General features: G+C 39.4%; 4 protein-coding genes across 4 annotated transcripts; 2 read left to right on the top strand and 2 right to left on the bottom strand.

Moving 5' to 3' along the window:
- The first annotated feature begins 4,129 nt into the window (after nucleotides 1–4,129).
- On the top strand, nucleotides 4,130–4,519 carry LOC103200052 (histone H2A.J). Its single transcript, XM_007944469.1, has one exon. It carries the CDS (start codon nucleotides 4,130–4,132, stop codon nucleotides 4,517–4,519), a length of 390 nt encoding a protein of 129 aa, XP_007942660.1.
- A 17,555-nt stretch (nucleotides 4,520–22,074) lies between these two features.
- On the bottom strand, nucleotides 22,075–42,456 carry WBP11 (WW domain binding protein 11). Its single transcript, XM_007944467.1, has 11 exons — nucleotides 42,393–42,456; nucleotides 40,636–40,667; nucleotides 38,571–38,664; nucleotides 31,585–31,781; nucleotides 30,193–30,326; nucleotides 29,801–30,000; nucleotides 27,532–27,723; nucleotides 26,379–26,480; nucleotides 25,676–25,969; nucleotides 24,533–24,715; nucleotides 22,075–22,508 (listed from the first exon to the last, which is right to left on the bottom strand). The coding sequence occupies exons 1-11, from the start codon at nucleotides 42,454–42,456 to the stop codon at nucleotides 22,075–22,077; spliced, it is 1,926 nt and encodes a 641-aa protein (XP_007942658.1).
- Nucleotides 42,457–46,958: 4,502 nt separating this feature from the next.
- SMCO3 (single-pass membrane protein with coiled-coil domains 3) lies at nucleotides 46,959–47,636 on the bottom strand. The gene has a single exon (XM_007944466.1). It carries the CDS (start codon nucleotides 47,634–47,636, stop codon nucleotides 46,959–46,961), a length of 678 nt encoding a protein of 225 aa, XP_007942657.1.
- Nucleotides 47,637–64,412: 16,776 nt separating this feature from the next.
- Nucleotides 64,413–65,144, top strand: CUNH12orf60 (chromosome unknown C12orf60 homolog). The gene is given in 1 exon segment (XM_007944465.1): nucleotides 64,413–65,144. A coding segment is annotated over 1 exon segment (732 nt).
- The last annotated feature ends 6,458 nt before the right edge of the window (nucleotides 65,145–71,602 follow it).

Below are 71,602 nucleotides of genomic sequence, written 5' to 3'. Positions count from 1 at the left end.
TGTTTGTCTTTTTGTTATTGAGGTGTTGGAGTTTCCTATAAATTCTAGAGATAAGTCCCTTGTCAGATATGTTATTACCAAATATTTTTTTCCAATCTGTAGGTTTTCTTTTGACTCTTTTGGAGAAGTCTTTAGAAGCACATAAAAATTTAATTTTTAGAAGGTCCCAATCATCTGGTTTCTCTTCTGCTATTTGTGCATTTGAGTTATGCTTGATAATCTATTTATGCCATATATTAGGACCCCTAAATTTGCCCCTAGATTTTCCTTGAGGAACTGTATAGTTTTAGGTTTCATATTTAAGTCAAATCACAGATATTTTCAAGTTAGAAATACCTCTTGCTTACAAGAATAAAAGGAAAAACCACATTCAAAATAATAACAATAAACAACTCTCAGTTAAAAAATTTCCAAGATACAGATAAATATTTAACATTCACAGAACTCACTCCAGGAATATCTTCTTAAAAACTACATCTGAAGTTTGTAATGTTAATTTATCTGATATAACAGTTATTGGATGTTTACTAATGCGTTTAACCTTCAAAACAAGGCTTCTGTAGAAGTTAAACAAAAAATTGTGTGGTGGTGGTGTCTGAACTCCTTTTGCTGTGGGTTGAAAATCCATACTCTGCTCAGTGTGACTCCTTGTAGCCAATAAACAAGACACTGAGGTGGGAGAACAGAAAGGCACTCTTATTTCTTAGGCCAAGGTAGAGAACAGCTTGGGTTAGTGTCTGCCTCTAAGACTGCTCCAAGGAAGGCTCCTTCAGATTTCTGTTACATATGGTTTACAAAACAGGAAGTCAGACAAAATCATGGATATAGATACGGATATACATTCCACGCAAGTACAATTATGGCTACATACTTCTTGATACATCGCAGGTATAAAAAAAATTGCAGCTAAACTCCACCTAGAGGTGGAGATGTTAATATTCATGAGACAATTATTGACCTAAAGGTCACACCTGGCATACTAAAATCGACTCAGGCTGGTTTTGGCTAGCTTGAGGAGGTCAGAGAAAATAGGATAAGGGGACAGGGGTTGGCTCACTTAGCTGTCCTGCTTATTTTGTAGGGCCAGTATGCTCTGTCTTACTCTTACTTAACTGGGGAGTAGGGGGTGGGGAGAGGAGTATCAAGCCCGACAACCCAAGGCTGATTTCTGTGAGGTAGAGGTTAAACAAACCACCACCCACCAATCATTTTGCCAGTTCTAGCATGAACCCTCTCTTCCATGGCACTCTCATCTCTACTGGGTTCAATAATTCATCGCAATGGCCCCATAGAACTGACAAACAGTACTCATGATTGTGGGGTTTATTAGGGATGTAACAGATTATAATTCAGGATGAGAAACAAATCAGGATACAGTTCTTCAATCAAAATGACTTCTTCTCAGCCATGCCACACACTTCTGTCTGGCCATGGCTTCTGCCCTGCTCCGGCAAGTGTTACAAAGCACTTTTAGCATTGCTGGGAGATACCCAAAGAGGTACCTGACTTGGCCAGCAAGCTCCTGCCTAAGGGCACTCAGCTTTCTGCCTCAGTGGGCTGGGAATCCCACCACTGTGTCTTATGCCAGTCTCTAGGTTCTGTTGGTTCTGCTGTCCCTGCTGCCGCCATTTCTCTACCACTGCTTCTCGTCATCTCTCGCCATCTTCATTGTCTCTTGCCTGTCTCATCGGTGCCTCTGTCTCCCGGGTTGAGAGGTTCAGTGTAGTGATGTGTGGTCCAAAGGATGCACTCCACTCCTGACTCTTCTTTCTCGATGATCTCCCTTTCTGTCTCTGAGATGGCTTATTTTAAGCCTATTGCTATTGTTGTTATGTGCCGTCAAGTCAGGCCTGACTCACAGCGACCCCTCCTTTGGTTTCCCAGGCGATATCACTACAGAAGTAGATTACTCTTTCCTTCTGAGGAGTGGCTGGTGGGTTTGAACTGCCAGCCTTCTGGTTGGCAGTCAAGTGCCTTAGGCATTATGCTATGGCAAAATGGACCAATCCCCACATTAGAGTTCCATACATCTTATTTCCATGGTCCCACCCCCACAGGGTGCCATGTACCTTATTCACATTATCAACAAACTTTCCAATCCCTTGGTGGGCCACAAGCACTTCACATTTGTATAGTCCCATCCAGTCATCTGGTAGAAGTTACAAAGACCATGACTGGAAGGGCCATATTAAGTAACTCACTGCACTACACTGCCTTAACCATTACAGCATACTACTTTTCAGCTCCAAATACGTTTATTGAGTTCCTACTATGGGTGAAAGGAGTTCTGGTGGTGTAGTGGTTAAGCATTTGGCTACTACCCAAAAGATCAGTGGTTCAAACCCACCAGCCACTCCATGGAAGAAAAATGGGGTCGTCTGCTTCTGTAAAGCCTTGAAACCCAATGGTGGTCACTGTGAGTCAGAATCGACTGGATGGCAGTGAATTTCATTTTCATTTCATGCTATGGGTTAAAGAAGCTCTGGTGGTGCAGTGGTTAAAGCACTCAGCTGCTAACCAAAGGTCAGAACTCACTAGCTGCTTCTCGGGAGAAAGACATGGCAGTCAGCTTCTGTAAAGTTTTATAGCTTTGGAAACCCTATGGGGCAGTTCTACCCTAACATATAACTGGGACTATGGGTCACTGTGATTGTGACTCACAGAAGAAGGTTTGGTTTGGTTTGATAACAAGAGTTAATCACAGAGTTAGGCACTGAGGACATACACATAAAAACTGAAAATATTATTTCAATGAAATCAAACCTTTATCAGGACCATGAGAAGGTAAATTTGTTTTGCTTTTTATTTGAATGGATACTATAATTCAGATAAAATATTATTTAATTGAGTAAATGCTTAACATTACACCATGTCAGCAGTATAATAGTAAAACTGTGGAAAATGTTAAGGTAAAAGAAACATTTGTAGATAGTAATTTCTAAATTAAACAAATACATATTTTGCTGTCAATCTGAAATTTAAGTATAAAAGGACAGTTGCTACCACGTTTAGTCTTTTAACGACCTCTGAGCACTACAAGGGTGGCAGAGGACAGGGGAAAGGGAACACCAAGGACCACTGGAAAGTCTTAAGTGGCAGTATCTACCTTTGAGATCTTCTACATGGATGCTTGAGTGTCCTCAAAGTCGTCCTGGAGAACGTGCTCTGCAGAGCCATGACCTACAAAGGGCAAGCCTAGCCCAAGACTTTCAACCTTAACACCTGAGTTGCACCGTGAGGCCTCCTACTGGAATCCAAAGGCTCTTTTCAAGCCAGTAACCTTAAAGGAAAGAGATGTTAAATTTTGGCCAAGCGATCTTGTTCCTGCCGCTTGTGCAGAATGCATTCGTGTCTAGTCTAGCATTCTAGTTCAGGAAATTTTAGAAACTAATATTGGCAGCCCGAGAGCCACTGAACTCTGCAGGAAGACCAATGTCAGCCGGCCTAGTTAAGACAGTTCAAATGGTGAAACCTCTTTCGGAGCCTTCCCCCACACGGGTTAACAGGCAGAATTAAATAGGGAAGTTGTGATTTTGCTTGAGGAGAGTGTTGTCTCCAAAAAGCAGGCTCTGGAGTTAGATAGCTACCATGTTGAGTGTCGTATTGAACGAGAAAAATCCAACTGGAGAGCATAGCAAACTCTGGCACTGTGCGACCTCAATTGCTAGAGGTATCTCTTGCTTGACCACTTTGTACTTAAGGATAGTGTTCTTTTTCTGGGCTTTTCTATTTCCAACTATGCTTCTTTAGTTCTTTAGACTTTCATTTCCTGAGAGCGAAAGTGGATGCTGAAACCTCAGTATCCATTCAACGAAGTGCGACTGGGAAACACCTAGCATTCGAACCCTAAATGTTCATATGGGCTGCTATGTAAATGAGGACTAGAAGTGTCCTCTCTCTATTGAAAAGAGCTGGAGAAGGCGGTCCCTCTGCTAGCGTGCCAATTGGGAGAGGAAGCTGCCGGTCATTGGTCACTGGAGTCGAGTATGTGGTGGCGCCCAATAGGAAGACGCTGGCTGGTGGTAGCAAAGAAGTAAAGGCAGTTCCGGGGTGGGGAGCTACATTCCTATACGGGGACCTGGTGCGCTGTGTTTTCGTTCTTTCCTGGAGTTTTTGGTGAGAGAGGAGCATGTCTGGTCGCGGAAAGCAGGGTGGCAAAGTGCGGGCTAAGGCCAAGTCCCGGTCTTCTCGAGCAGGCTTGCAGTTCCCGGTGGGCCGAGTGCACAGGCTGCTGCGCAAAGGGAACTACGCAGAGCGAGTAGGCGCTGGGGCACCAGTGTACCTGGCGGCGGTGTTGGAGTACCTCACGGCGGAAATTCTGGAGTTGGCTGGCAACGCGGCGCGTGACAACAAGAAAACCAGGATAATCCCTCGCCACCTGCAGCTCGCCATCCGCAACGACGAGGAGCTAAACAAGCTGCTGGGGAAAGTGACCATTGCTCAGGGCGGCGTCTTGCCCAACATTCAGGCCGTGTTGCTGCCCAAGAAGACGGAGAGTCAGAAGACGAAGAGCAAGTGACCCCAGCGCTAGAAGGGGACAAAGGAGGGCTTGCTTCCCCAGCAAAGGCTCTTTTCGTAGCCGCCTTCAGTGTCTTTGGATGTGCTGGGTGTTATGAAGAGCTGGCGCGTTCTAGTGGGGAGAGGGGAGGCGAGGAGCTTGCCGGGGTCGGGACCAATAAAGTCGGTGAAAATCATGTTGTCCAGAGAGCTGTGTAGTCGCGGGCGGCCGGGAAACCTTTAGAACAGGTAATGGTGGGTCAGTGTGAGCCACCTGCTGGACTGCTTTGGTTCCCAGTCACCCTTGAGGCGTATGGCTTGATAAAGGAGCCTAGGAGAGACCCGCTGGCCTGGAGGTGGGCACGGTTGGCCTCCCCTTGTTCACTTTTAGGTAAAAGAAGCAGAAACATGCGCATCCGGGGCGGGGGGAGGTGGACTATTTTTATGCTCCCTGACCAGGGCTTTCACTCTTGTGTTTGTGGGTCTTTCAGCGTTCATCTCTAGGGAGGGAACTAAGGGGTCGATTCGGTCTCTGGCAAGAAGTTGTTTCTTCGGCCATGCTCGCTTCCCACTCTTTTCAGGAAGGGGGGAGTGATTTTTTCCGCTTTCCAAGGGTGGTTTTGATGACATGGTATCAATTTAAGAATTTTTTCTTAGCCTAATAGCTGTCGTGTTTTCAGGTTTTGGATTTTAGTTATTTACGTTTGGTTACGTTTCTATAATATGAAGAAACATTAAATAGTAATATGTGTAAAACAGAAGCATGAGTCATGAGGTTGGAAATTCGTTCCCCTGACGTTCATGTTGCATAACAGTGCAACACCTTTAATCAGGAATTACATAGTCTGTGAGATTTTAAAGTGATGTTCTCAAGTTTCTAACTTCAGTATGGTCTTGTTTTCTTCATATCACCCTCCTTTGGAAATGTAATCTGTTTAATTTTGCTTTTGCTCTATAACAAAAAGAATCCCTTGCTTTAAGGGATTATTACTCAACACATAGGTTCATTGAGATCCCATATATTCTACCGCTCGCCTGAAGTAATGACTTCATTCCAACTCTGCCTGTACAGGGGTTTCTTTGCTTACTGGCACGGCATTGGTTTAATATGTGAGGAAAGGTGGGCCAAATGTTTTAAGTACAGGGAGGAATGTATTTCAGATCAGGAATCTACATTTTAAAGTTAGAATGCTAGCAATCCTGTTCTGCCTTTGGCTGGCATCTCCGTTTCATCTGCTCAGCAAGCTTCATCCTTGCCCACAGGGCTGGTAAAAAAAGATTCCAGTTTAGATTTCATGTCTTTGGACTCATCTTGCCTGTGAGTCAGAGCTGAAGTCTTCCTGGAAAGAAAAATGTGGTATATCTGTAGCCCTCCATTGTTACCCTGCCTCAAAATTCAGTCAGCCCCTTAGCATTTGTAGTTTTGAGGATTTTTTTAATCTGAATAATTCATTGTTAGCTGAAAATGCGTACCTCCTACAAAATCAATTCATCCTGTGATCCTCGATGAACAAACATAATTCACGTTGACATTGTTCATTTAAAAGGCCAGCATTTCTTCAAGTGTGAGACCCTGTCGATGAAGATTTAGGACTAATAAATGATGAATAATGAATTCTGGATTTCAGATTTATGAATCCATAGTTTTATTTGCATACACAGGTGCCTTTTCCTGTGGAGAAAAGCTGTTCAGCAGGACAGGCTGTAACTTGGCCAGGAGTTGTTTGATACCTGTTTTTCTTGCAGGGCCAGTCTTGCTATTGTGTCTCTTGAGAACTGGTTTGTTTAGTTTTGTCTACTTGGCATTGTAAGGTTTGTGCCAGCCCTGTGATCGCTGATGACTGCTATACTATATGCAAACTCCTTACAAAGTAATATTAAAAATGTAAAGCATCTTACACCCCTCCCAATTGTTGAAAGGCTGTGTGCAATGGCACATAAGAGTGCCAGCTCTCAGGAATAAGACCTAGGTTCAAATTTCCTCTGGCGCTTATTAGTTGAATAATTTTAAACCTGTAGAATGCGTATAATGACAGCATTTACCTCAGAGGGTTCTGGGGAGGATTCAATGGGATAATATAAATGATGGCACTAAATTTCCCATGTAAAAAACTGTTCAATTAATAGTTCCTAGCTTCTGCAGAGTCAGCTTTGACAAACGTGCCTTATGTACAGCAGAACAAAGTTGCTCGGTCCTGTGGCATCTTCATGATTGAAATTGGATTTAGAGTGACTAACGGTAGTTACGGGAACTACTGAAATAGTAAACATGGCATTCTAGCAGTCCTGTGATTTTTGTGATAATAAACTATAAAAATAAGCCCAGTTTTACTAATTACAGGAAATTCATAATTGAATCTATAACCAAAGAGTCATAAATGGTTATGGCTTGTAAAAGTATATTTGGATTTTTCTCCTGAAGACCAGCTGGTTTGGAGTTAATGGCTTCTTAAGTGTAACTACTCAGATGAGAAATGGAACCTGTTTGTTCCACAGTTTGTTAATAATATGTGTTACTCCTGTGACTAATACCCAGCTGTCAAAAAAAAGTCTTCTGTGGAACTCATTCACTGCCATCGAGTCAGATCTGACTCATAGCGACCCCTCCTTGGGTTTCCGAGGCAGTATTACTACGGAAGTAAATTGCCCAACCTTCCTTCACAGGAGTGACTGGTGGATTTGAACTGCCAGCCTTCTGGTTAGCAGTCAAATGCCTTAGGCACTATGCCACCAGAGCTCCCAAAAGATGATTATAATATTATAAGCTACATGTAAAGCAAGAGAAGTACTAAGGATGTTACAAGAACAGGTATTGGGGGCACCTGTGTCACAGCCTGGTGGGGGGAGTGACACCTGAGATGGATCTAGGAGTAAGATGAGGTGTTCAAGGCAGAGAAGACAGCCTGTGCAGAGGGCTAGGGGTGTGAGGGGAATGGAGGTAGAGGGGAATGTCAAATACGATACCCACAGCTGGATGTGAGTGTGGATCTAGGGGGAAAGGTCAGGCTTAGAGATCAGAATTTGGGAGTCATGATTAAAAATAGCCAGAGTGGATAAAATCATCCGGGAAGAAGGTGTAGAATGACAATAGCCACATCCAAGGGGAGCCACGAGATCTGTAAGATTGAAGTGTGATGGCGGATGGAGAGGATTCCCTAAGGAGATGAGAGGACACGCTGAAGGACATCAAGAGAGTGTCAAGGGGTTTGTCAAAATTTGGATCCCTATACCCTGACAATAGGAGATCTGGTGGCACACTGCCTAAGGCATTTGACTACTGGCCAGAAGGCTGACGGTTCAAATCCACCAGCCACTCCACAGCAGGCGGATGAGACAATCTACTTCCATAAAGATGTACTGCCTTGGAAACCCCAAGGGGGTCTCTCTGAGTTGAAACAGACTCGATGGCAGTGGCAGTAGGTACTCTGACACCTTCTAGTTTCCTTGTACTTTGCCGTGTAACTAGAAAGTTCTTTATTTTCCCAAACGTGGGAAATGCTAATAAGCTGTCTCACTTTACTGATGACCTTGGAACAGCTATGCATTTTTACCCTTTACATTTTTACATTGCACATACAGAAATATGAAGTATATATGGTATAAACTTTTTTTTTTTAGGTCAAGTAGAATAGTGATAAAGAACTCTTTAAAAATGTATCTATTATTCTATTTAGTAAAAAACATTTTTTACATGTAAGTTTTAGTTTTAAACCAGTTGTAGAAACAGTGGTAACTTACGCATAAAACACGGAATTTAGAATCTTTAAATCATGAGAAATTTGATTTCATCTTGACAAACCTTTTTTTTTAATATATATAATCAATTAATACTTAGTTTTCCATGAGAGTAAGGGGAACAGAAATAAATACCTACATATATACATATATAAAGAAAGTAAAGAAAAAAGGAAGCAAGCTTCAGGCAGATACCATCACTGTAAACTTCCTGCAAGGAGAGAAAATTTAAGTGTAGAAAACCATTTTAAGATTACATACACAAGAGAGAAGGACAGGCTTGGACACAAACACACCAGTTCTCAGGGACACAAAGACTGAAGAAGAAGTTTTAGAAATGGAGACCCAAAGCAAAATTTGGCCTAGGTTACTAGCCTAGGGAGACTTGCATACCTCAGTCCCCCATGGGGCAGCTTTTGTCTGACCTATGCCCATCATCTTCCTATAGATTTTTGTCCTGTCAGAGACAACACTCAGACATTAGATAGGTTGACAGGCCATAGAACTGGGTATAGAGGCTAAAAGCAATATTAAAAAGAACACAAATCTGATCAGATAGCCAATAAAAAACCCAAGAAATACTATTCCTAGGGAAACAAAGGAGCTCTGGTAGCATAGTGCCTAAGGCACTTGACTGCTAGCCAGAAGGCTGGCGGTTCAAACCCACCAGCCACTCCTCAGAAGGAAGATGGGGCAATCTACTTCTGTAGTGATACTGCCTTGGAAACCCAAGGAGGGGTCGCTATGAGTCAGATCCGACTCCACGGCATATAACAACAACAACAAGAGAAACAAAAGCTCAACACCAAAGTGCTTCAGAACATAAGAATTCAATATGAACTTACCTCTCTGCCATACACAGGTGGCAAAAGGAACAGGTAGAGTCACAAGGAGGCTCAGATGTAGATACTATTACTGAGTTTAGGGTCCTACTTAAGTTAAGTCAATGTGCACTTCAGCTGAAACTCAATGAACCTGTATTTCTGTCTGTGCCCTACAGCTAAAAACCACCAGAACACCCCTATAGTTAAACACAGTGTGTTAATTGCTTTTTGTAGGAAGGGAGAACACACCATGGGGAAGTGTGTGGTGTTCAGTAAGATGTTGTTATAAAGGAATTACAGAATTTGATTATATATATATGAATTGATTTGGAGACTTTACTTTGGATTGCATGCTGTCAGGAAGTAGGGTAAATTTATGACTGAACATTTTAATAAATCTCACCTATACGGTACAAGGAATAAAGTGAGGCTAAACCTGTAATTGGTAGATATGCTAACGTATGTTTGCCAAGAGAGGAAGCTATTTGGTCATTTTTGTGTTTTGCACAACGTTCATGTTTTTGTTGGTGTTCAGGCATGATTACAGAGTGGTGCTGTTTTTTGTTTGTTTGTTTTTGACCCTTTACGCTCACAGAGTGGCCTGGTCTGGTGTTGGTGTTCTGTGAAATTTTTTATGTTCAACAGAACACCACAGCATACTTGAAACTGTCTGGCCAGTGTTTGAACCAAGGCCTAGCTGTTGGTACTAGACCAGTGGCTAGCTGCCACAGGCTTTTTTCTTTTTCGGTAGCTAATGAAATAATGTGACACTCAGAAGGGGGGCTCAGCAGAAGTAGACAAAGACAGCTCAAGGCAAGTGTTGACAGTGTCCAAACTCCATGCAAGAGAGGGAGTGACTGTCTTTGAATATTGCAATTCTACAGTTACTCACTTTGAACATCTGAACCCTCTAACAGCACCCCTTGTTTTCATGCTTATCAAGGAACTTTCTATCTTGAATTTATCTACTTTGTCTCTTTAGACTAAGAATGTTCTGGTTTATTTAGACTGGTATTCTGTGTTTCTAGTAATAAATTATATTTTAAATTATAATTAATTATTCTGATTTGAACTCATGTCATAAAATTCAGCCCAATAAAAATTCAGGCATTTACTCAAAAGCTTGCAGAGTCTTGGTGTTTTATGTATAAAAGCAGAACAATAATATCTACTCCCTAGTTACTAAGCACTTAGTGAGTGATGTGTAATAAAACCTCAATAGATGACTACTGTTGTTATGATTGTTATCTTGGATTTCCTGCCTCATTTTTCTCTTTTTGTGTTCTGCTGTCTTCTCATTCAATGTTTATAATATAGCAACAACTTGCTTCCTGAGCTTCTTACTTCACCAGCCTACTGAACATTTCCAAGAGGTTGTCTCACATGATCTCAACCCCAACCTATTTCCAACTGCATTGATTCCCTTCATTCTGTAGTATCTCCTCTCCCCTCTTCCTCTTTCCCTCCTCATGTCTACTGAGTTTGACTGCCTAGATTTCAGTTTTTGTTCCCTTATTAGTTATATAATCACAGGCAAGGTATCTGATAATTCAGTGCCTCATTTGACACATCTTCATATTTTTTTGGTAAAGATTAAATAAATTAATGCATATAGACCCCTTGGAAGAATACCTGGCACACTGAAAACATTCTGTTAACATCAGCTGCTATTATTATCTGCTCCTTCCTCTTTATCATCATTACCCTGAACTAAACCAGCTTTACACCCTTTATTTACAGAATAATGACATCATGATGCAAACAAGGCTCTAAACTAGCTAACCTAAATTGTTTCTGCTTTATCCTCTATATCCCGTTGATTATCCAGTCTTGGGCTTTGTATATCTGAGATAGATCTTTCCCCTTCCTTTCCTCCATCCTCCTGTATTAGTCACTGCTCTTCATCTCTTCCCTGAAGTGGTTTCCTAATGTGTCTCCTCACCTCTAGTCTTTCACCTTTTAGCCAACCTACCCCTTGTTTCACAGCCAGAGGTCTCGTTCTGAAATGTAAATGTTATGCTAACAAACATTCAACATGGTAATTACCATGTGCCAAACCCTGTTAAGAGAATTTTAATAATATTAACTAATTTCTATGTATATTCAGTGATGTCTCCCTTTTTCATATTTAATAAGTGCTGTATCTGCCAAGATTCTGCCCAGAAAAGATGGTATATTCAAGGGGATATTTGAGGAAAGTTTATAAAGGGACTATTTACAATGATGTGAGTAGTATGCTGGAAAACCACAAAGAAGGGCTGGGGAAATACCTCAGGAGTCTTAGCTAGTGACAGCTGGGCTCCATTAACCATAATGGAGAGAGGGGAAGGGGTGATTACTAGATCTGGAAGAACATGGTGTGGAGGGAGCCTACATGACAGGAGCAGTTAAGGAAAGCTAACCCAAGACAACCATGCAGGGAGGAGCCAGGGGAATAATATCATGACCTCATTTTCTTCCTTTCCTGCAATATCCTGCTTCTTTTGTTGTTGTTGTTAGGTGCCACTGAGTCATTTCCAACTCATAGCAACCCTATGCACAGCAGAACAAAACACTGCCTGGTCCCACACCAGCTCCGCGATCCTTGCTATACTTGAGCCCATCGCACAGCCACTGTGTCACTCCATCTCGTTGAGGGCCTTCCCCTCTTTCGTTGACCCTCCACCTTACCAAGCATGACATCCTTCTCCAGGGAATGGCCCCTTCAGATAACATAACCAAAGCAGGTGAGGCTGTCTGGCCATTCTCACTTTCAAGGAACATTCCAGCTGCACTTCCTCCAGGACAGATTTGTTAGATCTTCCAGTAGTCCATGGTACGTTCAGCATTCTTCGCCAGCACGACAACTCAATAGCATCAACTTTTTGTTGGTCTTCCTTATTCATTGTCCAGGTCTCACATGCATATGAGGTGACCAAAAATACCATGGCTTTTGTCAGGCATACCTTAGTCTTCAAGGAGACATCTTTGCTCTTCAGCACTTGAAAGAGGTCTTTTGCAGTCAATTGGCCCAGTGCTATATGTCGTCTGAGGTCCTGACTGCTGCTTCCATTGGCGTCAATTTTAGAACCAAGCAATGTGAAGTCTTTGACAACTTCAATCTTTTTTCCATTTATCGGGATGCTGCTTATAGATCCAGTTGTGAGGACTTTTGTTTTCTTTATATTGAGATGTAATCCATACTGCAGACTGTAGTCTTCAATCTTCATCAGAAAGTGCTTCAAGTCTTCCTTTCAGCAAGCAAAGTTGTGTCATCAGTGTATAGCAGGTTGTTAATGATTCTTCGTCCAATCCTGATGCCATGTTCTTCTTCGTATAGCCCAGCTTCTTGGATTATTTGCCCAGCATATAGATTGAATAAGTATGGTGAAAGGATACAACTGTGACACACTCCCTTCTTGATTTTAACCATGCAATGTTCCCTTGTTCAGTTCAACAGCTGCCTGGTCTATGTATAGTTTCCTCTTGAGTACAATTAAGTGTCCTGGAATTTCCATTCTTCTCATTGTTACCCATAATTTGTTATGATCTACACAATCAAATGCTTTTGCATAGTCAATAAAACATAAGTAAACATCTTTCTGGTATTCTTTGCCTTGCACCAAGATCCATCTGACATCGGCAATGATATCCCTCATTCGGCATCCTCTTCTGAATCCAGCTTGCATTTCTGGAAGTTCTCTGTCAATATACTGCTGCGACCGTTTTTGAATTATCTTCAGTAAGATTTTACTTGCATGCGGTATCAATGATATTGTTCTATAATTTCCACATTCTGTGGGATCACCTTTCTTTGGAATGAGTACAAATTTGGATCTTTTCCAGTCAGTTGGCCAGGTAGCTGTCTTCCAACATGGTATTTACCAAATCTCTTGGCATAACCAAGTTGAGTGCCTCAAGTGGGGCATCCATTTGTTGAAACATCTCAGTGGGTATTCCGTCAATTCCTGGTGCCTTGTTCTTCACCAATTTCTTCAGTGCAGCTTTAACTTCTTCCTTCAATACCATTACTTCTTGAACATATGTCACCTCCTGAAATGGATGAAGATTGTCCAGGTCTTATTGGTACAGTGACTCTCTATTCCTTCCATCTTCTTTTGATGTTTCCTGCATCATTCAATATTTTGCCCATAGAATCTCTTCTGACCCATTTTAGTCTTTTCTTCCTTTCTTGTCTTTTTTAATGACCTCTTGCTTTCTTCATGGATGATGTTCTTAATGTCATCCCATAATTATTCTGGTTTTCAGTCACTGGTGTTCAATGCATCAAATCTATTCTTGAGATGCTCTCTAAATTTGGGAGGGATATATTGAAGATCATATTTTGGCTCTCATGGACTTGTTTTAATTGTCTTCAAGTTGAACTTGCATATGAGCAGTTGATTATCTGTTCCATAGTCAGCTCCTGGCCTTGTTTTGACTAAAGATATTGAGCTTTTCTATTACCTCTTGCCACAGATGTAGTCAATCTGATTCCTGTGTACTCCATCTGTGTGTAGCTGCCATTTGTGTTGTTGAAAAAGGTATTTGCAATGAATAAGTCATTGATCTTGCAAAATTTTATCATGCAGTCTCCAGCATTATTTCTGTCAACCAAGGCCAAATTTTCCAACTACCAGTAATTCTTCTTTGTTTCCAACTTTTGCATTCCAGTCACCAGTGATAATTAACACATCTTGATTGCATGTTGAGTTGATTTCAGACTGCATAAGCTGATAAAAATCTTCAATTTCTTTATCTTTGGCTTTGGTGGTTGGTGCGTAAATTTGAATAATCATAGTATTAACTGGTCTTCCTTGTAGGCGTATGGATGTTATCCTATCACTGACAGCATTGTACTTCAGGACAGATCTTGAAACATCCTTTGTGATGATGAATGCCACACTATTCCTCTTCAAACTGTCATTCCTGGCATAGTAGATCATAGTTGTCTGATTCAAAATGGCCCAAACCAGTCCATTTCTGCTCACTAATGCTTGGGATATCAGTCTTTATGAGTTCCATTTTGTTTTTGACAACTTCCACTTTTCCTAGATTCATACTTCATACATTCCATGTTCTGATTATTAATGGATGTTTGCAGCTGATTCTCCTCAAATTGAGTCGTGCCACATCAGCAAATGGAAGTCCTGAAAGCTTTACTTTAGCCATATCATTAAGGTTGGTTCCATTCTGATGATGCACCTCTTTCCCAATCATATTTTGAGTCCCTTCTGACCTAAGGGGCTGGTCTTCCCACACTGCATTGGACAATGTTTAGGGCTATTCATAAAGTTTTCCCTAGCCAATCCTTTGAGAAGTGGATGGCCTCTTCCTCCTTCCTAGTCTATCTCAGTCTGTAAGCTACATTGAAATCTGTGTGCCATCTGCAGCCCTGCTGGCATTAGAGACACCGGTGGCACAGTCTTAAGCCTCACAGCAACACACAAAGCACCACAGTATGACAAACTGACAGACAAGTTTGTCTCCCTTAGCCGTTCGAAACCTTTCTGCCCTCCCGTTACCTGGATCCTGCAGCTCTGTCGTCCCTGGCTTTTCCCCCTCTTCCTGCCTCTTGGGTGTGGGACCTGTCTCCCTCCTCTTACCTGGATCCCTCAGCTTTGCCTCATCTTGGCTGTTGCCCTGCTTCCTGTGTTTGGGCGTGGGGCCTGTCTGCCTCCCCTTACCTGAGTTCCCTCAGCTCTGCCTCGTCCCGGCTCTTGCCCCATTTCCTGCGTCTGGGTGTGGGGCCTGTCTGCCTCTCCTTGCCTGGGTTTACGTGGCTCTGTCTCATCCTGGGCTTCTTATTGCCCCACTGAAATGGAAGCCAACAGACAAGAAAGCTTATGATGCAGACTGTACAACTCAGCCTATTAGGGGTAGAGAGTAGGGTGGAAAAGTGTAAAGAGGGGATCTTGAGAGGCTGACATCTTAATTATCCAAATATAATGTGAATAAGGGAGCTCTGGTGGTGTTCAATACCATGTGGGAAGAATGTAACTGGACCTTTCATGGCATGACAAAGATTCAAACAAACCAAGAAAGCATTTGCCACTGAGTTGATTCTGACTCCTGGAAATCCTGTGTGTTTCAGAATAGAACTGTGCTCTATAGAGTTTTCAATGGCTGTTTTTTTTTTTTTTTTTTCAGAAGTAAGAGTTCCAGGCCTTTCTTCTAAAATGCCTCTGAGTGGACTCAAACCTCCAGCCTTTCAGTTAGCAGCTGAGTATTCTAACTGTTTGCTCTACCTAAGAATTCCAACTAAGGCACTTGACTGCTAACCAGAAGGCTGGCGGTTCAAACCCATCAACCACTCCTCGGAAGGAAGGTTGGGCAATCTACTTCCATAGTGATACCGCCTCGGAAACCCAAGGAGGGGTCGCTATGAGTTGGGTCCAACTCGATAGCACATAACTACAGCAACAACAAGAATTCCAAAGCCCTTGATACATAGTGCTCTAGCAAGAGTAAATAGAAAGTGGAGATAGCCTAAGATGGTAGCTTAGTCACACATACCATGCCATCGCTTTATAGCAATGGGCCAAGAAACCAAATGAAACAAATACAGATGACAATCTGAGACCCCAGAACAACTAACAGAAGGAAGAAGAATTACAACACCAAAGGGAAGGAGACTCTGAATGAAAACAGTAAATGAGATTTACTGACGGCAGGTACCTGACTCAAATTTATGCACTAACCACTAATGCCAAAGATAAAGAAATTGAAGATTTTTACCAACTTCTGCAGTCTGAAATGATCAAACATGCATTCAGATGCATTGATAATTACTGGTGATTGGAAAGTGAAAGTTGGAAAAAAAGGAAGGATGAGTAGTTGGAAAATATGGCCTTGGTAATAGAAACAATGCCAAAGAGAACATGACACAGTTTTGCAAGACTAATAACCTGTTCATTAGAAATACCTTTTTTTTTCAACAACAAAAATGGCAACTATACACATGGACCTCAACGGATGGAATACACAGGTATCAAATAGATTATATCTGTGGAAAGAGATGATGGAGAAGTTCAATATCATCAGTTAAAACAAAGCCAGGGACTGATTTTGGATCAGATCATCAATTGCTCATATACAAACTCCAAGTTAAAGCTGAAGAAAATGAAAATAAGTCCATGAGAGTCAAAGTATGACTTTGAGTATATCTGTACTGAATTTAGAGACCATCTCAAGAATAGATGTGATACATGAAACTAATGACCAAAGACCAGTTGAGTTATGGGATGACATCAAGGACATCCTTGAAAGAAGCAATGTTTGTTGAAAAGATGGGAAAGAAAGAAAAGACCAAAATGGATGTCAGAAGAGACTCTGAAACTTTCTTTTGAACCCAGAGTAGCTAAAGCAAATGGAAGAAATGATGAAGTGAAAGAGCAGAACACAAGATTGCAAAGGGTGGCTCAGGAGTGTTTCACTGAAATGTGCAAAGACCTGAAGTTAGAATACCAAAAGGGACCAGCATTTCTCAAGCTGAAAGAACTGAAGAAAAATCAAGCCTTGAGTTGCAATATTGAGCAATTCTATGGGCAAAATAGTAAACTATGCAGGAGGCATCAAAAGCAAAAGGAAGGAATACACAGAGTCACTGTACCAAAAATAATTGTCAGCATTCAACCATTTCAGAAGGTAGGTGTGTATCAGGGTTGTATCCTTTTACCGTATTTATTCAGTCTGGAGTATATGATGAAGAATGCAGCATCAGGATTAGAGGAAGACTCATTAACAACTTGCAATATGCAGATGACACAACCTTGCTTGCTGAAAGTGAAGAAGACTTAAAGCACTTACTGATAAAGATCAAAACTACAGCCTTCAGTTTCGATTACATCTTAACATAAACAGGAATTCTCACAACTGGACCAATAAGCAACGTCATGATAAATAAAACATTGAAGCTGTAATGGATTTCAGTTTACTTGAACCCATAATCAATGTCCATAGAAGCATCAGTCAAGACTTCAAGTAACATATTGCATAGGGCAAATCTGCTGCAAAAGACCTCTATAAAGTGTTAGAAGGCAAAGATATCACTTTGAGGATTAAGGTGCATCTGACCCAGTCAAAGACTCAAGGAAGCAATTAGTTCATAATCCTACGAATCCCAGCCTCTTCTAGCCTAAGACCAGAAGTAGATGGTGCCTGGCTACCACTACTGACTGATCTGACCAGGGACACAACAGAAGGTCCTGGTTAGAATGGGAGAAAAATGTAGAACAAAATTCATACTCATAAAAAGACCAGACTGGACTGATACAGAGCAATCCCTGAGACTCTAAGACACCCTTTTTACCTGGAATTGAAGCCACTCCTAAAGGTCACCTTTCAGTTAAACCGTAAAAACTCACTGACGTGGAGTTGGATCCAACTCATAGTGACCCCTCCTTGGGATTCCGAGGCTGTATCACTATGGAAGTAGATTGCCCAATCATCCTTCCAGGAGTGGTTGGTGGGTTTGAACTGCCAGCCTTCTGGTTAGCAGTCAAATGCCTTAGGCACTATGCTACCAGTACTTCTAGTTAAACAGTAGATTGGCCTATAAAATAAACAATGACATCCATGAGGAATGTATTTCTTGGAACAATCAACTATATGATTCCAAACAAGCAACATTTTTCCAAAAGCAAAGAGGAAGAGGCAAGGAGGGGCAGGGAAATTGGAGGATGGAAACGGGAAACACATGGTAGAAATGGGGAGAGTGCTGCCACATTACCAGGAAAGCAACCAATGTCATGGAACAATTTGAGTATAGATTGTTGAATGGGAAACTAATTTGCTATGTAAACTTTCATCTAAAACACAATAAAATGTTTTAGAAAATACAAATAAACAGGAAAGGTAGAATCTCATACTTCCTTGCTTCAGCTTATTGATTAGAACAAGCTGGGAAATGTAGAAGAGCAGAAGGAATAGATTAGTGAGTACCATTGTTTCTAGAGATCTGGTGGTAAAGTGATTAAAGCATTAAACTGCTAATCAAAAGTTGGCAGTTTGAAACCACTAGCCACTCCATGGTAGAGAGAGATGAGGCTTGGAGACCCTATGGGGCAATTCTACTCTGTTCTGTGGGGTCACTATGAGTCAGAATCAACTTGATGGCACTTGATTTTATTTTTACCTTTGGTACTATTGTGTCTGTCAGAGTTTCTGAGTATTTTTTATTTACTTCCTAGTTTTTAGCTTTGTTTTACTTAACAAGCCTCTAACACAAAGCCTGCCAGCTAAATGAGGTTCCCTTGAGATTTTTTAAACAATAAAATGATTGGGGGGGAAAAAAAAAGTTGTATATCATTAGCTAGCACACTAAAGCCAGCAGTGCCTAACTACCTGCTAGGAGGGGCTTGAGGAAAAAAAAAAATTTCTGTCAAAGGAATTTGTGCTAGTAATTTTCTATCTAGGTTATGATAGAAGTAAAAAGGACTGGATTTTCTTTGTGCTCACATGTGCCAATTATGAATGCATTGCTTCTGGGCTCCAAAGTCAAACGTGAGTACTTGCTTTGCCATTATAGATGGGATTCCTCTTGGTATTTCTCCAGTACGGTAACCAGAATGTTCAACTTTCTCAGTGGAGGGCACTGGAGGGGCATTGCTGGAGGAAGTGGCCCCTCTTGCTGGCTCTATCAGTGGCATGAGTATGAGGACATCAGGTGGTGCTTTTTCTTGTTCACTTGCCCAGAACACACAGTCCTCCTGTGACCTCACAGACTATACGCCCTGGTGACTCCTTTTCTGTGGCTCTCGTGACAGGAAAACCACACTCTAGGCATTCTGCCTTCAGCAGTACCCTCACTCCCTCCGTACACCACCTCCCCAGAGGTGTATCTTCTGTGGGCCTTTCTGATGAGGACACTATGCTATAGGCCGGTTGCCTACTGTGGTTCCCCAACTATCTTTGCTTGCCTGCCCACCACAGCGGTGGATTGTTCACACCTAGAGGATTGCAGGGAGCTCTGATAGCGTAGTGCCTAAGGCACTTGACTGCTAAACAGAAGGCTGGTTGTTCAAACCCACCAGCCACTCCTTGGGAGGAAGGTTGGGCAATCTACTTCTGCAGTGATACTGCCTTGGAAACCCAAGGCGGGGCCACTGAGTCGGGTCCGACTCAACGGCACATAACAACAGAGGATTGCATCCTGCCTACTTGGCTATTGTGGATCAGCTGTCCCAGCACCCCAGCAATGTCTCCATCTGGGCTGCAATCGCCCTCCTCCAGTGAGTTCCAAACCCCAGCCTTGGCATGCTAGGGGAATACTCCTAGTTTTAATTCTCGTCTAATTTGGCTGTGAAGGAAACTAGGGACAGGAAAGAAGGCAAACAGACTGGGTGAAAGGTATTGTTTTCTTTAATCAGCGTGTTTTGCTAAGGATGGTAGTTATTTTGGCCTCACCTAAGTGCCAGATCCAACCTTTAACAAAAGCCTTTACTTTCTGGACTATAAAGCTATTTTCCCCACAGCTCATGGTCATTCATAACTTTCTTGAACCCTAGGCCTAGATTTGAAGAAACCATCCACAGAGATGCTCAGTTAAAGCTTTGAGCCCCAGAAGTCTCTGAATAAGCCTTGTCCCCCAAACTCAGTAACATTTCAGAACTTAGACCTGCTCCAGTTTAGGTCAGACACAAGACACAAGGTGTGTACTTCTATACTGGTAGTCATTGTGGCATTTTCTTGGTCTAATGAATTACTTGATGTAGTAGTGATTTAAAAAACCCAAATCTGTTGCTGTTGATTGACTCATGGCAACCGTGTGTCAGAGTAGATCACTGGGCTTTCTTCTGAGGTGCCTCAGGGTGGACTTAACTGCCACTTTTGGTTGTCAAGTGCTTATCCATTTGCACCACCCAGGGACTCCACATACACAAATAAGGAGGTATTTTAATAAAGACCGCAAACTAGTAAATATAAAATGAGAATTGAAACTAAACATAACTTTGGGTATCATTAGGGCTTTGTGCTGATTCCATGCCATTGCAAAACTGATTTTTGTAATGATCCTTTATTCATTTTGTAGCGACTTAAAAGCTCAGCAAAGAGTAAAAGGAAGTTCAAAATGATTTTTACATTTCATAGCAGTGATCAGATCAAGTATTTTTATGAAGTCATGAAGTAAAAATTATATTCAGAACATGTGCCTACCGAGAATCAGAATTAAATTCTTTTCCTACAGATGGAGCTGATACAGTGATTGTATCAGATTTTACCACTGAAGCAATTTTCAGAAAACACCATCAGGAAATGTCTTTAAGATAAGCTGTAACAGCTTCCCTACACTAGTATCAGACATCTCCCCTAGATAAAATATGAACATTAAAAATATTGCACACCAAGTACTGCAGATAATTCTATTTAACTATGGTAAAACAATTATAATTAAAATAAATTAAAAAAACTAAAACTCACTGCTGTCGAGTCGGATCCGACTCATAGCGACCGTCCTTGGGTTTCCAAGGTGGTTATCAATACGGAAGTAGATTCCCCAACGTTCTTTCTGAGGAGTGGCTAGTGGATTTGAACCGCCAGCCTTCTGGATAGGAGTCAAATGCCTTAGGTACTAGGCCACCAGAGAATCTAAAATAGATTAGATGATATAATTAATGGCATCCCATCCTTGCATCTAAACAATCAAAGAATCAATTCACCTGCTGACTTAAATGGCCTGTGGATGCACTGCCAGGATTTTCTTTAATGTGAAAGAATAACTTAAAAAACAAGCCACAATAAAATATCAGAATAAAAATCTAAAAACACATTTTGAAAAATCAGATTATAAGGAAATAAACTGCTGTTTTTAGGTTATCACTTACCAGTTTTTGATGGGAAAACATGTATGGGAGTCACATGATAAAGGCATTTAAGATAGTCTTAAGAAAGAGTATGCGTGCCTTGCTTAAACACAATACTTGTGTGTATATGTTTGTGTATACATGTATGAAACACTCTTTGCACCAGTGGATAAATCATGAGCCTTCCAATATTTAATGCTTTCTTCTGTAAAATGGGGAGAAATACCTGTGAAAATTACCTCTCAGAATTACTTGGGTAGATGACTTATTATTAAAAGCACTTAATAGTGCTAAACATTCAAAAAAGAAAAAGGAAAAATTCTCTAATTTCTGGTTTAAATGGAGCTTTTCTCACTCAACTAGTATTAATTCACAAAGCCCTGGAGGAAGTAAATAATCTTTATGGGTAAGATCCACTACCTTCCAAGCAGTAGAAGAGAATTCAAAATATTTTTGACCTCTCAATTTTCCTAAGGCCAGTATGATAATCTTGAAGGAAAATAATTATTTCTCTTTATTCCTCAAAGTTAAAAACTTAAGTCTTTACATTTTCATTAAGAATCTCACTCTGTACCAGAAACGACAGTTCCTTAAAACGAGTGTGCGTAGCTTCTCTGCCCATAAAGCAGGTATCAAGTTTACACATTATCAGTAACAGAGAATATCTTGGTGTGGAACATTTATTTATTTTTCTCATGAAACACTCAAAGTTGAGGTCAGTGGGAAATTACTTTAATCAGAGTTGTACATTTTCTTCCCACAATCCTGCTTTGTAACAGGAAATGACATTGTGATCCATTTCACTACAAGTAAAATATTACAAAATATTTACAAGAAGTAGCTCAAACACAAAAGCCAAGGTGGGATGAAATTATCTGGTTTCTCAGAAATTTCTACTCCAGTGCCCACAGCACACAAGAGAGTCAAAACAAATAAGTAACTAAGACTCCCCTGATCACGTTTCAAAAGAATTGGAGGAGGAAAAGAAACAGCATGAAAATGGTATGAAAGGGAATGATATTAGCAGCACTGCTTTAATAACCCAATCTATTTTGAATGAAATATTCTCTTACATGTAGTAAATTCTGACCAAGGCTAAACTTTAGGATATTCCTGCACTGAAACTAGAAAACACCCTGACAGTGGAAGAAGCTCATTCATCTAAGTTTGATAACAGCCTCTTTTTCCATGAACCACTGATGTGAACAGAAGCCTGATCTGATAATCAAAAGCTGTCACAGTAGCCCTTCCATTTCTTTCATGAAAGCTTCATATACATCATCCTTAGTTTGTACTGAAACTGGAACAGAAGGACCAGATTTAGGAGCTGCTTTGGCAAGAGGCACAGCAGAATCATCCTCTGACTTTCTTTGGGGAGTAGTAGTTGCCCCTTTGTTCTCCCGACGTACTCTCAGTGCAGTGGGCACAAACCGAGTAATCTCTGCCTTGGGATTAGTGATCTGTGGTTTGGCACTGATGGTTGCCGTGGCTTTCTTCTCAATGGTGGCTGTGCTTGTATCATCCGCCTTGGGTCGCTGAATCAAGTTGGGTGGGGCACTTAAAACCCCAGGGTTTGGCAAGGGAGCTGGTGGGAAAAGCCCAGGTGGGGCAGGTCCAAGTGGAGGCACCAAAGGTGGGCGCATCATGCCAGGACGAGGTGGAGGGATACCTAAATAATGAAGAAAACAGGGAGAATGATCATCACAATAACTGATAAAATTTAACTACTATTAAGGATGGATTCCCTGGATAATGCAAACAGTTACTGTACTCAACTGCTAACTGAAAGGTTAAAGGTTCAAGTTGGAGGTTTGGGTCTACTCATAGATGCCTCAGAAGAAATACCTAGCACTGTACTTCTGAAAAACCAGCTACTAAAAACCCTACCAGATCACAGTTCCACTCTGACACACATGGGGTCACCCTGAGTTAGAACAGACTTACTCTAGCAACTAGTAACAAATGGCAAATAGACAGCAACTGGTAACTATTAAAGATATTAAAATTATAAGTTGATACATATATTTTTTAAATGGACGATGATTTACAGAAAATAAGCTTCATGCTGCCTGTGATCTAAACTTCTGGACTATATCATTATATTAAGAAATACTTTATTATAAAGTCATATTCACCTTCAGTCTGTATCCTTATATTTAGAAGAAGAATATGCAGCCTGTATTATTGTATTAAGGAGTTCTGGTAACACAGTGTCTAAGGCATCTGACTGCTAACCAGAAGGTTGGTGGTTCAAACCCACCAACCACTCCACAGAAGCAAGACTGGGCAATCTACTTCTGTAAAGATTTACCCACCTAGGAAACCCAATGGGGGTCACTATGAGTTGGATTCAACTTGATGGCAATAGGTTTTTTTTAATTAATGTATTATAATCTAATCTGTACTACTTACAACATCTGTTTTTCTTCCTCTATAAAGAATGCAGTACTCTAAAACAAAGTAAAACTAACAACACCAACTAGTTGCAAGTATTACTTCAAATTTAACAAACCTACTGCCACTGAGTTGATTCCCACTCATATAGAAACCCCCATTGGGTTTCCGAGACTGTAAATCTTTATGTAAGTAGACTGCCCCATCTTCCTTCCATGGAGTGGCCGGAGGGTTTGAACAGCCTACCTATTGGTTAGCAGTTAAATGCCTTCTATTCTAGCTGCATAGTGCAAATGTTATTAAGGCCAAATTAGGAAGTTTATCCCCATGTATTATTTCCTCATTTTCACACCATCTCACCTCTCCCTCTCCTCCCCAAAGTATTCAATGGGCTGAAAATACAACTTCAAACCTGGTCAGTCATTACATGCACATGTGATAGGAATAAATCAATGTAAATAATCATAATCTGTCACCATTACTGGAAAAGAATGCATGTCTTACTGATGGTTCAGATATATCATTACCACATACCAAGAGGGAGCTCTGGTAGTGTAGTGCCTAAGGCATTTGACTGCTAACCAGAAGGCTGCTGGTTCAGACCCACCAGCCACTCCTCAGAAGGAAGATGGGGCAATCTACTTCTGTAGTGATACCACCCTGGAAACCCAAGGAGGGTCGCTATGAGTTGGGTCCAACTCGATGGGATGGCACATAACAACAACATATCAAGAAATGCTGATTTTAATTTTCTTCAAATACAACTTTTAAGACTGACTATAAAGTACCATACTTCATCAACCTTAAGATCACAACACTTAATTATTCTAAGACTAACATAGAAAGTTCAAGTAGGGGAACTAAAAGGCGGCCTTCGTGTTAAATTGAGGCATTCAATCTAGCAAACCAAAAATACATTTGCCATGTATATAAAGACCACAAGGAAACTTGAATGTCTACCCTGGTACTGGGAAGAGGTGTGTGTGTGTGTGGGGAATCTCCCCTGTACTATGGTCCTTATGCAGATATGGGCTTAATTCATAATTACATAGGTAGTCCTAAAAAAATAGAGAATTTAATCCAAAGTGGTCTTTAGCTAGGAGAAGTCCCTCAAACGACAGAATGAAATGCAAATATTCTTTGGAAGAACTTGACTTTAATCAAGGCCAAAAGCAATTAAAAACGCCATTGACTGAAAGACAGCCTTAATTTTAGGATACTGAAATGTGAAAACACACCTTAAAGCAGATGAAATACATAGTAGACTTAAGCTTTTATCATAGAAATTGAAAGGTTTACCTGGAGGTGCAGGGGGAGGTAGCCTTGGTGGGGGGCCCCGAGGAGGAGGGCCAGGAGGCAGACCAGGAGGTGGTCCTGGAGGTGGGCCAGGGGGTCGGCCAGGGGGTGGTCCTGGAGGTAAAAGTCGGGGTAAAGGCCCTCGGAGGCCTGGCATTCCGGGTGGTCTCAGGAACGGAGGTGCTCCTGAAAAGGGAAAGATGATAAACTAATGTCAAGAAATAATAATTATAGTATGAAGGTAACTAAAATAGGGCTTGACTTATCACTTTAATCTGAAATCAGGTTAACTTCAAAAACTGACTGAAACATATGTGGAAACAGAATTTACACAACAAATACCTACACCAGAGCAAGGGTTCTGAATTTGATGTGGATTACTTCACTTATTTTCCAGAATTGACAAAATGCATTTTCAATCACAGCTCTGCTTGGACGAATATATACAAAGATGAGAAGAACTTTTAAGTGGTTTCAGTAAAAACTAACAATGGAATATAAAGCAGGGTGCTTTAAGGATACCCTGAAACTCATTAAGGTATAGGCAAGGACCACCGAAAATGACAGCAGAAGACAGGTAATTTTGCACTACATCAATCAAAAAAGGATGAACTCAACTGATTGACTGTAGGATGAAGAAGCAGTCATAGAGAGCCAAAAAAGCTTCTATATGATGTTTTGAATTGCAAGTAAGCTTTTTAACCTTTGAAGCAGGAGAACAGCTAAATTACTGAACACCACGTTTCTGACTATAAAGATTATACTGCTATCCAACTACTCCCAACCTAGCAAGGAGCATGAGACAGAATTAACTGTGCCCTAACTCATCTGATACCAACTGAGAACAGGGTCAACCTATCATATTAAATAGTAGTACTGAAGAAAGCCTCAGTTACATGGTCAAGTTTCTGCTTGCTGTAATCAGAACTGAAGAATTAAAAAGGAATAACTTGGATAAAAACGGGTGGTTATCAGAAGCATTAAGCGAGTTATATACAAGTATGGTAGGAATAATTAAGTTTTTCACTTATCCTTTGAAAATCCTATTTCTTACAGAATCCCACTAAGAAGAAACAAAATACATCTTCTCCAACCTCATTTGACTTGAATAAATTTGACATTTATTCACATTATTTGAGTGCTTACCTGGTGGTGGTCCAGGAGGAAGGCCTGTAGGTGGTCCAGGTGGCCTTAAAGGTGGAGCAGGTGGTGGTCCAAGAGGTGGTGGTCCTGGCATAGGAGGTGCTTGTATTTGAGAAGGAGGAACAGACTGTGGCGGAGCCTGCGGCTGTGAAGAACCAGTAGATGTGCCATCAGAAAGAGATTCCTCTTTATGTTGCTTTTGTGATTGCTTTTCTGCTTCAGAATCATCAGAATCATCTTCGTCATCATCTTCTGAAAATTCCTCTACCTCCCGTCCCTCCTCAGGGATTTCCTGACCTGAAAGAAATTTTACACCAGGTAAATGGAGTTGACTCAATTTGTAGCCTATAGAATGGCATGCCTGTTGATACATGCTTTCTTAAAATTAATAAATAGTGTTCTTCAAAAGAATACTTAGACGTGGAAGAAACAGATAGCATTCTGCTCCTCGCTCCTAGTGTAGCATAGTGGAATGAAGAGATCTTAGAACACAAGACACAACACCTGGATTTAAATGCTAGCTTAATCACTTCCTACCTGTGTAACTTTGGAAAATCTACCTTAATGCCTCCAAGCCTTAAATGCTGTAATGCAAGGATTTATTATTTATTTCAGGGTTGCTGAGATACTAAGTGTGAAAACGTATGTAAAGCAACTAGCACAAAAAAATACTAAAAAGTGACTCACTCTTTATTCCCTATCTTACCTGCCATTCGTAGCATCATGGCTTGAAGAGGAGTTAGCTCCTTCATGTTCTTCTTTTTCTTCCTTGATTTTCCAGGCATATCTGCAAATCGCACACTCAGACCTAAGGTGTCAGGAGGGTGGGAATCAACAAAATTCGTAAATGCTTATCATATAATACACATGGTAAAATACCAGATACAACTGCTGCCCCACTACTTGGCAGATGGTAAGCACAGAAAAAGATACCTAAATTAGTAATAGTAAATGAATTGCCAACCTAGTGTTAAACATATGCTTTCTACTTTCTAGTACTAGTTCCCATATAAGTCTTCTATTATTTTTTTGTTACCCATTCCACCTGAAGTTTTCTTACCCACTACCTAAAGTAATTTTTTAAACTACTTTATTCATTTACAACCACATGATTCCTAAGAAACATTAGGGGAAAAATTTATCATTACCAATACTAAAGATTCTCCAGTAGGCTACAAAAACAATTCCAATGAAGCTCCAAAACTACTGAGGTGAGAAAGTACTACTGTATGTTTCGTGCAGTTCAGGAACTACTGCAATTCATTAATAAATGCTTGAAAATTTCCGAAAGGGTGAATATTATAACCACCTCTTAAAAGTATACATAACTCAATTTAAATTTGTAATAAACACATAAAATACATGATGGACATAATAGGTTACAATTAAAGCATCACCATTCCACTCATAGGTGTACCTAAATTTTAATTATGGTTCTACTTCATGTGAGATACCATGAACACAAAAATCAAAGGGCTTAAAATGCAGGTATTTTAAAAAACAAAACAAATCAACATGAATATGGTTTTCTTAACATTTTCATGTGGTTATTTTTTCTTCTCTAAACATACCTATGGTTAAAGTATATCTTTATGCTGCTGAATAGCTATCATCTTTTTTCCCCCAAAGACAGACTTTATTATATAGGCTTTTTTTTTATTACCTAGATAATTTATTTTTCATCTATTAAGTATTTGCTACCTATAAAAAACTTTCAAATTGTAGAGATTTAAAGATGAACAGAGCTACAATCTCTGCTTTTAAGAAGTTAAAAATTACTTTCATAGATCCATTAATAACTTAGGACAGTCAGTTTATGTGCTATTGATCAATAGCATGGAATTTTCATCTGTACATACCTGACTTTTTTTCTTCATTGTTGTCTCTCTCATTATCATCACGGTGCACAAACTCATCCCCCTCACTTTCTCCATCTGATCTGTCAGTGTCGCTGTCATCAGTGCTGTCATCATGCTTATCTTGATCCATATCCTCAGGATAGCCATCATCTTCACTGGTGCTAGAAACATCGTCATCATGACCTCGCTGAGCTGAAGATGGGGGGGTAGGAGCATGGAGAAAGTAATGTTTGGATCCTCTACCACATGGTACCCAGAAATACTGAAAAATACTATGCTAACTACTTAGAATATAATAGCTTAAAGGTTAAAAACTTCCAAAATCTTCACATTTGAAAACAAATTCCATTTAGAAATTATGCAGACACACTCACACACACACACAGGTAAATCCCATGATTTATCCAACTATATAGCTGACCCCTGAACATGGGGGTTAGAGGCACCAACCTCCTGCACTCGAAAACCTGTGTATACCTTTTGTCTCCAAAAAAACTTAGCTACTAATTGCCTCCTGTGCCCTGGAAGATTTACTAATGACATAAACAGTCCTGATCATAAACCTAACTGCACGGCACAAAACAGTTGTCAGCCTATCCCTTTCCTGCCTTAAATCCTGGTGCTCACTTCTTTTCCTTACTAATAAATGTCCTTTGTAGCATTTTTTTGTCCCAGAGTAGAACACTTTCCTCTGCATTAAATACCTTCTCTGGCAGATATCCTATCTTGTCAATGATTTTTTTTTTTAATGGCATTTGGGAACTAGTCTGCTGCCTCTTGGCCAGCAGAAGCTGCTTTGTGTGTTATCATGACATTTTTTCAAGACAAACGTCTTTCCAAAATTATTAAACCATACTTTGCTGGCATTAAATTCTCCAGCTATAGATCCTTCACCTTCCTTTAAAGTTGTCATATAATGAGTTCACTTTCTCTTGAATCATATTAGAGTCTATAGGTAGGCCTTACTTATAGAGATCCTATACCCACATGAGAGTGCTGGTAACGTAGTGCCTAAGGCACTTGACTGCTAACCAGGAAGCTGGTGGTTCAAATCCACCAGCCACTCCTCGGAAGGAAGATGGGGCAATCTACTTCCATAGTGATATTGCCTCGGAAACCCAGGAGGGGTCACTATGAGTCAGGTCCAACTTGATGGCACATAACAACAACAACAACACACCCACGTAAAAGCTCCATTTTCAATACAAGAAAAAGTATTTCACAAAAATTGCAAGGTTTTCATTTGCCTGCTGGTGTAGCTGTAGCAACTGCTTCATAAGTTTCCTTTTTTCCCCAAATAAACAATGGTCCTTATGGTGAATTCATTTATCTTTAAATGGTGGGCTATAGCAGCTACAGACCTCAATCTATGGTATATATCAAGCAATTCAACTTTTTCTTATAATATCATGACTTTTCCCTGCTTCCTGGAAGCACTTCCATCATCACTAGTGGCATTTTGTATGCGTCTCACATTATTCAAAGTTTACAGTATTGCACTAAACACAACTACAGATATGCAAGAACCACCAGAGATGACTTTTTACTGTGATGTGCAATTACTGGAAACAACTCCTCACACTGATATGATTAGCATCACATGGTGTTTAAAGCAAGCTCTGGTGGTGCAGTGCCTAAGGCATATGACTGTTAACCAGAAGGTTGGTGGTTCAAACCCACCAGCTACTCCATGGAAGGAAGATAGGGCAATCTACTTCCATAAAGGTTTACTGTTTTGGAAACACAATGGCTGTCACTATGAGTTGGAACTGACTCAATAGCAGTGGGTTTGGTGTTTTGTTTGGTGTTTAAAACAGATCATGGATCCATGGAACATTTAAGTCCTGAGGACTGTAATATATAGGAGGTGCCTATGAGATTATTATAGTAGTACAGTAAGCACAAGTTAATTTTATGCAGCTATGATTAATACCGCACCTTTATATCTGTTTACACTTTTCTCAACTGTGAATGATGCCATGTATGGTCTGTAAGTGTTTGTGTGCCTCAGTTTTTATAAATCTAAACTTTTTATAATAAATTTATACATAGTTTATGATAATAAATGATAAAATTTTCCAATATATTTATTTAAACAAATCCATGGTAAGTGGACGCATGCAGTCCAAACTCATGTTGTTCATGGAGCACTTGTATAGTACTCTTACTTCCTAAGTTCTGAAAGTAATGAACAATATGTCAAACAGGGCCAACATAAAAAATGACAGTAAAAGATAGTAAGAGCAAAAGGAACATAGTCACTCCTTACCAAGTTCAGGACTATATAGCATATCTTCATCTCGCCTACGAGGAGGAAGATCTAGGGCAAAGCCCACTTTACGGCCATACATCTGCAAGACCTGAGGAGGAGGTGGACCAGGGGGAGGACCAGGTGGTTTTCTGCCAGGGGGTAAACGTGGAACACCATGTCCAAGAAGAGGAAGTATAGAAACTGCCCGAGTTGGAGGTCTGTAAAGAAAACCTTATAGTAATTACCTAATAGTAAGAAGGTATTTACTTCCTCTTCTAAACAAATTTCAAGGGATTTCTTATTTCACATTTAAATCAATCACTGTCTTTTATTTTCCATTGCATTAATCTCAGCATTGGACAGTCAAGAGGTACTTTAAATAAACGTTATTTATGATAGTGCTCCCTTACCCATAGGCTGAGGTCTTCTTAAGGATGGAGGGTGGCTGAGCACCAGGAAGTGGAATGTCTTGGATCAAGATGTTGGAAGGAGCATGGGGCATATCTGGCAAAGGAATACTCTCAACTTCCACATGCTGGGCATTCTGAAACAGATTAATTTTCAATAGTACAATACGAGTATGCACAAGCTCAACCCTCAAAATTCAAGGTCAGCAATTTCAAAACCTGGATTTGAGTTCTATGTAACAGACGTATCATGCAAAAATATAGTTTCCATACTTCCAAAGATTATAAAAATTGTAAAGAAATCTTCTCTGTAAGAACCAAAACTCAGCTGTTTTTTTGCTCCCCTTATTTTCAACTAATCCTTTTTTGTTATGACTTGAAATAACTGCTGTTTAGAGGAAGTCCAACCATTAAAGTACGTAGCACTAAAGCCACCATATTTAAGATTCTAGATAACAGAAGACTATAACATACCAAGAAAGAGAATCTCTTTAATGAACCATGTGTATAACACTGAGCAAGTTTTTACATTTCTCCAAACTGTAGTTTCCTCATCTATAAAATGGGACCCAGACTATCTACTTCACAAAAAGATTATACATTAATGTTTTTAAAATTTTGAGGTGAAATTTACAATGGAATGTACAAATCCAATGAATTTTGAAACATGTATAGGCCTAGAAAGTTCCCTCATGGCCCTTCCCAGTCAACTCCTGACCTCAGCCCAAGGCAAATCATTGTTATATTTCCCTCCCTAGATTAGTTCTGCTTGTTCTAGAATTTTATACAAATAGTAACTACAAAGAAGTTCAGCATGCTTTTAAAATTTATCAATGTTGTTTTGGGTATGAGTAGATAATTTCCCCACCCCTCCCCGTCTTTTTCTTAAATTGTTGAATTGTATTCCATTTTATAAATATACTAGCTTGTTTATTCATTAAGGAGCCCTGGTAGTATAGTGTTAAATGCTTGTCTACTAACTAAGAAGTCAGTGGTAAGAATCCACTAGATGCTTTGCAAAAGAAAGGAAGAAAGGTGTAGCTTCCATAAAGATTACAGCCTTGGAAACTGTATGGGGCAATTCTACTTTGTCCTTCAGGGTTGCTACAAATCAAAACTGACTCAATGGCAATGAGTTTGCTATTTTTGTTTATCTATTTTCTTACTGAGGGACACCTGAACTGTTCTCAGTTTTTGGTTATAACTGTGTTACCAGATGGATTAATTTCTCTTGTATAAATACCTAGGAGTGGAATAGACTCTCAGGGTAGGTGAATGTTTAGTTTAACAGGAAACTGCCAAGAGTAAGAGGTTCAACATTAATTCTCCCATTAACTTTTAAGAGCAAATTTCAGTATAGCATTTATTTCTTTCAAAATAAATAAACTCAGTTACCTTAACAGCATCAAAATATTGGCTAAGTTGAGCCCTCTTCTGTTCATATTCTACTTCTAACTTTCTCAATTCTTTGTAAATATCTGGATTCTCTTTTTCATAGAGTCGTAGAATACGTTCAAACGTTTCACGTAGCTTTTTACGCTTGTCTTTCAGCACCTTCTCATTTAACTGTGGCTGTTGTACTGGATTAAACTCTGATAAGGAAAAGCAGGTAAGAGAATGAGATACACAAAAAGGTCACTTTTAAGTTAACAGGCTATATAACTAATAATAATAATAATATAAAAGGAGCTCTGGTGGTGTAGTGCCTAAGACATTTGACCGCTAACCAGAAGGCTGGCAGTTCAAACCCACCAGCCACTTGTCGGAAGGCAGATTGGGGAATCTACTAGTAGTGATACCACCTTGGAAACTCAAGGAAGGGTCACTGTGAGTTGGATCTGACTCGATGGCAGTGTGTATGGTTTTTCGGTTGGTTTGTATAATTAGTAAGAACCTCTATATATGTTCCTTAATACTCTTTTTTCAGTTTCATTCAAAAGAACTACGATATTTATTAAAATTCCATCCTTTTAAAATGGCCATAGATATTCTTTTCTGAGAAATATCACCTAATTAACTGACTTTCATCATCACTACAATAAAAATCAATTTTCACTCCTCTATGTTGAAAATCGGATATACTGAATTTTCAATTAGACAGGTTTGAGTTTGCGTATTGGTCCTATCATTTAATTTTGAGAATTTTGGTACTTTAACTCTGAGCCTCAGTTTCCTTATCTAGAAAATGGGGATAGCAACAACTTCACAACAAAACTCTGATGATTAATTAATAAATAAAATACACAGCAATGTGTGGGTTTCCACAGGCACTTAATTATCATTTTATAATTACTGTTATTTGCAGCCACAGTATCAATCAATCTCACAGAGGGTTTCCCTAGTTTTCACTGACCTTACATTTTACCAAACATGATGTCTTTTTTTAGTGAATGGTCTTTCCTGGTTTTTATAATAGACCTGTGTTTTTGACTAGCTCTTGGACAACCCTCCTCTGTCAACTGACCAAGAGTGTCATCATGGGGTTATTTCAGGCCTCCTGACTCAAAAGGGTAAGCACAAATCCTAGGCTTGCCTAGTCAATATAGCCCCCTTAGCCCCTTGCAAATAACTAACTCTGAGATCAACTGACTTATGATTAGATCCTTCTCTGGGATTTTAAATGTAGATGTGGGAGAAAAGTTCTCACATACTTTTCTGGAGGTGTTAAGTAGGGATGAAATGAGCTGACTCTCAATCACCTTGTCTCTCAACCACTACTAAGTCCACATATATGCTCCACCTATGATCCCAAGTTCATCAGCAATACCAAATAAAGCTAACAAAGAACAGATCAGACAGATGCAGAGTCCAGATGATAACTGGGTTTCCAAGGTCAGCTTTCCTCTGTATTCCCCAATTAGGGGAGTCAATATATACTATTTTTTTGTCTGAACTACTTTGAATTTAATAAATTGTAACTAGAGCCCTGATAAACAGTATACCCTTCTTTTTTCCTTTTTTTTTTTTTAAAGAATAGTTACTTTCTTCCCTAAATCCTATTAACTATTAACCTTGATGATTTATTCAAATCCAGAAGGTATATTCTTATATCATACCATTTAAAGTATAGCATAATGAATAAGTGTTGAATGCTAGACATTTAGTTCCAGCTTTGCCACTTCATCTAATCTCATCAATTCTTGTTTCTTCATCTATAAAATGGTTTTCCCTACCCCAAGATGGTATTAAGTATAAAACAGCATGGAAAAATAACTGCTACCTACCCATGTAAGTACTCAATAAGTCTGTGATTGCTATTATCTACTTTTAAAACAAATCATTTTGGGTGATTTAATAGGTGATAGCATGATACCTTCTACCACTCGTCTGTCAGTTTGTCACACTGTGGTGGTCTGTGTGCTGCTGTGATGCTGGAAGCTATGCCACTGGTATTTCAAATACCAGTAGGGCACCCATGCTCACAGGTTTCAGTGGCATTTCTAGACTCAAATAAGACTAGGAAGGAGGACATGGTCAGGTTAATTTCTAAAAAACTGGCCACTGTAAATCTTATGAATAGCAAGGAAACACTGTCTGATATAGTGCTGGAGGATGAGCCCTTCAGGTTGGAAGGCATTTAAAATAGGACTGGGGAAGAGCTATCTCCTCACAGTAGAATCAACCTTAATGTCACAGATGGAGTAAAGTTTTCTGGACCTTCATCTGCTGTGGCATGACTCAAAATGAGAAAAAACAGCTACAAAATTCCATTATAACTTAGAATATGGAATGCAAAAAGTATGAATTGAGGAAAATTGCAAGTGGTCAAAATTGAAATGCAAGGCATAAATATTGACATCTTAGGCATTAGTGAGCTGAAATGGACTGGTATTGGCCATTCTGAATTGGACAACCCACCAGCCACTCCTTGGAAGGAAGATTGGACAATCTACTTCTGTAGTGATACTGCTTCGGAAACCCAAGGAGGGGTCACTATGAGTCAGGTCCGACTCGACGGCACGTAACAATGACAACATAGTCTACTATGCTGGCAAAGACAAACTGAAGATGAATCGTGCTACATTCATTGTCAAAAACAACATTTCAAAATATATCCTGCAGTACAATGCTGTCAATGATAGGATAATATCCATTTGCCTTCAAAGACAGGCTAATACTATCATTATTCAAATTTGTGCATCAACCACTAATGCCAAAAACTGAAGACTTAGCAGGTTCTGCAATCTGAAATTGACTTAACATGCAATCAAGATGTATTGATAATTACTGGTGATTGGAATGTGACTGTTGGAAAAAAACAAGGATTCAGAGTTGGAAGATATGGTCTGGGTGATAGAAATGACTTGAGATTGCATGATAGAATTTGGCAAGACCTACAATTTATTCATTGCAAACACCTTCTTTTCAACAACAAAAACAATGACTATACACGTGGACCTTGCCAGATGGAATACTCAGGAATCAAACTGACTACATCCATGGAAAGAGACAATGGAAAAGCTTAATATCATCAATCAGAACAAGCCAGGGGCCAAATGTGGAACAGACCATCAACTGCTTATAAGCAAGTTGACAATGAAGCTGAAGAATTAAAACAAGTCCAGGGGGGCCAAAATAAGACCTTGATTATATCCCACCTGAATTCAGAGAACATCTCAAGTAGAGATTTTATGCACTGACCAACAAATGAAGATGAGTTATGGGATGACATCAGGGATATCATACATGAAAAAGACAAAATGTCATTAAAAAGATAGGAAAGATAGAAAAGACGAAAATGGATGTCAGAAGAGACTCTGAAACTTGCTCTTGAACAGACAGTAGCAAATGGAAGAAATGATGAAATGTAAAAGGGCGGAAGAGAAGATATCAAAGGGCAGCTCTAGAAGACAAAGTAAAATATAATGAGATGTGTAAAGACCAGGAATCAGAAAACCAAAAGGCAGAACATGCTTGGCATCTCCCAATCTGAAAGCACTGAAGAGAAAATTCAAATCTCAAGTTGTAATATTAAAGGATTCTATGGGCAAAAGATGCCATATTCGACGTGGAAATTGGGCAATGTTCAACCATTTCAGGAGGTAGCATATGATCAAGAGACAATGGTACTGAAGAAAGAAGTCCAAGCTGCACAGAAGGAACTGGCAAAAAACAAGGCCCCAGGAATTGACATAATACTCATTAAGATGTATCAGCAAACACATGCAGTGCTGGAAGTGCTCACTCATTTATGCCAAGAAATTTAGACGTCAGCTACCTGAACAACCAACTGGAAGAGATCCATATTTTTGCCCACTTGCAAGAAAGGTGATCCAACACAATTTGGAAATTACTCAACAATATCATTAATATCACATGCAAGTAAAATTCTGAAGATAATTCAAAAACGGTTGCAGCAGTACATGTACAGGGAACTGCTAGCAATTTAAGCTGGCTTCAGAAGAGAATGTGCAACAAGAGATCTTGGCTGAAAGCAATGAATAGCAGAAAGGCATTTACCTGTGTTTTACTGAGTATGCATAGACATTTGACTGTGTGGGTCATGACAAATTATGAGTAACACTGTGAAGAATGGGACTTTCAGAAGACTTAATTGTGGTCACGCAGGACCTGTACATAGACTAAGAGGCAATTGTTCAAACAGAACAAGGGAATACTGCATGGTTGAAAATCAGTAAAGGTGCACATCAGGGCTGTATCTTTCACCATACTTATTCAATCCGTATGCTGAGCAAATAATCAAAGATGATGGACTATATGAAAAACATGGCATCAGGACTGGAGGATGACTCATTAACAGCCTGCAATATGATGACACAACCTTGTTTGCTAAAAGTGAAAAGGACTTAAGCATTTATTGACAAACAACAAAGATCACAGCCTTCAGAATGGGTTACAACTCATCACAAAGTGCGGTGTAGTAAATTACTTAGTGTGGCTTTTCTACCCATAAGTCTTTGTAAACTCCAAGGTGGGATTTTCTATGAGCGACTGAGGAGCTTCTGACTGCTGAAGCTATCCACCTGGGTTATTTCTGTTGGGTGTGGCACAATACAATGTTCTGGGAGGTTCCCACTCTCTCTCAGGTGCTTAGAGTTCTGATGCTATGATTGGCTAGTTTGACCACCCTTCCGGGCCCAAAAGGAGGCCTCCTGGAGGCAGAACTCTCTCTCTGACTGCTGGTTGAGGAAGACGTATGACCCGGGCTCCTGAGACACATGTTGCTGGGAAAGAGACACGAGAGACACGCATTGCTGAGTGAGACACCGAGGGACCAGCACTGCTGAGAAAGAGACTGTGAGAGATTGTTGGCTGAGGGACGGTGGGCTGGGAGAGAGACTGAGCATTTTCCCTGAATTTGAATTGTAGCCTGTGGTGCTTCCCTAATAAACCCCATAATCTGTGAGCTCTGTGTGGCCACCGCAGCGAATTATCGAACCCAGGAAAGAGGTGGTGGGTGCTTGGAGAGGAACGGTTGGTGAAAGGGCTGGAGGGAGGCGGCATGTCTGGCCTTGCAGTAATAGGCCTTGGGTTACTGCTGGTAACCCTGTCTTCCTCTTGTGGGATTAGAGGAGGTCAGAACATGTGGCCTCCTTGCCCTTTTTGCACAAAGAAAACAAAAATCTTCCCAACTGGACCGATAAAAGCAACATCATAATAAATGGACAAAAGGTTGAATCTGTCATGAATTTCATTTTACTTGGATCCACAATCAATGACATTGGAAGAAGCAGTCAAGAAATCAAACAACATACTGCACTGGACAAATCTGCTGGAAAAGACCTCCTTCAAGTTTTAAAGAGCAAAGATGTTACTTTTAAGACTACGATGTGCCTGACCCAAACCATGATATTTTCAATAGTCTCAAATGCATGGGAGAGCTGGACAACGAATAGACCACAGAAGAATTGATAATTTGAGTTTTGGTGCTGGCAAAGAATATTGGATGTACTATGGACTGCTAGAAGAATAAACAAATTTGTCTTGGAAAAGTACAGCCAGCATGTTGCTCAGGGCGAAAGTGGCTAGACATCATCTTTTGTGCTTTGGTCACGTTGTCAGAAAGGACCCTGGAAAGGGATATTATGTTTGGTAAAGCAGAAGGTAAGGAAAAAGGGGAAGACCCTCTACAAGATAGACTATCATGGTGGCTGTGACAATAGGCTCAAGTATGGCAATGATTATGAGGATGGCAGAGGATCCAGCAGTGTTTTTATTCTATTGTACATAGGACTGCTATGAGTCAACTGACTTGCTGACACCTAACAAGAAAATCATGAAACCTTAGGGACAGTAATTCTCTTCCTTAATGCTTAGACCAGAGGCAAAAACTCAAACCAGTTATAGCTGAACTGAGAAGTATGTTTGATCATGCTGCCTGAATCAACTCTTGCCAGGATAGTGCCACAGGGCTTCCTACATTATTTCAGAAATCTTGTAATACCAAAACCCCACATTTTACAAGTCTGGATTTTCTGAACGTCACTTAATCTATCACCAAGAAGTCCCACTGCACCTCTTTCATTTTCTCCCTGCTTTTAGGAAAATCACTAACCTTGTTTTGGTATCTTTGTAAACAAAATTTGTTAAGTATTGCAGTAAAATCCAATTAAAAAAGGTAGCAGAAACAGCAGCAGCAAAATTGGCAAAAAGGTGACAGCTGAAGAGCATATGTGAGTTAAGTACATTATTTTATTCTTGCATGTCTACAGGCTTCTGGGAAAAAACCCCAGTGTTCTAACATCAAAGTAGATAATATTGGACTGGGATAAAATTTCCAGTGGAAGCAATATACAGATGATTCTCAAGCAATGTAGATATTAAGGAAAGAAAACATGGCCTTACCAAATGATTATAGTAAAAACAAAGCATTGACACTAAAGCTGCATTATCAAAATTCAAGAAAAATATATGCAATGTGAAATGAAAAGAAGTAAATCCTAGTGTAGTATTTATGTAAGTATTTGTATATATATATATATATATATATATATATATATATATATATATACATGTACTTAGTAAATGGTCAATTACCGTTCTGGCTCTTTTTACTGGAAAAATATTCATGAAGGTCTAATATTTAGATTTACATGGTTGAAAACATTTTTTAAAAAAACAAACCCAATGTAATTTCATAAACCAGACTTTAGTAATGACCTGGTCAAACTGGATTTTCATTATCTGCTAATACTACTAAGCTGAAGCTTAACAAGGGCTTCCCTTTTATTATTGGAAAGAAGCTCTTCAATTTATATTAGCCTCCCACCACTCTCCTTGGTCTCCCTGACAGTAAAGCCAAGTGTCAAATCCCATTATGCTTTTCTTTCTTTGACTATACTGGCTCACTTATTACATTCCTGCCCATGGGTTAGACTGTTGTACCTGTAATAAAATCTAGCCTTTTTATAAATTCTTACCCATTTCATCTAATTTCTCCATGTCCCGGATAATCTGTTTGGGATCCTTCATCTTCAAAACTGCAGCTCGTACCATCATGCGTTGTTTTTTGTTCTTAAGAAAAATGAAAGAGTATGTAGACAACCTGGACAGTTGTGAGTTTTTATTTTAATATGGTTTAAGAATCGATTTAAACTCAATTTTTATCTTCTCTCTGGTTTCTGAACACTTGTTTCAATTTCCAGAAACAAAGTTATTTTTCTGCTCTCAAAAATGTTTCTACTTTTCATTGAGGAAGAGGAAGACATAGAGAAGTGCATGGGAGATAGACAACAGAGATGAACCCTTTTGCACATACAGTACTGCATTGCCAGTGAGGCAAACATTGATCTATGGGTGGATAGATGGTAGACAGTCTGAACAATCAGGTATGTCTAGACAGGGGGCAGTGTGCCCACAACCATGTATAGGGTTGGCAGATGATGCATCTACAAGTGTATTCGTGTGTTCTATAAGAATGTCCAGGTATATAGTAAAGCTGACAAGGGACAAGGTTGTGATGACTTCTTGGCCACACCTACCTACTGGAGGGAGTGAGTAGTTGGACCTGTGGGCTCCAGACCATGGTCTCAGGGGACATCAAGCTCAACTGGCACAACGTACACAAAAACATTATTCCACATCTTACTTTGATGAGTAGTGACTGGTATCTTAAAAGCTTGCAAGTGACCATCTAGATACAACGATAGGTCTCTTCTCACCCAGAGGGAAGAAGAATGAAGAAAACCAAAGATGCCTGGAAACAATTAGTCCAAGGGACTGGTACACCATGTGATCCTCAGCCTGTATGACCAGAAGAACTAGATGGTTCTAGTTCTAGCTACACTGTCAACCTCTCGGAGGGGGTCTGTGTAGGAGATTCTGGATAGAGTAGGAGAACAATGTGGAACAAAACTCAGAATCATTTAAAAAAAAAAAAAAAAAAAAAAAACCAGGTTCACTGATCTGATAGAGCCTAATGGAACCACTGAGACTATGACCCCCAGCTGCCCTTCAGGTCTGAACTGAACCTATTCCTGTGGCTTCCAGCCAAATAAAAGACAGGGATATAGGCTGAATATTCACATCAGGTATATACACTCCTTGGAGAGATCAATCACGGGAGAACAGAAGGGCAGTGTATGCACAGGGAGACAGTTCAGGAGGCGGTGGTGCATGGGAGGGAAGGACATAGGGAAGAAGTAACTACAGGGAGGAAGTGGGAAGAGAGTTATTACATTGTAGGAAATTGCAGTCAATGTCATGAGACAAAACATGTATGAACTCCTACATGGAAAATGAATTTGCTCTGTAAACTTCCACCCAAATCACAATAAAAATTAAATTAAAAAAAAAAATTCTTCCACTTTTGTCAAAAAGATAAACATTATATATTAGATATGCATTTTTAAGCTAAGTATCTGTTCTAATCTTGTGAGATCTTTAGCAATTACTTAAAAATTTATTTATATTTTTAAACAAAGCTTGCAGCTAAATTCTAAACTTACAAAGAAAAGTCTCACAAGTTTTAATGCTGAACAATGAAACAAGAAAACATAATTGAAAAATATTAGATATCTGAATTTCCTTAATCTGTTAAAGCATGAGACTAAGAAATAAATTCTCTCTTATTCTTGAGAAGCACTCTGCCACAAATGCAACAGCTACCTAAGTAGAAAAACTGGTAACAAAGCAATTTAGCATACTTATTTCCACTCACAATCTAGCAACTTTGATCAAAACAATTATTTTAATAAATAGCAAAAAAGAAAAAAATATTTTCAAAAATACGTATTTAACTCACTGGAAAAAATAATCAAATTAAAAAAAAAAAGACATGATAATCTGCCATGAACCTATTTACAAAGTTGTATCAGTTCAGTTTCTTAGTACTTTGGCTCAGTAAATTTTATGGTTTGTTACAAGAAGCATAAAGTATCTTTTCTGATAAATAACTGGAAATGTCATTTTGAAATCCACTGGTCCCAAATATCAATATATGTCAAGCAACACTTATAGCTACATAAGATTTTTCTGAAATCTTACCTTCTTTAATTCTCTCTTCCGGGCTTCCTTTCCTTTAAAAGGGAGAGGGAGACATAATAAAACTTTCAAATCTTGATATTAGCATTTTCAATTTAATACATTTTTAACTTTAAGAGGACCTTTAAGTTAGGAAGACATACAGTAGTTAAGTTTTTATGGTGGATAGCAAGGTTTCTCAACTTTGGTACTACTGACATTTGGGGTTAGATAATTTTTTGTTGTAGGAGGCTGTCTGGTGCACTATAGGATATATAGCAGCATCCCTGCCTCTCCCCACAATAGATGCCATTAAAAACAAACAGTTGCTGTCATGACTCGGACTCAGTAACCCCAGGTACGTCTGAGCAGAACTGTGCTCCATAGGATTTTTACTGGCTGATTTTTGGGAAGCAGATTTCTGGGCCTTTCTTCCAAGGTGTCTCTGGATAGATTTGAACCTCTAACCTTTTGGTTAACATTTGAGTAGGTTAACTGTTTGCAATATGTACAGATTTCACATGCCAATAATACTTCTCTGATTGTGACAATAAAAAAAATATCTTGTGATATTTTATAAAAATAATTATGAGTGAGTTTTGGGCCTGTGGGCTTGGGGCCATGGTCGTGGGACACATCAAGCTCAACTGGCTAACATACTACACAAAAACACTGTTCTACATCCTGCTTTGGTGAGTAGTGACTGGGGTCTTAAAAACTTGCAAGTGGTCATCTTAGACACAACAACTGGTCTCTCCTTATCCAGAGCAAAGAAGAATGAAGAAAACCAAAGACACATGGAAATAATTAGTTCAAGGGATTGGTGGACCATGCGAACCTCAGGCTAGATGACCCTGAGGCCATAAGAACTAGTTTAGATGGTGCCCCAGCTACCACTGTCAACTTCTTGGAAAGGGACGAAAATAGGAGATCCTGGAAAGAGTCAGAGAAAAATATGGAACAAAACTCAAAATCATAAAAAACATTAGGCTTACTGGTCTGACAGAGACTGGTAAAACCCCTGAGAGAATGGCCCCTAGTCATCCTTTGGGCCTGGAAATGAACTCATTCCTACGGCTCCCAGCCAAACAGACAGACAGGCATATGAGGTGAACATTTACACCAGGCAGGTATACTCCTTAGACCAACCAACCATAGGAGCTCAGAAGGGCAGTTTTGCGCAGAGAGATAGCTCAGAGGAATGCATAGCAAAGGACACAAGAAAAATGTAACTACAGGGAGGAAATAGGAAGAGATGGGTTACTCTGTGGGGATTGCAATCAATGTCATAAAATAAAATGTGTATGAACTGTTATATGGAAAATGAATTTTCTCTGTAAACTTTCACCCAAATCACAATAAAAAAGAAAACGATAGTAATTATGAATCTAAAGGGAAAAGAGGGAGCTCTGGTGGCACAGTACTAAGGCATTTGATTGCTAACTAGAAGGCTGGTGGTTCAAACCCACCAGCCACTCCTGGGAAGACCAGGCAAACTACTTCCACAGAGATACTGCCCTGGAAACCCAAGGAGAGGTCGCTATGAGTCAGAACCAACTCAATGGCAGTGAGTTTGATTTGGTTTGAAAGGGAAAAGAAATCATATAATACTAATCAAAAGTTTATAAAACTAACTTGTTCAAAACTCCAAATTCCAAAAGAAAGCTTTAAGCCAATTTCCCTACATTGTAAACCATTTTAATTTGAAATGTGATACAGATACTATAGTTTTTACCACTCCTTTATCTTTGCTTCATCATTCCACTTTAATGGACACTTACGGGCCTGGTCTGTGGGATTCATAAATTTTCCACTCTTGGTGGATGATGTAGATCTCCGTCCCATGTTGGCAATCTGGCAGGTTTACTTACTTGGGGGGCAGGAAAAGGGGACAAGCCTGCAAAGACAGAGAAAGAGATTAGTTTTTTTCTATATTTATGAGAGTTTTCCTCCTGAAGTTCATACACCTCTGACAAGAAACACTCCTCTGAAGTTTTGGAGATCTTGGGCTTTCCCTAAGTTTGATGTTAGTGTCCAAGAAAGATGGCCTCAACTTTCTTGCCCACCCAAAATTCGATCTTTATTATTTAGAAAGTAATGGGTCTGAATCACCAATTTAATTTGTTATGGATCATAGTAGCACTTACTGTCAGTTGAAAAAGATCAACCAGAAAATACTTCAATATGGCACAAACCACAAACATGAGAAGCCTTTAGTTCTTTTCCTACATCCTTCTTTTATTTGTGCTTAGGGTGACAAAGGAAGTAAAAGCCACTGGGGGTTAATAAAATCTGGACTTAAAGACAAATAGTTCACCCGTGCCCATCTCCCTGGTTTTTCTTGGCAGGTATGCTGTAAATTTCCCAAACCTCCAAGACAGTTATTTAGGCATACTGCATTCAGATTTAGTTTTAATTCAGATATACTTCTTGATTCCCACATTAGAATCTAAAACTAAAAATTCAAATATTTAAAATTATATTGAGAACTTCCATAATCTTTCATATTTATTAAGAGACATATTTTTCTCACAAGTACCTACTTGACTTGATTTGCATTTTTTTAAAAGCACCAGAAAAGAATGATTATGTTTCAGGGCAAATATTCTGTAAGCCAACATTTTCATTAATCTGCGGTCTTTGTGAAAGAAACTTACTCTCTCCAGTAACAAATTTCCTTCCTTTTGAACATAGACACTTTAAAAGGATGGGGATAAAAGACCATGAGGTAAATTTTTTGGTAGACAATACAATCATACTTTGTGTCCTACTTTATAAAGGATTTGTCAGACGAGGTGATTAGAGTTCATTCTCTTTCAGTTAAGTATTCAACTGCCCTGATTTATGCTAGATTTTTCAGAGATGTTCCAGTGGCAATAAATTAAGAGTGTGTTTCTTAGAAAAAATGTGGGGGTGAGGGGACAAGCAAAAAGTGCAAATGTAAGTTCTCGTATATTTAACGGCCTGAATCTTTTTTTGCTTTCCTCTCTTAATTATCCTCAGGCTCATCTTTTGACCATTCTCTTCCCACAACTAAAACATTAAACAGATCCGAATCACAGAGAATCCTTACTCTGGAACCTTAGTCTGCACAAATTACTTTTTTGTCTAAAAGCAGAGGCCGCCGGAGAGTCAGCCATGAAGCCATAAGGAACTCTCAACAGCCAGAGAGGCTCCAATGGAACGGAGCCCGCAACCATAACAGCAGCAGCAACTGTCGAAACCATAGCGACGGTTGACCGTGACTCAAGGTACTAGACGTCAACCCTAAGGTAATCGGTCAACGTGCACAAGAGGCGGCGCTAACCGACCCGGGCGAAATCAGTCGCTTCAATGCTGGATGCAGCACCGTATTAGACCCAGGAGTCCCGCAGTCTGAGACCCAGGACAACCTAAAAATGGAGAGGAAAAGGGCAGAGGAGCCTGGAATCCGCTCATGGACATCGAAAAAGACTGGAGAAAGGAAAAGGCTGAGTGAGGCAATCCTGCACACTCACACTTCTGCTGGGCTCCCGGTACTGCGATAAGTGGGCAGAGAGGATTCTCAGTTTCTCTTGCTTCGTAGGGGCCTTCACCCCTGCCTCCCAGTCAGCCACTCAGCCACCGCCATCTTGAAACCGCGCGCCCCTCCGCCATACTTACGTCACTTCCTATCCTTTAGGGCAGATGGTCTCTCAGCGTTTCCCTTCCGTGGAACCATAGAGAGTGCCCCATAACTCTATGGCCATCCTCTCCAACTGATTTGGTTGGCTATCCTCTAAGAGCCCACCCCCTTTACGCAATACGAAGACTCCACGTCGAGTGGCACTTCTGAAGTCCAATAGGAATCAGAACGAGGAAGCAAGGCAGATATCTGATTGGCTTACACAAGGTCACCCTGTTCCCGGGATGCAGCTTCACCTAATTTCCGGGAGTGCCATATATTGCGCCATCCGAGAGCCGTATGTTAAGGATGTTGTTGTTTGCCGGGGAGTCGACCCCGACTCATAGCGAGCCCTCCTTGGGTTTCCGAGGCAGTATCACTACTGAAGTAGGATTGCCCAACCTTCCTTCCGAGGAGTGGCTGGTGGGTTTGAACCGTCAGCCTTCTGGTTAGCAGGCAAGTGACTTAGCCACTATGCTACCAGAGCTCCCATGTTAAAGATAGAATTGAACAATCCAGTATGTATAGTGACATCATAGAAGACCAGTGAAATGACCAGTTGGGAAATAATCAATACAAATCAAGATATCTTTAACATAGGACTGTGTTTTGCACTGTGTCTATATCATGGTAATTGTGCTAGGTTTAAAATTTTCCAGGTTCTAATTACGAACGTGGCAGTGCGGTCCTTAAGGAAGTATTAACTTGGCATTGTTTGGTGGGCCTGGTTAATTCTACGTGGGCGCTTGGTTCATCTATGAATTAAGCAATGAAACCGTAGACGCACAGCATTTGTAGATATGAACGAATTAGTACTCGTATTAAGTCCCCAGGTTGCTAATACACAGGATTATTTTTTGAAGGCAAAATGAGGTATTACATGTGCAGTTTTAAATTTAGGAATGACGAGTTGATTTGTATTGATTATTTCCCAACTGGTCATTTCACTGGTCTTCTATGATGTCACTATACATACTGGATTGTTCAATTCTCTCTATTTTTTTGTCATTTCCTTCTATTCTGTCGTAACTTTCCCTGAGCTTCCCTCCTCGGCCTTTTTTTTTTTTTTCCCTTAAAGGTAAATTTAACTTTTTTTAAAAAATTCTGCTCTTAAAGGACGTACTTGGTTATTTCTGATCTTAAACTGAGTACCTCCTATAGGAAAACAAGTTAGATATAGGCCGATTCTGACCCATTTAAAATTTTTCAAAATATTGATGGGGATACATACTATTTTAGCAGAACATATATATACGTGTGCACTTAGTGTTGTAAGTCCTATACCTAAACTAACCATTGTCTTAAATTCTTGATTTGACTTTTAGACTGAATTTTGACTTCCTGAAAGAGCAGTAACAAAAATGCCTTAGGCATTATGCCACCAGAGCTCCCGCAACATCTCGTAGGTCAAAGCTTATAAACCAAGCGATAAAAAAGAAAATAATTTAGGTAAACTAAATTGTGATATTTTGCAACTAATTAAAGCAATGACGAGGAAGAGAAAAAGAGTACATTTGAAAAAATAAGTCGTTTAGCTTTTCGCCTGTTGAGATATGCTGATTATTTTTTATTTAAAGGTATTTCTCGTACTTCAGTACCAGAATCAAATATAACAAACACATTCTCCCATCAACAGCATATTATTAATTTTGTGAGTAGAACCTGAAAGAGTCTCAACTGGGAGTGACTAATTGCTGAAAGGTTTAGAAAATACACCCAGCTGCACTAAGTTTCAACTGTACTATTGAGCCTCTACAGCCTCTGAGTTTTCTTGAAATTGCATAATGGCCCAAAAGCTTCATACAACAAAGGAAGCTGCCTCTTTCCTGCTAGTATTAAAAATAAAATTATTTTCTTTTTCTAAAAACTTAAAAAGTAATAAATTATTACTTTCCTTTAAAAGGCAATTTCTTAAAAGATTAGGGACCGCCTCTCCTGGATGTTAAGTGCATTTTATGAATGTTGTAGCTGAGTTGGTTGGTTTTTAAATGTTCGAGACAGTTCAAACATTCACTTGAAGGATATTTTATTATCACACCACAAGTTGGTCAGGGTTGGTTGCAATTGAAGAAAGAACCTTTATATTTTTAGTTTCATCTTATTAATCTATCTGGATTGTCTTGTGTAGCTAGTTATCATCATGGAGCCATTCATTGCTTCTTCATCACTGAAGCATATTGGTAGTAACCAATATTTAATATCTTCCATTTTACAGAAAATGTGATTTAATATAATGGTCAAAAATATGGTCGTATTTCAATTCCATTCAAAGGCTTGTGTCTAGGCAGAATTTTCTAAGTATGTCCCCTTAGAACTAAAAGATGTCTGAGGATAGTGGTTGAAATGCAAAACTGCATTCAATGTAAATTTTAAGAATTTTGACTGGCAGTTATAAAGGGTAAGCCTCCATGTGCTGACCTATGTACTGGTATTTAATGTTGATCTGGTAGTGCAGGGTGAGAAAACTCCTAGTGTATAGTACTAACTAATCCAGGCATTGGTTGTTGATAAAAGAACAAAAAACCACCCCCAAAATAAACTCCAGAGTCATTCAGTTTTAGCATGTCTGATCCTCTTTTCCCAACTATTTACCCTGTTTATGCTCATATAGGAGGGACATGAAAAATCAAACTATTCAAGGAAGCAAAACACTATTACTGAGAGGGAAGCAGAAAAATATTCCAGTAAGAAATAAAATGGGTGTTCATTTCATTTGGCGTTTCACTGTATTGGTGACCTCAGTAATGGCGTGATGGTATTTCTCTGAGGCTGACTTGAACTCTACCAGATGCTTCTCATAACTTCTGATGGCTGCTTCAAGCTGCGTTTTCTCCACTGCTCCCAAGATAGCACGGATGATCATATCTATGCCAAGGCCAAGAACAGCAACTGCAATACTACCAAGGAGAGAAGCACTAATTTGAGCTAAAACAGTGACCAACTTGTTAATTATGCCTGTTGTGACGTTTGAGCCTATGAGTTTAACAGCCACTGCACTGGCTGCAGAAGTGGCTTCTCCCAGGATAACTGAAATAACCTTTTGTACGATTGCTATTTTCTCTGTCTCCCTTTCCTTAATGTCCTGAAGTTTTCTGTAAAGGGTTGGCTCTAGTTTTTCTTTTAGTGCTTCATCAACTTTTCGCAGTTCCTTTTGAATTTTCATCATGGCCTGAATGATGATATCACAGTTTTCTTTGATGGTGCCATGTCTTTTCATTTCAATTGAGGCCAACCTGCACCCCAAGTGCATATTTAGAACCCCAATCAGCTTATTGGTGGCATGGAAGCTGTCAGATAAGCAATCAAGGAGTTGCTGGTGAAGACGGTTTACTTCCTGCCTCCTCTTCGGGTTGTCTGGGTAGAGGAAGTCACTCTGAGCCATTATTTCAAATATCTCTGAAAAATGAAAAAGTAAATCCTCACTAAAAATCTTGGAAAATATCTGCTATCTATAGATTTCACCAGGAAATTTTTTACTCCATAGCAAAATAGTGATAATGCTGTTTGAGAAATTCTTCAGAAAATGCAACATAATCTTTAAAACAAGTTTATGAAACTTGGAGGCAGTGTATGGAAAATGTGGGTAGCAAAATGGAATCCTTTAATACATAAATTGAAGCATTAGATTTTGTGGTGGAGTAAATTTTAGATAGGAAATATTTGTGTTTATCCAGCAAATGATTATTAATATGTATGTTTATTTTCCAGGAATATTTAATAACCATTATTTGAAACAGACTCTAATTTGAAATTGTTTGCTCTTGAATACTAGTCGTTCCTGCCCTCCTCACCCGAGGTCACCATTATCGAATAGTCCTACCATATTTACTTATTTGATATTTGGAGTTAATTAGTTTGGTGAGAAGAATATTAAGATCTCTGAGTTTTCAGGGCTGTTAGTATCAAATTTTGTGTTTATATACTTTGTTATTTTAATTTACAGTACTCAAATCATTTTATGTATTTTGTACAGGCAAATTATTTGTTTTTCAAACCTAAGGGACATCCAAAGACCACACACAGCATTAGAATCTTAAAACCAAAAACAGAAAAAAACACTCTTTTCACCATCTTTCTTTTTTTGGGGGGGAGAGAATAATGTGGGACAAAACTCAAAATCATTTGGGGGAAAAAAAAAAAGGGACCAGGTTTGCTGGTCTGATAGAGCCTGATGGAACCACAGAGACTATGGCTCTTAGCTGCCCTTCAGGTCTAGAATTGAACTACTCCTGTGGCTTCCATCCAAACAAAAGATAGGCATATGAGGTGAACATTTATACCAGGTAGATACACTCCCTAGAGAAAACAGTCATGGGAGAATAGAAGGGCTGTGTATGCACAGGGAGGCAGCTCAGGGGGCAGGTGTGCATGCAGGGAGGGACACAGGGAAGAGGTAACTATGGGGAGGAAGTGGGAAGGGAGCTGTTGCATTGTGGGAAATTGCAGTCAGTCAGTGTCATGAGACAGTGTATGTGAGCTGCTGTATGGAAAGTGAATTTGCTCTGTAAACTTTGACCCAACTCATAATTAAAAAAAAAAAGAAAGAAAGAAAACACTTTTTAAAAGTAAGATATTCAAGACATCTTGGATTAAAATTTTACTTGGGGAGAAAGACATAATGCAGGACCCAATGCAGTTTTGTCTATCTCTGTGATTCTACATTTGCAAAACTTAGGAAATAAATCACTTAGAATAGTCTATAGTACACTTGGCCATTGGGAGCTCTGGTAGCATAGTGCCTAAGGTGCTTGACTGCTAACCAGAAGGCTGGAGGTTCAAACCCACCAGCTCCTCGGAAGGAAGGTTGGGCAATCTACTATCTGTAGTGATACTGCCTTGGCAACCCAAGGAGGAGTCGCTATGGTCCTACTCGATGGCACATAACAACAACAGATTTAGTTTCAGGAGCTCTGGTGGTATAGTGCCTAAGGCATTGACTGTTAACCAGAAAGCTGGCAGTTGAAACCCACCAAGCCACTCCTTGGAACGAAGGTTGGGCAATCTATTTCTGAAGTGATAACGCCTTGGAAGCCCAAGGAGGGGTCACTGTAAGTTGGGTCTGCCTCCACAGAGGGAATTATTATTATTATTTTATTTTTTTTTAAGAGTTAGCTTCAGAAAGACAAGACAATGCCATTTTGCAGTAGTGAGAGAATACTGTGGTAGTTCATGTGTCAACATGACTAGGCTTGGTTGAGTGGCTGGGCAGCTGGATATAGTTATTCCCCATGGTGAGATAGGTAATTAACTCCATGGTGGAATGTATTGCAGCAGCTGAGTAGGTGCCTTAGGGATGTGGTCTGCTTCCCATATATAAGAAGCAGCTTTGGGAATGGTCTCTAGCTTATGGCACGCTTGAACCTTGCATGTAGCCATGTCGTTGGTCAGCAGCCTGCCATGCTGTGCCGACCTTGGGACTTTCAACCAACTTGAATTAATGGCCTGCCGTGTGGTGTGGTAACATTGTGACTGTGCCATTTTATTTGTCGACCTTGGGTTTGTTAGCCTCAGCAGCCAGCAGCTGTCTGAGTGAAGAAAAGCCTCTATTTTCGGTGGGCTGGGAGCAAGAGACGGAGCTGAAGCCCAAGGTCTAGGGGCTTTCACACAGCCCGTAGAGCCTGGGACTTTGAACTCGGACTTAAAGCCTTGAAATTGTAAGAAAAAACTCCTGTTTGTTAAGCCATTCCATTTGTGGTATATTCTTGTCAGAGCAGCACTAGGTAACCAAAACAATCACCATCGAATGTACAAAATGAATGTGACTGTTGATGTGGTGTAATAAGAGCCTTCTTGTATTTGTACTTCTGGTTCATAGTAACATCTGGAGTTTATTTGAATAAAGAATCAACAGACGCATCTCAAGTAGGCGTACTATCTGCCTGGCATTTTATTCTTTCTTTTAAATTTCTTGGGAGAAAAGAAAGTGAAAGGGGAGTGCTGTTTCTCTGTGTGAGATTTGCCACATTCACTCTGAGTAAACAGGATCTTGATTAATGTGGGCCCTATCTAATCTAGGACCATGATTCTTAGTCTGGAAATGAGAAACCTTAAGAATGGGATGAAGGACTGAAAATACTTTTCTCTCAAGAATGTAAACATGAAAATAACTTATCCTCCATGTCATAAAGATATAATTTAGAAATGGAAATTTTCTGAACTGGACTAGAAACATTAATGATCTGTTATTAGATTTAGAAAATAAACTGAAAGTTTCTGGTAGGATAAAATTGACCATGATCAGAAATTCAGTTTTATCCATGACCCAGTACACACGCATATACACACACACACCGCTTGCACACACATCTGTGAGAGAAACAAATATCCACAGAGCAATACTTAGAAAATCTCTATTTTCTATCCTATGAAATAGCATTTTAAAAAATTGCTTGTTAAGAGTCTCATTAAATGTTCTCAGAACTCACCAAGGAATTGCAAACTGCAATTTGATAACCACACATTTGTGGTTTGATTTCTTATTTTTCTAGTAAGAATTTTCTTTTAAGCCTTCTCTTTCTTTTTTCGCTTCTGGTTTTGGCAATCCTACTTCCATAGTGATAACTGCCTCGGAAACCCAAGGAGGAGTCGCTATGAGTCGGGTTTGACTCGACGGCACGTAACAACAACATATACTTTAATAGGAGCTCTGGTAGCATAGTGCCTAAGGCACTTGACTGCTAACCAGAAGGCTGGCAGTTCAAACCCACCAGCCACTCCTCTGAAGGAAGGTTGGGCATTCCTACTTCCGTAGTGATACTGCCTCGGAAACCCAAGGAGGGGTCGCTATGAGTCGGGGCCGACTCGATGGCAAACAACAACATATACTTTAATATATGATAAATGTATAATCTCAAAAATAATTAAAATTATTATTTGGGAAATGGTCCTGGGCTAGTCTTTGGGATTAAAAGTTAATACAATTTTAAAAATTAATGTAATAAGTGCCTCACCCAAAATCAATAAATAAAATAGTGGATAATTTTCAAATGTCTGTATGAGGAGAAGGAGGTCTGGTGACACAGTGGTTAAAGCATTCGGCTGCTAACTGAAAAAGTTGGTCATTCTAACCCACCAGCTGCTCTGTGGGAGAAAGATGAGGCAGTCTGCTTCTGCAAAGATTTACAGTCTTGGAAACACTATGGGGCAGTTCTACTCTGTCCTGTAGGGTCACAAACAGTCAGAATTGACTCAGTGGTTTGAGTTTTATGTGGAGGAGAACTTAATAAGCTTAAAACTCAGGAAAAAAATCACACACAAAGAAATTTGACTAACAAATGACCATATAAAAACTGAAAGTCAATTGGGAGAAATGTGAGAAAAATGAAAAAAGAAAAATTAATCTCTAAAGATAACTGTTATTATTTATTAAAAAACACCAGTAATAATATAATAACAAAATGAGCAAACAACTCTGAACACGCAATAAAAGAGGCAAAAAACCCAAATCAGTGCCATAGAGTCAATTTCCATTCAAAGTGACCCAATAGGGCAGAGTCATAGGGTTTCCAAGGCTGTTACTTTTACAGGCAGATGAAAGATGAGGCAGTCTGCTTTGATAAAGATTTACAGCATTGGAAACCCAGTGGTGGTCATTATGAGTCAGAATTGACTCCAAGGCAGGGAGCTTGGTTTTGCATTTTCATGGAAGCAGACTGCCACATCTTTCTCCTGCAGAGCCCACTCACCTTTCAGTTAGCAGTCAAGTGTTTAACCCAGGCCACCAGGGCTCCTCAAAAAGAAGAAATAGTAGCTAATAAGCTGATAGAAAAAAATTCTGCCTTACTAGAGATCAAAGACATATCTTTTCAAATACAAAAGTAACATTCTTTTCCCCCTTTAAAGGCTCAAGCCATTGCACATGTGCTCCTTCTAGGCTCCAGACATCAATCAAACCTTTGTGTCAATAAGAACTTTGAGTAAGACATTGTTTTTTACTTCCAATGAGAAAGAACTTTAGTTTTTCTGAGTCAAGCATACTAGTTTTTTTTTTTTTTCCTTCCCTTGGGGTGGTGGGGGTTTGGGGACCCTCACAAAAATAGATTTTCAGGATTCCTGTTCCTATACCTGCTCAAGTATGTATGAGCTGCTGAAGATTATTGCCAGCCCGACAGCGAGATAAGAAATGCTAAAGAATTAAGTGGAGGAGAAATGATGTTTGAAGGTGAAACTAGTATTATTTTGGACAGGTAAGATTTGAAGCACTTGGTGCAGAAAGCAATTTATTCATTCAGTAACAATTCTACTAATAGCTAATACTTTACTTTAGAACTTATAGAGATGAAAAAGACATGGGCCTTGCTTTCATGGAATTTCTAATCTATTTAGGACATTTAAGACAAATCAAACTACAATGTCAAGTTGAAAGTGACATGCCATAAAAAATCATAGATGCAGACAGTCCTTGTGCAAATTTAAATTTTGAGTAACTCACACTTAAGTATATATTGACACAAGAGCTATAGAAAGACATTTCGTTACCTGGAGAAAATGAACAGTTTGTGCACTTTCAAAGTGATACTTCTAAAAATGTGTTGGACATTTAGAGGAGAGGTTAACACCAAGTGAAGAAACAGTTGGTGATGTGCTGTGTTTCCACTATTGCCCTGAACACTTTAGTTCTGACTCTCAAATTGCTTATTCCACTTAGTAAAACAAAACCCTGCAATTAATTGGGGTTACCTTAAAGATTATGGTTGTTATTTAGGCATGCCTCAAGGGGTATTTTACCAATCATATGCGTATAATTTGATTTATCACAAAATTTATCTGGTAACTAAAATTGTAAGGATTGCACCATCTGTAACTTGTGCACTTCTTAATCCAGCTCTGATACCTGAACCTTTTGTATGATAAAGTCAAAACCAAACCTGTTACTGTCAAGTTGATTCCAACTCATGGCTGTCCCATTGTGTTGCAGAGTAGAGCTGAGTTCCATAGAGTTTTCTTAGATATAATCTTTATAGAAGCAAATCACCAGGCCTTTCTTCCGTGGAGCTCCTGGGTGGGTTCAAACTGCCAACCTTTCAGTTAGCAGCTGGTTAGCAGCTGAGCACAAACTTCTTGCTTCTCTCAGATCCATTTTGTATGATAAATTTGAAATTTTGTATCATTTGATTTATCACATAGTGGTGCTTCATGTCCTTGAAGAGTTCAATTTGGGCAGTTACCATCTACTTCTTCGTAGAATGCAGAATTGTTTTAATATTATAGTGGCTCTTGAAGTAGGTTTTAAAGAGCCCAAGGCAGTCTGAAGAAGCTCTGGTGGTGTGGTGGTTACAGCACTCAGGTGTGAACCAAAAGGTTGGCGTTTGAACCCACCAGCCTCTCTATGGGAGAAAGATGAGGCATGTCTGTTTTCATAAAAGACTTACAGCCTTGGAAACCCTCTGGGCAGTTCAACTCTGTCCTGTAGTTGCTATGAGTCAAATCAACTCAAAGGCGTTGGGTTTGGCTTTTTGGTTTTGGGCAGCCTGATGGAGAAGGGATAGCCAGCAGGTGGAGCGCCAGGTCTCTGGTAAACTAAAAACAAAAACTCAACTGTTGTCGAGTGGGATCCGACTTATAGCGACCCCTCCTGGGGTTTCTGAGGCAGTATCACTAGGGAAGTATGTTGCCCAACCTTCTTTCCAAGGAGTGGCTGGTGGGTTTGAACCACCAACCTTCTGGTTAGCAGTCAAATGCCTTAGGCACTATACCACCAGAGCTCCCAGGTCTCTGATACTCCCACTGTTTCCTTTGAGCCTTTGTGGAAGTCGCTTTGCTTTTTTTTTTTTTCTGTTCTATACATTTTGAAAGAAGGTTGGGCAATCTACTTCCATAGTGATACCACCTTGGAAACCCAAGGAGGGGTCGTTATGAGTCAGATCCAACTGGATGGCAGTGAGTTCAGTTTCTTTTTTGAAAAATACATTTGAACACAGAGTAAGTAAAACTTTGTTTCAGGAGAGAGCTCTGTCACTAAAAGTTTGGAAATCACATGTTATCTGACATAAAAATGAGAAGGAAATCTTAAACTCTGGATACCAGTGATAAACATGTTTTAGGATATTAGAATTGAAGCAAAGACTAGCTTATTGAACCTAACCTCAGAGATTCTCTTGAATTTAGAAGTAAAAATGCAAGATGAACCAGCATATAAGAAATGTTAGAGAGATGTATTTCGGAAGGAAGTTTGGGCAACCTACTTCTGTAGAGATACTGCCTTGGAAACCCAAAGAGGGGTCGCTATGAGTCGGATCCCACTCGATAGCGGTGCGTTTGGTTTGGTTTTTGGTAGAGGTACATTATTGATTGTATATTAAAATCAGAGTTATTAGGGATGATGTTGCCGTGGAGTCGGACCCTACTCATAGCGACCCCTCCTTGGGTTTCCGAGGTGGTATCGCTACAGGAGATTGCCCAACCTTCCTTCTGAGGAGTGGCTGGTGTTGTTAGGGATACTATGTAGTTTTTAGTTTTTTTGAAAAAAAATGAAAACGTATTATTTGATTATCATATATTCAAATTAAAAAGAGGATTTTTTTTGTCTGTGCGAATAAAAGTAGTGCATTGACTGTCACCAATTACATCTCTTTTCAGATACTTAGGTGACATCCCTTTTTAGATATTTAGGTGAGAAGAATCTTCCTTACCCTGAAAAAGTGGAAAATATTCCCAACAGCTATCATATGCCATTATCTGAAGGCATGGCTTACAGAAAAGATGTGTGGTTCTATTAACCTCAAGATAAACAAATGGAGAGATGGAACTTTGCGAAGTGTTAAAGGAATTTAAAGGAAAAATTAATATTGAGGTGATCAGAGGAAGCTTCATAGAGAAAGCGATATGTGATTTATGCCTCATAGATGATAAAATTATAATATGGAGAAATTAAAAGTGTTGATAAAACAAAGTATTTTACAATATTAAAAAGATAATATAAATACTATGTGAATTTTCTACAGAGAAAAAAGTACCTGTAACCTCACCTTTTAAAAATTCCTTTTACTTTTTATTATTTCTTCCCAAAATTTGTTTATATGTATACAATTTTTAGGAGCTCTGGTAACGTAGTGCCTAAGGCACTTGACTGCTAACCAGGAGGCTGGCAGTTCAAACCCATCAGCCACTCCTCGGAAGGAAGGCTGGGCAATCTACTTCCATAGTGATACCACCTCGGAAACCCAAGGAGGGGTCCGTATGAGTCGGGGCCAACTCGACAGCACATAACTACAGCAACAAAAACACATATAAATTTTTATAAAGTTGTAATAATAGTATAAATAAAATTTTCTCCTTAAATTAATTCACTCAAACATTTCCCCATATTTCTAGTTTTCATTATTTAATTGGTTATGTAAAATATCTTTACCATAATTCAATAATTCCCCAATTCTTTCTTGATCTAAATAGTGTTATAGTGAGAATTTCACTACAAATTGTTCTTTTCTGTTTTTTTATTTTCTGGGCTCTCTGTTCTGCTGATGGATTTGTCTGTTCTTTCAGCAACGTCACACTGTCTTGATTACTGTAGCTTTATAGTAAGTGTTGGAGTGGGTCATGTCAGACTTCCCATTTTGTTCTTCTTTAACACTATGTCTACTTTAAAGTCAAAGACAAAACCAAAACCAAACTCACTTGTACTGAGTTGAATCCAACTCATAGCAACCCTGTAGGACAGAGTAGAACTGCCCCATAGTGTTTCCAAGGCTGTAAATCTTTACAGAAGCAGACTGACTGCCTCATATTTTTCTCACAAAGTGGCCAGTGGGTCAAACCATTGACCTTTTTTTTTGGTTAGCAGCCCAATGTTTTGACCACTGTGCCACCAGAGCTCCTTAAGTCAAAGACGGTTCTGTTTCAATATTGTTGAATTGGGGAGCATATGCTTACATTTCAAGAAAGAGAGTTTTTGCTTTTTTTAGAAATACACACTGAAAAAGTTAAAGATGAAGTGAGATGGTGTCTGACTTTTGCTTCTAAATAATGTGGAAGGAGGAGTTGGTAGGGTTATATAGAGTTATGAGTACATGGAGTTTATTATATTATCTCTACTTTTGTGTACATCTGAACTTTTACATAATACAGTTTTAAAAAGAAAAAAATAGTGGTTCTGTTTACATCTCTGGTGTTTAGGCATTTGTGCTCTCAGGTTTTTCTTTTCTATCTGCTGTCACTTTTCCTCACTATGCATATTGGGTCCTGCTATCATGCAAAGTTCATTATTTGGGAATGTGGGAATAGGATATAGGTAATGCCAGAAGACTTTCTAGAGAAAATAACAGCTACTAACTACTTCTGAGCCTTCTTTAATTCAAATCAAAACCATGGTCTTTAACATAAAAATAAGAGTATTTCTGACCAAAAGGAAAATATCAATATTATCCATCAACATTAATCAAATTCTCACTTGGAAAGCCTTTACTATATACTATGAGGGATTTAAAGAAAAAGTAGACTGTGTTCCTTGCCTTCAAGAAGGTAACAGTCTACTGGGAGACAAACAACAAATGCCCAGTGATTATTAAATGTACTATAACTTTTGAAGGAATGTAAGCACTGTGCATTTACTAGCGTTAGATTCCATATTCATTCTTTCAACAGGTGAATATTGAGTGTATTAATATTAAAGACATAAAAGGAGATGTTATTACCTACCCACATACAACACACAAATGTTACTTCATCCTTAATTCTTTCTAAAATTGGTGTCTTTACTGCTTGTTTCCCCCTCTGACTTAATCCTATCCTGGAAGTTGCTTATTTTCTTTCTTGCCTAGTGTCTATAGAGAAAGAAATAAGGACAAGCAACAGTGCCATGGGTCCTCTTATAACAAAGCTGTTTTGTTACTTTATTATGTTAATATCTTATGACTAGGATTCAGGACTGCCATGTTATTTTCAAATTGCCGTTAATATTGAGAAACATAGAGTACTATATAAATGCTAATAGAAATATCCATATTGCTTACCTTGCTGTGTTTCTGGTTCAGTGGTTTCAGCAGTTGTTTTGGAGTATTGGTGAAGTGCTTTTTCTCATAGTTTCATCTGGGTGTTTCTGATGGAATGTGATGACTCACAGACTTTGGGAGTCTGCTGGGTCCCTCTGCCTCTCTTGTTTATAGGCTGTTTCTGCATTGCTTAGTCCTCAGAATTCTTCTTTAAGCTTAATAAAGTGGTAAAACTTATTTTCTGCTCTTTAATGGACCTTTTATTGTTGAAAAACTCTATACAACTAAGCTAATTCAATTCAGTAGAGACAGTGGCCCTTTGCAGCTCTCAGACTTCAGGATTCCATCTTGTCTACCAATCCACATATTAAAGTTCCTTTGGCTTTTGTTGTAATTGTAAGCCCCCCCCCACACACACACCCATTGCTGATGCTTTGTTTAGGTTCTCAAGAGATAAATTCAGATATTTTGAGCCAAATGTGTGTGTATGTTTTATGATGATGATTATTTCACTCTCCCTTCCTGGCCAGGGTTTCAGCCCTTTACCATGATCTCTTGGTGAATTGTCTCGAAGATATGAGAACCTTGAAGTCCACTTGACTCCTTTTCCTTAAAAGCCATTCTTCTTTCTCTGAGTTCTATTCTGATCTCCATTTATTTTCCTGCACAAAGACACTTTACAAGCATGAGAATCATTCAGCCCCAGTATAACTTACTAGAAAGACCATAGGCACTAGAATCAGACAGTCCTGATTTTGTGTGTATACCCAGATGACCACTTACTAGCCAGGTAGCCCTGGGCAAGTCACTTCATCTCTCTCAGTTTTTCCATTGGTATAATTGTGAATAATGGTTCATAACTTATGAATGGTCGTCAGGATTGAATGTGACGATATATGTAAATCACTTGACATGGTGCCTGATACGTGGCAAACATGTTCGAAATGGTAGCTCTTATTTATATATTAATGAGAATGACTCCTCCATGGGACGAGGAAGAGAGAATGTAGAACCCAGCAGTCAGCCAGGAGGCTGGTAATACCTAAAGATGTTGACCTATATTTCTAAAGAAAAGCTAAGTGAGGTGTTATTTTACTGTTGTCCTAGTGGGTCATTTTGCCTTTGACATATCCTAGGGCCCCACCTTGGAGAAGCCTGGGAAAGACAGAAAAGGCATGTGTGGTTAGTGTATCTGAACTGGGTGTGGATGGATAAGAATGGATTTCAACAGATGTGTGGGGTACTGGGATATGCAGGAGACAATGCAAGGTGAAGAGAACATTGTGAGCAGAGGAACTGAGCAAAATAATAAAAGAATATTTTTAGGGAATATACTCAATCCACTGTGCAGGTGGAATAGGGTATCTAGAGGAAGGGGAAAGGAAAGAAAGTAGTGGAAAATTGAGAGCAGTTAGTGAGTGGCTTAAATGCCTGCTGAAAACCAGTTGCCATCAAATCATTTCTGACTCATGGTGATCCCATGTGTATCTGAGCAGAGCTGGAGTCCATAGGTTTCCAATGGCTGATGTTTGAAAGTATATCACCAGGTGCCTCTGGATGGACTTGAACCTCCAACCTTTTGGTTAGCTGCCAACTGCATTAACTGTTTGCACCACCCATGGACTCCCAAATGTCATACCAGGAAATTGTATTTTCTCAGCAATGTAGAACCACTAGAGGTTTTAAATTATGGGTCATCAAGCCAATGCCTATAGTATCTGTGTAAGTGATATGAGCAATTAAAACAGTTAAAGAAAGACAATAGAATAGAATATAGAGGGTGAATGTCCAGTGTAAAGGGGACAGTCTTAACTCTAGGTAATTTTCCAGCTGGAAATAGGGGCTTATGAGTTTTCAGCTAATCTCATTTTTTCAATAATAAATAGAAACCCAGACTTCTGTCTTTCAATGTTTAAATCTGACAATTGATACAAATTTTGAAAATATATTGTGATGGGTCAAACAAAATACATCCTGTGAATTGCCATTTAATTGTGTGTGTGTGTGTGTGTGTGTGTGACCCCTGGACAAAAAGTATTGAGATGAATGTGAAACTATTAAAATTGTCTAGGTGAGAGGTAATGTCTGCTTATAGCTAGAGCAGTATTTATGGGAATTCAGAGTGGTGGATAGGTGGAAATAAATTCAAAGAATCAACAGGTCTTGGGGTTTGAGGAGATGAGCACTATTTTGGATACAGTGTGTAGATAGTACTGTTTCAGTTTCCATGTGGGATGGTCAATAGATAGTTGGAAATATGGCTCTAGACTTCAGGAAACTGTCTAGGCTACAGGAGGCATTTGTAGTGATGGAGACAGATGAAATCTCCAAGAAAGAAAGTGTAGAGTATAATGAGGGCCAATGGCACAGCCTCAGAGAGCTTAGGAGAGTGGAGAATAGTGTGGTGGTGTGAGGAAAAAGAGAAGCCTGTAAAGGATGAAAATAAATGCTTAGAGAGGTTGTAGGAGGATAGAGTTGGACAACATCGTGGAGGCCTCAGGAAGATTCATTTTTCAAGCAGAAAGAGGTATTCAGCAATATTAAGTAATCCAGAGAACTTAAGATGGTAGGGCTGGAAAATAAGTCAATAAATTTGATCATTGGAAGTTATTGGTGTGCTATAGTAAAATATGAGTCGGGGCTGACTCGACGGCAAATAACAACAACAACAAAATAGTAAAATAATCCACCACTTGTCTTGTCAGTTTGTCATACTTGCACGTTGCTGTGAGGTATCTTTCTTGCACATTGCTGTGAGGCTGGAGGCTGTGCCACCAGTATTTCAAATACCAGCAGGGTCACCCATGGTGAACTGGTTTCAGTGGAGCTTCCAGACTAAGACTCAGAAGAAAGAAGGGGCCATCCACTTTTCAAAGACTTGGCTAGTGAAAACCTTATAAATAGCAGTAAAACACTGTTTGATATATTACTGAAAAACTTTATACATAGCCCTGAAACATTGTCTGACACAGTGCTGGAAGGTGAGCCCCTCAGGCCAGTAGGTACTCAAAATACAACTGGGGAAGAGTTGCCTCCTTAGAGTAGAATCAACCTTAATGATGTGGATGGAGTAAAGCTTTCAGGGCCCTGTTTGCTGACATGGCATGACTCAAAATGGGAAGAAACAGCTGCAAGCATCCATTAATAATCAGAACATGGAACGTATGAAGTATGAATCTAGGAAAATTGGAAGTTGTCAAAGATGAAATGGAACACATAAAGACTGATATCCTTGGCATTAGTTACCTGAAATGGACTGATTTTGGCCATGATGAATCACAACAACCATGTGATCTACTGTGCCAGAAATGACAAACTGAAGAGGAATGACATGGCATTCATATCACAAAGGATGTTTCAAGATCTATCCTGAAGTGCAATGCTGTCAGTACTAGGATAATATCCATACGCCTACAAGGAAGGCAGATTAATACTACTATTATTCAAATTTATGCACCAACCACCAAAGCCCAAGATGAGCAAATTGAAGATTTTTGCCAACTTCTGCAGTCTGAAATTGACCAAGCATGCAATCAAAATGTGTTGATTATTACTGGTGATTGGATGCAAAAGTCAGAAACAAAGATGAATCATCGACAGTTGGAAAATATGGCCTTGGTGTTAGAAATGACATCAGATATCACATGATAGAATTTTACAAAACCAATGACTTACTCATTGCAAAAACCTTTTATCAACAACATAAGTGATGGCTATACACATGGACTTTGCCAGATGGAGTACACAGGAATCAGATCAACTACATCTGTTGTAAGAAGTGATGGAGAAGCTCAATATCTTCAGCCAAAACAAGGCCAGGAGCTGACTCTGGAACAGACTATCAATTGGTCATATGCGAGATCAGGTTGAAGCTGAAGACAGTTAAAACAAGTCCATGGGAGCCAAAATATGACCTTGATTATATCCCTCTTGAATTTAGAGACCATCTAAAGAATAGATTTGATGCATTGAACACCAAGGACCAAAAACCAGGTGAATTGTGGGATGACATCAAGAACATCATCCATGAAGAAAGCAAAAGGTCATTTAAAAAAACATGAATGGAAGAAAAGACCAAATGGATGTCAGAAAAGACTCTGAAATTTGCCCTTGAACAGAGAGAAGCTAAAACAAATGGAAGAAATGACAAAGAAGCTGAAAAGAAGATTTCAAAGAGCAGGTAGAGAAGACAAAATTAATTATTGTAATGAAATTAGCAAAGACCTGGAATTAGAAAACCAAACGGGAAGAACACACTTGGCATTTCTCAAGCTGAAAGAACTGAAGAAAAAATTTGAAACTTGAGTTACCATATTGAAAATTCTATGGGCAAAATATTGAATGATGCAGGAAATATCAAAAGAAGGTGGAAGGAATACACAAAGTAGTGACTGTGTAACCAAAAAGAATTGGTCGATGTTCATCCATTTCAGGAGGTGGCATATGATCAAGAACCAATGGTGTTGAAGGAAGAAGTTGAAGTTGCATTGAGGGAGTTGGTGAAAAACAAGGCTCCAGGAATTGATGGAATACCCGCTGAGATGTTTCAACAAACGGATGCCGTGCTGGAGTCACTCACTTGTCTATAGCAAGAAATTTGTCAGTTGTCTGGCTTACTGATGGGAATAGATCCATATTTGTACCCATTCCAAGGAAAGATGATCCTACAGATGTGGAAATTATCATTAATATCGCATGCAAATAAAATCTTGCTGAAGGTAATTCAAAAACAGTTGCAGCAATACATTGACAGAGAACTTCCAGAAATGCTAGCTGGAGTTAGAAGAGGACATGGAACGAGGGATATCATTGCTGATGTAAGATGGATCTTGGCTGAAACCAAAGATATCAGAAAGATGTTTACTTGTGTTTTATTGACTATGCAAAAGCATTCACAACACATTATAAATAACACTGAGAAGAATGGGAATTCCAGAACACTTAATTGTGTTTGTGAGGAATCTGTACATAGACCAGGAGGCTGTTGTTCAAACAGAACAAGGGAATAGTTCATGATTTAATATCAGAAAGGGAGTGCATCAGAGTTATATCCTTTCACCATACTTGTTCAATCTGTGTGCTGAGCAAATAATCCAAGAAGCTGTACCATATGATGGAGAACGTGGCATCAGGATTGGAGGAAGACTCATTAACAACCTGCAATATGCAGATGACACTACCTTGCTTGTTGAATGTGAAGATGACATGAAGCACTTACTGATGAAGATTAAAGACTACAGTCAGCAGTATGGATTACACCTCAACATAAAGAAAACAAAAATCTTCACAACTGGACCACTTAGCGGCATCAGTATAAATGGAGAAAAGATTGGCTTTGTCAAAGATTTCATATTACTTGGTACCACAATCAACCCATGAAAGTGGCAGTCAAGAAATCAGACGATTTATTGCAATGGACAAATTGGCTGCAAAAGACCTCTTTAACGTGCTGAAAAGCAAAGATGTTTCTTTGAAGACTAAGGTGCACCTAACCCAAGGCATGGTATTTTCATTAGTCTCATATGCATGTGAAAGCTGGACAATGAATAAGGAAGACCAAAGAAGAGTTGATGCTTTTGAGTTGTGGTGTTGGAAAAAAATATTGAAAGTACCAGAACTGCCAGAAGAATGAACAAATCTGTTCTGGAAAAAGTGCGGCCAGAATGCTCCTTTGAAGTGAGAATGGCCAGACTTTGCTCACCTACTTTGGTCATGTCAGAAGGGACCATTCCCTGGAGAGGAATATCATTCTTGGTAAAGTGGCGGGTCACTGAAAAAGGGGAATGCCCTCAATGAGATGGATTGACACAGTGACTGCGACAATGGGCTCAGGTATCGTAAGGATTGTGAAGCTGGCACAGGACTGGGCATCATTTTGCTTTGTTGTACATACGGTCACTATGAGTTGGACCCAACTTGATGGCACCAACCAGCAACAACAACAACAGTAAGATAATGGGAGACAGACAACAAATTACAGTGTTGTAAAGAATTTCTCAAGAAGTCCTCATGTCACAGTGGTTATGCACTTGGCTGCTACCCAAAAGGTTGGCAGTTCGAACCCACCAGCTGTGTGGGAAAAAGATGTGGCAATCTGCATCTGTGAAGATTACAGCCTTGGAACCTCTGTAGGGTAGTTCTTCTTTGCCCTATAGGGTCAGTATGAGTTGGAGTTGATTCAATGGCAACAGGTTTGTTTTTGGTTTCAAGAATTTCTCTTTGGAGAAAGTCAATTAAAGAACGAGGTAAAATCATTATCACATCAAGGGAAATCTGGGTTAAACTTATTTTTGCTTTTAACTAAGTACAACAAAACACATGTGTTAAAATGGAAGGAACAAATGAAGAAGAGAGATGGAAGGTGCAGGAGAAAAGGGAGATGATTGATAGAGCAGGATTCTAGAGATCCAAAAGAGAGGATTATGAACACTGGTTACAGATTTAGACGCTCCTCTCCATAGCAAGAGAGGAAGAGTTGTAGTAAAGGTACAGAAACATTTTTAGACAATGGGAAAGACATTTTAGATTACATCAAAAAGCCTTAATCTTCTCTGGAAAGTGTGAGGCCCAGAGATAAATGCACATGCCCTGCAGGAAGGATGGGGTAAAAAGCCTGTCGAATGACCTCTTGATTATATGCAGCAGCTATTGTATTTATCCAAACTTGAAATGTATATTTAAGCTAGTTAAACACTGAAGCTTTCTGAACCTGCTTCTCTTTATCCTTAATTTTTAATTGCTTTTGTCAAAATCTTCTCTGTATTTTATTACAGTGTCACAGAGCAAATAATAGGCCACATGATAAAGAAGGAAATAAATAAGTAAGCAAATAAATAAATAAATAAATGGGGAGAAAACTTACTCTAAGTCTTTTTTTTTTTTTTTTGGAGCTCTGGTAGCATAGTGGCTAAGACACTTGCCTGCTAAACAGACGGCTGGCGGTTCAAACCCACCAGCCACTCCTCGGAAGGAAGGTTGGGCAATCCATTTCATAGTGATACTGCCTCGGAAACCCAAGGAGGGGTCGCTATGAGTCGGGTTTGACTCGACGGCACAATACAACAACAAGAAGAAGTCTTTTTTATTCATTCAAACTTGTGTCCCTTTCTAGCCCTTGACAGGAGGTACCCTCATGTTAGAATATACTTTCAGTCCATTTATAATCTGCTTTTAGTTTTCATTTGGATTACTACTTTGTTTTGCAGTGCTGGAATTTCTTGATTGGAGAAATGTCTTCAAAGCCAGAGGAGGATAAAGAGAGGCTGGCTCAAGCTGCCAAAATGTTCTTCTTTCACATACAAGATATTGCTTCCTTCACCAACAGACTTATTGAATTGTTTAATCGCAATATGAATACCCAGATTATCTTGACGGCTGTGAAGGAAGATGATGACGTTAAGAATTTCTTTGAATAAATGCTCAAAATTGTTATGGAAATGCAATCTGCAGTGGATGCAGTGAACACAAACATGCAAAATGAGCCTTTATATTCTAAGATTGCAATGGCTGTGTCCTCTGTGGTTGAGCAGAGTACCAATGTAAAGGAATTGCATCAGTCAGCCAAAAAAGTGTTCAAAAATGCCCACATGCCACTCATTGCCTCTGTTCTGAGTCATGGCAATGTCCTTGGGATTTTGGTATCTTCTATTACACTCTTGATGAAATTTCCCATCATGAATCTTCGATTGAGTGACTTCTACAGGAAAGACATCAAAGAGCAGTCAGATGCCACCACATCTGGGAAAAGTACGAGTTCAGGTCCCGAAACCAACACAACATATAACTTGAAAAAGTTGCAGGATGCACTAGAAGATGAGAATGCCAAGAATCCAATACAGTCAGCTGCAGATCAGTTGGAGCAAATAATTAAGACTATGGGGCCTGTGTTAGAGATCCTCCAAAAAGCCACAAAGACTATGGTGACCAATATTTCCCTGTTTAAGAAAGTTAGTGACAAGTAGGAGCACAACAGCAATTTAGATCATTTCAGAAAATCAATTCAAATTTTAATGATTTTTCAGAGTACTTTCTAACATCTTTTGATGACAGATTTGTGGGTCTTTTGGAACGTAAGTGCAGAGTGCAGTCACCTGGCAAACCATTTACCTCTAGTTGTGCTTTATTAAAATAGTGAAGAAAGCCTGCTTGAAATGAGTTACTGAAGAAACTATATGGCTCAAAAGATCAAGGTAATAGTACATTTGAGTATCTTTCTCAACCCACTGCTGTCGAGTCGTATCCAACTCATGGTGACCCCTCCTTGGGTTTCCGAGGCACCATCACTACGGAAGTAGATTGCTCAATCTTTCTAAACATTATATTTCACCTTAGAGTATAAATAGAATAATCATTAACGTATTGTCACTCTTAGCAATTCTATTTCTAGTTACTACAGTTTGAAGTCTAGGTAAATGTAAACATTATTATCAGTCTGTCAGAGAAGACTTTTTAGGCTTAGGAAACATGAAGTAAAATAATCATTTTCGTTTTTGTCACTTATATACTGATTTCCATACATGTCAGCACTTTGCTCATCATAAGCCATCACTAAATATATTTTACATATGATTAGTCCAGAAGTAAATAAGAACAGTGAATGAGCAATAATAGAAAATTTGCTTGTTTATATGACTAGGATTAGAGTACATGGTTTATTCTTGTTTGTCTCCTACTAAAGTCTTATGATTAGGACATACTGAAAATGGAGGCACTCCTAACCATTCACAGAGAAGAGGCTATAACATTTGCAAAAGTAGAATTTCTGAGATGCATTTGTATTAGGGAAAAAGAGCTAGGAAAATCCACTTGCTTACCATTAAGCTTTTGCCCCTCATGTGTCATAAATGAGGACTGCCCTTTAAGTTACCATTTCACATGATACCTAATGGGAACTTTGTTGAGAACAAGAAAGAAAATGATGAACTCTTGCTCTTCATTGGAATTTCTTTCTTAAGATACCAAAGAGTTTTTTCTCATTTAAAAATAGAAATCTCATATTCTCATATAGAAAGAAAATACATTTCACTGTTCCAAACAGAACAATGATAAAAAAAAAAAAAAAAAAGCCTGAAGAAAGAGAAACTAAAGGGAAAGAAAGGAAGTGTGAATGTTTGATGGAGAGCGAGGAAGCAGGTGTTCTACTTACATACTCGCTGAAATTTCCCTTGGTTGTCAGCCTCACTCCAGAGCCCAGTTCCAAAGCCAAGGTTACCTTTATAATTACCATTGGAATTTTCAACAAGGGACCCCTCCTTTCTCCCCCACACCCCCAAAACAATAAGATCTTCAGAATGTCCTGTGGAAAGGGACAGGTACTTAGAAGGCCTGGAAAAAGAATGAATTTCAGTACATTAATCCTGCATTTTCTCTTAGCACTAAAGCTGAAACCTTGCTCATGTGCAATAGGGATCCATTGTTGTTATGTGCCGTTGAGTCGGACCTGACTCATAGCGACCCCTCCTTGGGTTTCTGAGGCAGTATCCCTACGGAAGTAGATTGCCCGACCTTCCTTCTGAGGAATGGCTGGTGGGTTTGAACCACCAGCCTTTTGGTTAGCAGTCAGGCGCCTTAGGCACTACGCATTAGCTGTCTTATTTTGAGGAAGATACTGAGCTTATTTCCTCTGCTGCCCACCCCTCAAGAAAACAAATATATCAATGAGAGGAAGGCAGTGGGTGTCTTTACTACTCTTTCTGAGCCTCTGTGTGTTTAGAGTTTCACTTTTCTCCTCTTGACTTTAGGGTTATGTCCCAGAATGTTGCAAGTGCTTGGGAGGGATTAGAAATGGACAAGGACTAAACTAAGAAGAGTCTTGTGCAGAGTCTTTCTGTGAAATGACTGAAAGAATGGTGACAGTTTGAGGGAAGTCTTACTAGATGCCAGTGAGAATGGCAGCTAGCTTAGTCCCTTGATATTAGAGATGAGTGGTGCCAATTTCAGTAAATATGGCAGTTGTCAGATGCTCCTGTGAGGCTGGCTGTTATTCACAGCGCCTCTCAGATGTTTGTCTACCACTGGGCACCACCAGTCTTCCCAATATGATGACTTGTATGCTGCTGCTTCTCAGGATATGGAAATATTGGAGGGAAAGCTGCACTCTTCTCAAACCTATTACTTTCACTTAACATTTATCTCAAATACTTTAGTCTTAGGTTCCTCTAATTTTCTGGAAAAATCCTTCAGATTTTGAGGAACAAATTGAGTAAATCACTTGTTTCTGTGTTATGTCTGGTCTCATTTTTCCTCTGAGTCTGTGAACACAGTCTGGTCTAACTATTTGAATGGAGCATAAATGGTGAGGAAAAAGTAAATTACCATAAAACAAAACAAAATAAAACAAACAAAACACGAGCTATTTACTAGATAAAGATAGTTTAATACCATTTTTTTTTTTTTTCTTTTTCACTTCTTATCTGTCGCCAGTGTGTGATACATCTTGGTATTTGTGAAAGTACCTTGCTCAATAGATGCTGAATTTTACATGAATTTTACCAAATCAAGAATTAGTTCATTCAGTGTAAGTCAGTTTGGTTCAAATCATTAGGTAATTCAGGCCAGGAATCCTGAGAATCTTGATTGACTGAGAATATCAAAGTGTGCAAAAGTTTTCTTTTGTTAGCTTGATGTCTTTTAAAAGTAGGAGTAAATAGGCAACTTTAGGACAAAGAGATAGGCATATTAGAGATAACATTGTGTTGTAAGATACAAATAAAATATTAAATGGCTGTACAATTGCTTAAAGGGCAAGGAGGCCACATGTTCCGACCTCCTCTAACCCCATAAGAGGAGGACAGAATCACCATCAATAGCCCAAGGCCTATTACTGCAAGGCCAGACATGCTGCCTCCCTCCAGCCCTTTCACCAACTGTTCCTCCCAAAGCACCACCACCTCTCTCCTGGGTGATAATTCGCTGCAGTGGCCACACAGAACTCACAGATTATGGGGTTTATTAGGGAAGCACCACAGGCTACAATTTAAGTTCAGGAAAAATGCTCAGTCTCTCTCAGCTCGCCGTCCCTCAGCCAATAGTCTCTCACAGTCTCTCTCCCAGCAGTGCATGTCCCTTGGTGTCTCACTCAGCAATGCGTGTCTCTTGCATCTCTTTCCCAGCAGCACATCTTCCTCAGCCGGCAATCAGAGAGAAACTTCCTCTGCCTCCAGGAGGCCGCCTTTTGAGCCTGGCCTGGTGGCCAAACTAACCAATCATAACATCAGAATTCTAAGTACCTGAGAGAGAGCAGGAACCTCCCAGAACATTGCTTTGTGTTGTGCCCAAAAGAAATACCGCAGGTGGATAACTTTTACAATCAGGAGCACCTCAGTTACTCACAGAAAATTCCACTACAGAGTTTACAAAGACTTATGACTAGAAAAGCCATACCAGGTAATTTACTACACCACAACAATGGATCCCTATTATACAGACAAAGTGAAGAGGTGCAGATAATACTTTGATAAAGTTACTATAAGAGAGAAAAACTATGCAGTCTGACAGTATATGTTAACAATCTGTAAATTTACACACAATTGAGGGTCTATTTTATCTTCAGAAGATACCCCAGTCTAACAAAGGAGTAGAAATTACTGTGAACTCTTTGCATCTGTTCTCCTAAAGTTTCATGAACATTTAACTTAGACTTTGAATCAATTTAAATTAATGGCCCACTTTATAAGCTTCTTGCTCAAAAATTTTGGACTATAGGGAGAGATTGAAGGAATGCACATTATGTATATTCATCCTTAATCAAACCTACAAATCTATATAATTTCAAAAGAATCATTTCTGTCTCTAGGGATTTGTTCTGTCAAGTAGCAGCCAGAGATGAAGAACAAAGTTATCTTTTTAAAAATCTGGTTATTCTCTAATGGGCCATAACCATGTAAGTCACAGTGGTTCTCAAATGTTAACATACTGCAGAATCACCTGTGGGGCTTTTTAAAACACAAATTACAGGATGTCATTTAGAGTTTTTAGACCATAGATTTGTGATCAGTCCTAACCAACATTTCTAACAAATTCCTAAGGGGTCCTGATGCTGCTGGTTCCAGGAGCACAGTTTCTTTTTCTAAGTTTTTTTTTATTTTGGTGAAAGTATATACAGCCAAAGATACACCATTTCCACAATTTCTACACGTACAATTTAGTGACATTGGTTACATTCTTCTACCACCATTATCTTAAACTCCCTGCCCCCTAAACTTGCCACCTAAGCTTTTGAATTGCCATTGTCAACTTAATCTCACATTGATAATTATTTAAAAGAGTACAGTGCTCAAAGCAGATGTACTTTACTAATTAAAATAAGCTTTGGTTCAAAGAAGATCTCAGCGGATAGTTTTGGTATTTAAGGTTTAAAGTGTAAAGATTATCTCAGGGTAATAGTTTCGTGGGCTCAGCCAGGATCAGTGGTTTCAGGGTATCTGGATTCCATGAAAATTTTAAATTTTGTTCTACATATCCCCCCTTTTGATCAGTATTCTTCCACAGAATCTTTTATCAAAACTTTCAGTAATGATACCCGGGCACCATCCAGTTCTTCTAGTCTCGTAACAGAGGAGGCAATTGTTCATGGAGGGAACCAGACATCTATTTGATTTCTTCCTTGAATTCCTAATTGTCCATCTTCCTCTGTTGACCCAGGACAAAATTTAGGAGGAACTAATTTAAGAGAATTGTTTTACCCAAAGCAGCCCTGGTGGCACAGTTGGTTAAAGCATTTGACTGCTAACCAAAAGGTCAGTGGTTCAAACCCATCACATGCTTTGTGGGAGAAACATGAAACATTCTGATTCTGTAAAGATTTACAGTCTTGGATGCCGGCATCTCTGGGGAAATTCTACTCTGTCCTATAGGATCATTATAAGTTGGATTATACTTGATGACAGTGGAGGTCTTTCCAAACACCTCTGTGATTTCTGATGGGTTCAAAGACTTAAGGCTGGCTTTTTAGCATAACCAGATAGCTTCAACTTTTTCTCCAGCCCACATTACTCCTTCACTCTCAGACTTACCTGTTTCCCAGTGTTATAAGTACCGTGATAATTAATGCATTCCACCTCCTTTTTTCAAACCCAACTTTCTCTTTTCTAAGCGAGTCCTGGTGGCACAGTGGTTAAAGAGCTTTTCTGCTAACCAAAATGTTGACAGTTTGAGCCCACCAACTGCTCCACAAGAGAAAGATGTGGCAGTCTGTTTCCATGAAGATGTACAGCTTTGGAAACCCTTTGGGGGTAGTTCTATTCTGTCCTATAGAGTCATTTTGAGTTGGGGTTGACTCACCAGCAGTGTGTTTGGTTTTGGTTTTCTCTTCTCCACTCATGTAAAGCCTGCCACCTGAAACCTTATCTCTGAAGCTTTATTTAACCACAGACTACAGGAATCTCATTTTTCTCCAAGCTTTTATTATTTATGCTTTTTTTTGGCATTGAGCACATACTCTTCCTTACTGTTTTTTTTTTTTTTCTTTTTCTCCTTTTCCTTCTCATCTTTGCTCACAACTCAGTGTTTCAAGGTCCAGTTGAAATGCTACATACTACTTGAAGTCTTCCCTGCTTCTTCTCTTAATTCAGTTAGAAGCAATCTCTCTCTGAATTCTCACAAACAGAAGACTTAATTTTCCCCTTTTGTTTGACATTTCCTTTGAGATTTGTTTTACATTTTAATTTCACCTACCAAAACCAAAACCAAAACCAAACTCAGTGACATCGAGTTGGATCCGACTCATAGCAACCCCTCCTTGGGTTTCCGGGGCAGTATCACTACAGAAGTAGATTGCCCAGTCTTCCTTCCAAGGAGTGGCTGGTGGATTTGAACCGCCAGCCTTCTCATTAGCAGTCAAATGCCTTAGGCACTATGCCACCAGATATAAACTCATGGAAGATCTGGCTTATAGCATAAACCAAAAAAACCAAACTCACTGTGGTGGAGTCGGATCCGACTCATAGCGACCCCTTCTTGGGTTTCCAAGGCGGTATCACTACGGAAGTACATTGCTTTCTACATGCTGTGGCTCAATAAATACATTTATGTGACATAGGAAAATAAAATATATGTACAAGATGTTGGAAGATTTTTCCCAAAACAGCAAGACTCTACCACTGGTGTGCCAGGGTTCACTGCAGAGCTTGCTTCTGTGGCCATGACCCCAGGGCTCTCACTAGGTAGACACTACCCTGCTAAAGTCCCTGTGAAGTGAATCACATATGTAACCTTGTTGAAAAGCTGTGATTGTTTTATATGGGTGTAGAGGCCAATGAAAGCAAAGTAACAGAGGTACTCATGGTCCTGTTACTCTTTTTTTGTTTTGTTTTTTAATTTATTTATTTTTATGTGGGTGAAGATTTACAGAGCAAATTCACTTTCCATACAGCAGTTCACATATACTTTGTCTCATGTCATTGACCACAGTTTACCACAA

Source organism: Orycteropus afer, unplaced genomic scaffold, assembly GCF_000298275.1.
Source record: "Orycteropus afer afer isolate SDZICR_OR568_19922 unplaced genomic scaffold, OryAfe1.0 scaffold00126, whole genome shotgun sequence".
NCBI lineage: Eukaryota > Metazoa > Chordata > Mammalia > Tubulidentata > Orycteropodidae > Orycteropus > Orycteropus afer.
The sequence above is the reverse complement of the archived record's forward strand: the minus strand, read 5'-3'. Positions and strand labels throughout refer to the sequence as shown.

Bases quoted from the DNA above. Each gene is read 5' to 3' on its own strand.
- WBP11 (XM_007944467.1), bottom strand. From the start codon at position 42,456: ATGGGACGGAGATCTACATCATCCACCAAGAGTGGAAAATTTATGAAT. The intron at 27,724-29,800 runs GTAAGGAGTGAC...CCCCATCTTCAG, and splicing joins GCTATATAGTCCTGAACTTG to CTCAGCGAGGTCATGATGAC. The intron at 24,716-25,675 runs GTAAGCACTCAA...TTCCCTTTTCAG, and splicing joins TCCTCCTGGACCACCACCAG to GAGCACCTCCGTTCCTGAGA.
- SMCO3 (XM_007944466.1), bottom strand. From the start codon at position 47,636: ATGGCTCAGAGTGACTTCCTCTACCCAGACAACCCGAAGAGGAGGCAG.
- LOC103200052 (XM_007944469.1), top strand. From the start codon at position 4,130: ATGTCTGGTCGCGGAAAGCAGGGTGGCAAAGTGCGGGCTAAGGCCAAG.